Source organism: Ursus maritimus, unplaced genomic scaffold, assembly GCF_017311325.1.
Source record: "Ursus maritimus isolate PB19 unplaced genomic scaffold, ASM1731132v1 scaffold_32, whole genome shotgun sequence".
In the NCBI taxonomy this organism is placed as follows: domain Eukaryota; kingdom Metazoa; phylum Chordata; class Mammalia; order Carnivora; family Ursidae; genus Ursus; species Ursus maritimus.
Window position 1 is genome coordinate 19640001 of NW_024425786.1, and position 70032 is coordinate 19710032.

Here is a 70032-nt window from a genome sequence, read left to right on the forward strand (position 1 = left end):
GGGGGGGGGGGGGGCTGTGGCTACCTAATAAGCTTGCCTGATTTAAGAAGGGCTGCCACTCATCCAGCTGATGCTTACAAAACAGGAACGGGAGCCCAGGTTGCCAGACTTTTAAAGAAGCTGGAGGGGATCCTGGGTGGTTAAGTTGGTTAGGTGTCCAACTCTTGATCTCAGCTCAGGTCTTGATCTCAGGGTGGTGAGCTGGGCATGGAGCCTAAGAAAGAAGAAAGGAAAGGAAGGGAAGGGAAGGGAAGGGAAGGGAAGGGAAGGGAGGAAAGAAGGAAGGAAGATGGAAAGCTGTAATTTTAATTTAAATTAAAGCAATGACAAGTGATTTGAGTTACTTAGCAACCCGTGTGGACCAAACAAATGTAGTCTTAGGAGCACGGGCTCTAAAGTACGAGATGTCCGTGTGCCAGCTTTAACACTTAATAACTGTGTGTCCTTGAACAAATCATTTAGCGTCTCTGTGCCTCACTTTTCTTATCTGTAAAATGGCAAGAATTACTGCACTTGCTTCACAAGATTCCTGTGAGGGTTAGATGAGCAAAGATGGGACTAGAGTGAGGTTAATGAGGAATCACCTTGGGTATAAGATTTAAGGGGCACCAAAAAACGCAACAATCAAGATAGCCAATATTTTAATGTAATATTTTAAAAAGTAGGGACAAATGGCTCAGTCAGTTAAGCATCTAACTTCGGTTCAGGTCATGATCTCAGGGTCCTGGGATCGCACCCCCTGTGGGGCTCCCTGCTCTGATGGGAGTCTGCTTCTCCCTCCCCCTCTGCCCCTCCCCTTCCCCCTCTTGTGCTCTCTCTCTCTCTCAAATAAATAAAATCTTTAAAAAAAATAAAAATAAAAATTTAAAAAATAAATAAAAAGTCAAAACTAGGGGCGCCTGGGTAGCTCAGTCGATGAGGCATCCAACTCTTAGTTTTGGCTCAGGTCACGATCTCATGGGTCATAGGATAGAGCCCTAAGTCAGGCTCTGTACTCAGTGGGGAGTCTCCTTGGGGATTTTTTTCTCTCTGCCCCCCCAAATAAATAAATCCCCCCAAAATTCAAAAGCAATGCAACAAATATTTATAATGAACAAACTATCAATATTTTATTTTATTTTTTAAGATTTTATTTATTTGGCAGAGAGAGAGACAGCGACAGAGGGAACACAAGCGGGCGGAGTGGGAGAGGGAGAAGCAGGCTTTCCGCGGAGCAGGGAGCCTGATGCGGGGCTCGATCTCAGGACCCTGGGATCATGACCTGAGCAGAAGGCAGACGCTTAACTACTGAGCCACCCAGGCGCCCCCAAACTATCAATATTTTAAATAAAGATAAGATCTGAACTTGCACTGCATGACTTGGCCTCACCCATTTTACCCTAATCCCAGCCCTGTGGGAGCCTGTCTTCATTTTTAAAGTGAGGTGACACCGAAGGAAACACCTCCTGGCTCAGTGGTTCAAGGGTAAGAGAGAGAAAGCATTTGACTGTATTCACCGCCATATTCCCAGCACCTACAATGGCGCTCACACAGGGTAGGATATTAATAAACATTTGTTGAATGTCAAAAAAAAGAGAGGAGAGAGAGATGATACCTGTCAAACCTTAGAGCAGGGCCTGGCACCAAGTACGTGCTCAATAAAATAATAATGATGATCATGACTGAGAAGATAACGCCATTGTCGGTGGGTCTTCTTCTGTCTTCAGGTCAATGGTGAACCTAGCGTGTATTTGACACCCAGAATGGATCATTTTTTAACCACAACATGACAAAACTATCTTCAATAACAATTGTGAAATAAAACAAATCACAATGGCCAGAAAAGAAACACAGTAAAAATTTCCTTTTATTGTTTCTGCACAGCCAAGGAAACAGAAAAACTAAGAGACAGCCCACGGAATGGGAGAAGATATTTGCAAATGACACTACAGATAAAGGACTGGTATCCAAGATCTACAAAGAACTTCTCAAACTCAATACACGAGAAACAAATAAACAAATCAAAAAATGGGCAGAAGATATGAACAGACACTTTTCCAATGAAGACATACAAATGGCTAACAGACACATGAAAAAATGTTCAAAATCATTAGCCATCAAGGAAATTCAAATCAAAACCACACTGAGATACCACCTTACGCCAGTTAGAATGGCAAAAATAGACAAGGCAAGAAACAACAAATGTTGGAGAGGATGTGGAGAAAGGGGATCCCTCCTACATTGTTGGTGGGAATGCAAGTTGGTACAGCCACCCTGGAAAACAGTGTGGAGGTCCCTTAAAAAGTTAAAAATTGAGCTACCCTATGATCCAGCCATTGCACTACTGGGTGTTTACCCCAAAGATACAGACGTAGTGAAGAGAAGGGCCATATGCACCCCAATGTTCATAGCAGCAATGTCCACAATAGCTAAATCGTGGAAGGAGCCGAGATGCCCTTCAACAGATGACTGGATTAAGAAGTTGTGGTCCATATATACAATGGAATATTACTCAGCTATCAGAAAGAACGAGTTCTCAACATTTGCTGCAACATGGATGGCACTGGAGGAGATAATGCTAAGTGAAATAAGTCAAGCAGAGAAAGACAACTATCATATGATTTCTCTCATCTATGGAACATAAGAACTAGAATGATCAGTAGGGGAAGAAAGGGATAAAGAAAGGGGGGGTAATCAGAGGGGGGAATGAAACATGAGAGACTATGGACTATGAGAAACAAACTGAGGGCTACAGAGGGGAGGGGGGTGGGGGAATGGGATAGACCGGTGATGGGTAGTAAGGAGGGCACATACTGCATGGTGCACTGGGTGTTATACGCAACTAATGAATCATCGAGCCTTACATCGAAAACCGGGGATGTACTGTATGGTGACTAACATAATATAATAAAAAATCATTATTAAAAAAAAATTTCCTTTTATTGACTTCATAGACACACTCAGACAACCAAAATAAAAAAAAAATTACAACACAAAAGGGAAAAAAGTAATGGAGCAATAGTTAGTTACATTAAAGTATTTTATTTTAATAAAAAGGAGCATGCACACACTTAGACAAGAAAAAGCGCTTTTGAAACAGGCAAGAGGGCAGGGTTCCGAGAATGATTTGCACAGAGAATGAGAGAATTGTAGTAACTCAAGTTTTGTTCCTTCATTTTGTCCAATCTCTGTACCATCGTTGTTGATTTCACATCTGCTTAAATACAGGGATATGGGGACCTGGACACTCCCGAACTGAGCTCCGGTGACTCTGACCTGCTATGAACTCTCCGACTGGGGGCCGATTGTGTAGCGGGGGGCTCTCCAAATTAGCTTCCAGGTAGCATATATTATTTATTAAAGGTTAGTAACATAAATGTACACATTTGAAGCCTACATATATATTATATTCTTAAAACTCTTAATAATCACAACAATTATTTAGAACTTAGACCAACAGAGAGATCTCTTCAGGAGGGAGGATTTTATCCCCGACATTGTTTGGAAGTGCCAGGGCATGGCGATAATAACAAGCAGACCTACCCAGTTTCATTCATGTTTTTAAATTCTCCACAGACAATGCACGCCTTATGTCTCGCACACGCAGCCTGTGCCACCACCCTTACCTGATTCACCTCAGCCCCAGGCCACCAGTTTTCGATGGCTAGCTGACAGTCCCAAAGGCCCTTTCAAAGCTGACACTCCACTACTTTCTAATTCTGGATCTGCAAGCTCTTTCAAGCTGTGTGACCCTGGGTAATTCAGGTAATTTCTCTAAGTCTCAGTTTCCTGGTCTGTGAAACGGGAACAAAGACCCCAACCCACGCCTTATCCCTGTCAGGGCTCCAGGAGGTAGTGTGGGAGAAGAGTTTTTATAAAAAGGAGGGAGGCACTGCGTGTAGGTGGCAGGCCTTGGTGAGAAAGGGATGTTCCTCTGAGGTCCTAGGGCAGTTGTTCTTGCATTGAGGATCTGGGGGAGGAGAAGGGGATCCAGTGAGTGCTGGACTTTGCAAATCACCAAGTGTGACTCTTTCCTTTCAGGAAAAGGCTTGCTCCTCTCGGCCCAGAGGGGCCCAGAGGCGGGGCACCGATGACAATGACCCCGGCTCCTCTGGGCTGTAAGGTAGCCCAGCTGGACGGAGCACTTCCCTTCCAGGGGTAGGTGGCCGAGGCAGAAGCCGGGTATGAGGCAATGCTGACGCCAGCTGGCTCCCATCTTCCGATGATTCCTGAAACCAGCTCACCTGCTTCTTTAGCTGTCTCTCCGAAGAGAATGGAAATTCCTAGAGCAGGGGTTGACAAACTTTTTTTCCTGAAAAAAACATTTCAGGCTTCCCAGGCCATATGGTTTGTGTTGCAACTACTCGACTCTGTTGTGGTGCAAAGCAGCTCGGGACCACATGTCAGCGGAGCATGGCTGTGTGCCAATAAAACTTTATTTGTGGATACTGAAATTTGAATTTCATATAGTTTTCACGTGTCATGAAATATTCTTCTTTTGATTTTTTTCAAGCAGTTGAAAATAGAGCTCACAGGTGTACAAAAAGAGTGGGTCAGCTTTGGCCCATGGGCCATAATTCGCCCACCCCTATCCTAGAGGGCCGAGACCCTCTTTGTCTACTCCTCTGCTGTATCCCCAGCGGCCACAACAGTGCCTGGCACATAGCTGGCACCCGATGAGTATCTACTGATGGCCAACTGCTTCCTCTTCTGCCCTCCAACTCCAATTCCTTTTCCATCCTCTCCAATCAATAGCAGCAAGCTTCTGCCTCACCCCCAGGCTCCAGGGCAGTAGAGGAGCCCCCTGGCCAATTCTCCAGCACTCCTGGGACCATCCCACCAGCATGCTCCTGTTCCTCCTCTTCCTTTCTGACTCTGGGCCTCATTCTTCTTCTTCTTCTTCTTCTTCTTCTTCTTCTTCTTCTTCTTCTTCTTCTTCTTTTTTAAAGATTGTATTTATTTATTTGACAGAGAGAGAGACAGCCAGCGAGAGAGGGAACACAAGCAGGGGGAGTGGGAGAGGAAGAAGCAGGCTCCCAGCGGAGCCCGATATGGGGCTCGATCCCACGCCCTGGGCCGAAGGCAGACGCTTAATGACTGAGCCACCCAGGCGCCCCTCTGGCCTCATTCTTTACCAACCTCATGATCACAGTCACGGGAGGGCCTTTAAACCGAAGCCTCTTCTCACATTTTCATCTCACGCCAATGGAGAACCCATCCAGTGAACTCTCTAAGTCCCAGCCTCCTGCCCTCCACTCCTTTGCAGGGGAAAGCATTAAGGGGAAAGGGAGAAGGGCTATGGGTGTTACTTGCCATTTCTCTTGAGCACCTACTGTGTGCCAGGCACCACACATTTTACTGCCCAGTCTAACTTAATGCAATCATCCCTAGTTTAGAGATGCAGAAACACGTTAACTACGTGCTCCGAGTCACATAGCTAGGAGGAGGCAGAGCCTGGGTTAGAGCCCAGGCTGGTGTGGTCCCATTCATAAGCATGTTTGAGGGCTTGCCATATGCCAGATGTATCTAGGGATACAGCAGGAAACAAAACAGCCAAGGCCTGCCTCGTGGAACCTTATTCTACTGGGAGAAACAAACAACAGCAAACATATAAACAGGCAGTATGATTGCTGGTGGAGAGGCGAGCCGTGAAAACAGGATAACGGAGGTGATGCCATTGATGGGGAGCTATTTTAGATAGGGCCAGTTCTCTCCAAAGAGGTGACATTTGAGCAGAGGTGTGAATGAAGTGAGGGAGCCAACTTGGAGAGCCGGAGAAAGAACAACGCTCCACGCGGAGGGGACGGCAGGAGCGAAAGCCCGGGGTGGGAGCTACCTGGCGTGTCAGTGAGCAGGAAGGATGCCTGGGGGCAGGAAGGCAGTGAGTGAATGGTAGGAGAGGCGATGCCCCAGGCAGCAGGGAGCCAGGTCCTGTGGGGTTTTGCAGGCCCAGCAAAATCTGTGGATTTTGTTTGAAATGTGGTGGAGGAGTCACAGGAGTGTTTCAAGCAAGGGAGTGACGCCACCCCGATCTCCCAGACCTAGATGGAGCAGACGAGAGACTCCACCCCTCACCTGTTCACCACTCCCCACTGTCTGCACCCTGTGTACCCCTGTGCTCCCCTTCTGGGCTGAGTGACGTCATTAAGAGCACTGGCTTTGAGTCTGAGAGAACTGGGTTCTCAGCCCAGCTGCAATACTTACCAGCTGTCTGACCACGGGCAATCCTGTCCCTTTATGAGCCTCAGTTTTCTCATCTGAAAAATGGGGACACTGGTTTCTATCTCATGGTGGTGTTGGGATGATTTGATGAGCTCTTGTTTGTAAACAGCTCCTAGCAGGCCATATTGTACTCTCTCAATAGCCCCTCATAGTTGGTGATTATTATTTAAATACTTAGCCAAGCTCTGGCCTTTTGTAATCACTTGTTAAAGACGACTGACGTTATGATTATCCCTCTCGTTGTGTTCCACCTGCTGCCAGAAGACACGTGTGCCAAGACCCTCCTCTACTGAAAGGCTAAGAAAGAATAATGACAGACCCTCTCCCTGAGTCAATGCCCTCTGCCCTTGAACATTATAGCAAGCACGTGCCCCAGCTGCATTAGAGAGACCCAAAACCAGCCCTCCGCCCCGTCCATTCAGCCTCCCTGCTCCATGTCAGAAAAGTCTCTTCACCAGGATACAAAATAATAACCTCACTTGTGTCCAGCAAAGCCCTTTCATGAGTCATTCATTTAACAAACACCTCAAGTGACCGCCCAGAACAGCCTGTTCTAACCCCATTATTATTATTATTATTATTAATAGCTAGCATTTATCCACTACTCAGAGTGTAGCATTTCACAGCATGGGGTTAGACTGCCTGGGTCTGAGTCCTGGATTTACCACTTCATACCTAGATGATGCTGGAATATCACTAAGCCTCTTTGAGCACCTCCTATGTGCCAGGCAGTGTGTCAGATGCCAGGAAGACAATGAGGAGCCAAAACGCGACCCCGGCCCTCTCAGAGTTTACTGTCCAATTGAAGAGCTAGGTGTTAATAGAATAATCACATAAACACACGGAAAGGTAGCACTGTGAGAAGTACCCATTGCTATGAGTGTGTATAACAGGGAGGTAGACAAAGATGTCCTGTAGAAGTGACTGTGGAGATAAACTGGTTTGAGGAAGAGGGGAGAGAGTTTCAAGTACGAGGAGCAGCATATTCAAAGGCCCTGTGGCAGGAGAACTGAAGGAAAGTCAGTGTGGTTGGAGTCTAGGTGGAAATGGGGAAAATCGTGAGCTGCTGCTAGAGCAGATCACTGCTGCGTAGGGGATGGTTTGGTCTCCATAGCTCTCTGGTGAGTGACTGCTGTCACTACAACACTGATAGGCAAGCTGACCTACCCAAGCTGCCCAGGCCGGGCCCGGGTGTCCTCTGGGCTTCCTTTTTCCAGCACAATCCACCACTGCCTTTCCAATACCTTTGGGAGAGGGGACATAGGAAGTGAAACGTACTCATAGGAAAGCACAATCATGACTCAGTCCTTAAGTGGAGATGCTGCACTTGATAGGGAATCCATCCCTGTAAAAAGGGAAAGAGGGCCAGGGGCCCCAGGAAAGGGGCAGACTGAAGACAAAATTGCTCCTGCTTTCTCCTCACTTCCTCCACTCCTGCCCACCTACCCCATCTCCCTCACCCAGTCTTTTGTCCTCCTGCCCTGGGGTCTCTTCCTGTCTCACTTCAGTCCAGCTTGTCGTCAGATATTTGGCACCTGTGTGCCATCTCTTCTATATCCCAAGTAGGATCATTAGATTTAGCAAATCAAAATACACGATGCCCAGTTAAATTTGAATTTAAGATAAACGGCAATAGCTTTTTACGTAAGTCCACATATTACAATGCTAGCCCTGAGCAGGAGGGGTCGGGGCATTGCAAACTGGTTCCAGGCAACTGAACTGGCTGATACTGACCCTGATGTTAATAACGGTTGCCACCTCCGGTCCGAGCTGCCTCTGGTTTAGCCCCCACCCTTTCTCATCCGGGAGGAGGAGAGTGAGTGAACAAGAGAACAAAGTCTGGGCCCACACTGCCAGAGTTGTCTCTCAGCTCTACCATTTTCCAAGCTGTGTAACCTCAGAGAGACCCAGAGAATGGGATGCTTCATTTCTGGTCCTCAGTTTCCTCACCTGTTCACTGGAGATAGTAACAGTACCTACCTCATCATGTTGTGAGGATTAAATGAGTTTATACAGGTAAGGTGCTTAGAACAGTGCCCGGTCCATATAAGTACTGGGTGTATGTTGGCTGTAATTATTTATGGAATCACACCAGATTGAACATAAACCCCGTGAAAGCAGGGGCTTGGTTTTGTTCATTGCTCTATCCTCAGCATCTAGAAGCAGTCCTGGTATACAACATATGCTCAGGAAGAGCGCCTGGCATGGAATATAAAGGTATAAATGTTTACCGAATTAAAACGAATATAGGTGAGGCACCTGCATGGCTCAGTCATTAAGCGTCTGCCTTCAGCTCAGGGTGTGATCCCAGAGTCCTGGGATCGAGCCCCGCATCGGGCTCCCAGCTCCACCGGAAAGCCTGCTTCTTCCTCTCCCACTCCCCCTGCTTGTGTTCCCTCTCTCGCTGGCTGTCTCTCTGTCAAATAAATAAATAAAATCTTTAAAAATAAATCAATAAATAAAAAATAAAATGAATGTAGGGGCACCCACGTGGCTCAGTTGGTTGGACGGCTGATTCTTGATTTTGGCTCTGGTCGTGGTCCTCCGGGTCCTGGGATTGAGCCCTGAGTCGGGGTCTGCGCTTGGCAGGGAGTCTGCTTGGGGATTTTCACCTTCTCCCTCTGCCGCCCCTACTTTCTCTCAAATAAATAATTTTTTTAAAAAAGATTTTATTTATTTATCTGAGAGAGAGAGAGAGAGAGAGAATGGAACGGAGATAGAGAGCACGAGCAGGTAAACTCCTTGCTGAGCAGGGAGCCCAATGTGGGACTCGATCCCAGGACCCTGGGATCACCTGGGATCATGACCTGGGCTGAAGGCAGACGCTTAACCGACTGAGCCACCCCGGTACCTCTCGAATAAATAAATCTTTTTAAAAAAATAAAATAAAATGAATGTTGTGCTCAGTATATACCTGAAAGATTTGGATTACAATTCTTTCACGGATAAGGAAACTGTGGTTTAGAGATACAAAGTGAGTTAGTTTTCCAATGTTAAGGAGGTAATAGAGCTGGGATTCATATCAAGATTTGTTGGGTTCTGGAACACCTGGCTGGCTCAATCCATAAAGCATGCAAGACTTGATTTCAGGGTTGTGAGTTTGAGTCCCATGCTGTGCATAAAGCCTGCTTCAAAAAAAATTTATTGGGGGGGGCGCCTGGGTGGCTCAGTGGGCTAAGCATCATACGCTTGATTTGGCTCAGGTCATGATCTCAGGGTTGTGGGATCCAGCCCTGAGTAGGGTTCTGAGCTATGTAGTGAGTCTTCTTGAGTCTCTCTCCCTCTGCCCCCCCCCATAAGTAAATAAATAAATAAATCTTTAAAAAATTTTGTTGTTGGGTTCCAGTCTTTTCCACTGAAAACTCAATTCACTTGCTACCTTAGGAAAGTTGTGGAATAAGGGTAGCATCTGGATTTAGGAGAAATCTTCATACACTTTGATTTCTTAAAAGTCCTAATCTGTTCTTGACCAGCTGTGTGACCTTGGGTAAATCATCTCATCCTTGTGAGGCTGTTTTATGATTTATAAACTAGGTGGTGGTGGGAATTCAAAGAAGTCACAAGTCAATGGAGCTGGTTCACAGAAGATTTTTGATAAACAATCCTCTCCATCCTCCTGCCTTAAGATTTATTTATTTGTTTGTTTGTTTGTTTGTTGTAGGGAGTGGGGGAGGGGCAGAGGGAGGAGGGGAGAGAGTCTTACCAGAGGCAGGGCTCAATCCACAACCCTGAGATCACAACCTGAGCCAAAACCAAGAGTCCCATGCTTAACCCCCTGCGCCATCCGGGCATCCCAACCATCCCCCTGCCTTATAACAGCTTTGCAAGTAACTGTCCATTCTTCCCCACTCATGATCCAATCTCACCACAGCTGGACCCCTAACACCTCATTAGATGGAGACTGAATCTCTCCAAAAGGAACCCTTTTCCCTGGCCTTTTACTCCACGTGCAGCCCAAGAATTCCTCAACCCTGGGAGTCTGGGCCCGGTCCTCCTCCGAGGGGGCACAAACACAAATCAACCCAGGGCTGGGCTTGAGGTTGGAGAGATTCTGGGGAGACATGGCTAGAAAGGGGTCCCCTCAACGACAGATTACCAAAAAAATGTGCATTAAGAAATCACTCTGGGGGCGCTGTGGGTACTGATGGTGGCAGCGGAAGAATAGGAACCTACCTGGAGCTGGGGCACTAAGATCGCGGGGGAGCTCCAGGGCCTCGGGAGGTGAGGGCCTGAGGGGAGTGGAGCCCAGGTTCTTTTCAAACCTCCGCCTGGGTCAGGCCCGGGACTTTCGGGGTGAGCGCGTGTGTGAGAGGGAAAGGGAGAGGCGGGTGGATGAGGGCTAGGGGAACAGGGGCTTCCCTCCCGCAGGAGGAAAAAGGAATGTCTGGGGCGTGATTCCACCCGAGCAGATGAGGGGAAAGCGATGACCCCGGGGTGGTCCGCGCGGGTAGGACAAGGTTTGGGAAGGAGGAGTCGGGAAGGCCTCTTCTAAGCGGAGCAGAGCACCGGGCAGGGGCTCGCGGCGGAGGCGGGGCCAGCAGTCCCGCGCGCCGGGGGCGGGGGTCCGCTCCGGGAAAGCCGCGCCGCGGGGGCTGGGGCGGGGCTTCGACGGTCCCGCCCCTCGCTCAGGTAGCCAATGGGCGCGGCGGCGCCGGGTGACGGAGGGAGTCGAAGTGCGAGTGCCGCGGCGGCAGCGGCGGCGGACGGCCCAGCCCGAGCGCGGGGGTCTCGCTGGGGGACGCGGGGACGAGGGGGCGCGGGGGCGCAAAGCCGGGGACCCCGGGACCCGGGAGGCGGCGCGGCCCGGGCAGCCAGAGGAGCGCGGGCGGCCCGGCGGCGGCGCGATGCCGCTCGCCCAGCTCCAGGAGCCCTGGCCGCTCATGGAGCTGGTGCCGCTGGACCCGGAGGTGAGTGAGCGGGGCGGGGGACGGGCGCCGGCGGCCAGCGAGCCTGGGTCCCCACGGGGGCGGGGCGGCTCGCGGCGCCGCTGCAGCCTGCTGGGCTTCCTCGAGGGCGCGAGTGCACTCCGATCTCTTGCCCTTCTTCGGCTCCACCCCCCCATGCTCCGGGTGTGTGTGTGTGCGCGAGGGACCGTTCCGCCAAGCCCCAGAACCCCCTTAGTCCGGAGAGGGGCATCCCGCGGGGCCCTGAGATCTGGCTCCCTTCACCCCACACACCTAGGACCTGTACCAGGAGCTGTCGGAGCCTCCTCTATCAGCACGGATGGGCAGGGCTGAGGTGCCAGATGTCTGGGATTCTACAAGAGACGAGGGTCATGGGAACCCCAGGTCTCCTTGATGTCTCCCAGCGCTCTACTCCGAGAGCCCTCCGCTTCTCCGCTGCTGACCCTAGCAGGGTTACCCCTCTTGACCCTTGGCAGTTGTGGAATATGGGGTGACACCACCAGTCTAGAGCTGAAACTCTTGGTTTTCTTTGCCCCAAGGCTAGGGTCAGACGACACTTGTGTCCCCTACCCCAGGCTGTGGAGAAGACCGTGGGGGAAAGCCCTTAGACTTTATGAAGATTATTCCCGGAGACAGGGAGGACCTTGGTGCCTTCCTTCTTTCTTGTGAGCCCTCCCATAGGAAGGGCTGGGCCCCTGGGGCATTTGGCCTCTGTCACCTAACCTCTCCCAGAAGCAGCTCCTGCCCTCCTCTGAGGATTCTGTGGTGCCAAGCCCTAGGATGCAGAAGGCCAGCTGTTCCTGTGCCCTTTGACACCCAGGGTCAAGGTCAAGGCTCTAAACCAGCAGATTAAGAAAACTTTCCCCTCAGCCTCAATCTGGGAAGGAGGCAGATGAAACTCCATTTCCAGAGGGTATGGTGGGGGGGGGGGTGTATACTGGGAGGGTGTGAAGACCTCAGTGAGCCCCGGAGCCAAGGTGATTTTCTCCTGGCTTTGGTCCCTAGCCCCTGCCTAGTTCCCCTCCTCTACCTCCTCTTACCTGGGGTAACCACCAAGTACTCTGCCTCTCAGGGCCACAGGTTTGATTAGAGTGAGGACCCCGGGTCCCCAGCACCCAGGGTGTGCTACCCCTTTAAAGGGATGGTCAGAGCTGACACTGGCTATTGGAGGGTGGGCGCGGCAGGATTAGGTAACCAGCCTGAAGGTGCAATTTGGACTAAATTGCTCTGGGATCCCTGCCATGGGGTTTTTACAGGCCCTGCACGACTCTCGGAGGTTCTCTCGCTGACTCACCCTCTGAGGTGAGGAGCACTGCCCTCTGCAGTGCCCCCTCCCCGGAGGCCTGGGGCATAAGGGCCTGGTTGGGGGGGCGCTCAGACGTGGATTCCTTTGCCCTGGCATGCCCCTGTGACTTAGGCCTCCCTAGAGGAAGGTAGGCTGGGAAGGACTTAACCCAGGGACTTACCTTGGGTTATACTCGTAGGAAGGGCAGACACCCAGGAGCTTGATTCCCAGCGCAGGGCACTACTTCCTGCTTCCCTTTGAGGAATCCTGGGCCAGGGGACCAGGTTTAAACAGGAAACTCACTCAGTTTTGAGTACAACTGCATGGGGGTTCTGTGAGAGGTGAAGACTAGTTTATTTCCTAGGATTGGGGGCATCGTGATTTCTCAGAGCTTCAGCTTGGAAACACTGTGTGACCCTCAGCCGGTCCTTAGCCTCCCTGCACCTCTGTTCCTCCAGTGGCCAGCACTGGGTCCTTGCTTCGTGCTTCCTGGGCCTGAGAGGTGCAGAGCCCTGGGCACTGCTGCCTGTTCTCCCCCTCCTCCACTCCGTGGAAGTGCCAGGCGACTGGGTGTTATTGTTTGGGTAATAGGAGCCATGGGGCAGCCAGGGCGCCGGTTGGGCCGTTCTCACTGGAGAACAGGGCCTTGCTGTTCTTAGCCCAGGTGATATGTAAGCGATACAGTAGCCTGCCCTGCAGGTACAGCACAGCCCCCGGCTCCTGGCCAGGAAGGAGGCAGGCAAGGGCTGGAGGGGGGGGGGGGGCATTTGGCAGAGGCCTGCGACCTGGACGGCTCTGCCTTCCTCATGCTGCCGAAAATGGGCTGCTGGGAGGCAGGGCCCAGCCCAGGTGGCGGTGTGGGTGAGGATTCTGCCTGGGCCTTCCCTGGCCCCGCTGAAAGCAGGAACCTTCTCCGTGTGCCCAGCCCCGCTGTGTACAGTGTGCCACCGACCCTGCTTCACCTTAAAATAATTCTCAAAACAGCTTCTCAAAGTAGGGATTATTGGGGTGCCTGGCTGGCTCAGTCAGTAGAGCATGCGACTCTTGATCTTAGGGTTGTGAGTTCAAGCCCCATGTTAGGCGAGGAGCCTCTTTTTAAAAAAGGGGGGTTATTACCCCCCATTTTTGTATGTAACAGCTGAACTTAGGAGAACTGGCCTATGAATTAATGTCAGAGACAGGATGCGAGTCCAGATCTCTGTCTTCCAACAAGTTGGGGGGGGGCGGGGCTCAAGGATGGGGAAGGGCTGGGATCAAACTGGCCCAGGTGGAAGGTACTCCAGGAGAGGCTCCGGATGTTGGCAGACTCTCCTTGTCCCACAGGGCCTCTGTCCAGCCTTTTCGGAGGGCCGGTGGTGCCAGCCAGCTCTGGCACCTGGCCCCCAGCCTCCAGCAGCGTGCAGGGCTGCCAGTGCTGGGCTCTGAACCCAGCTCCTGGGGCTGCTTCCTGCCCGTGGGGCACGTGCTGTCTTTGTCCATCTGCTGCCTGGCTTCTCCAGACGCTGCCCTGAGTTCCACTTCTCAAGAGAGAGCTGCTTGGGAGGGAAGGAACAATGCGTTTTGGAATCCATCTCTGACCTCTGGGGAGGGGACATAGTGGTCTGGGGGCCCTAGGCAGCTGTCCTAGGAGCAGTGCTCTCTGAAGAAGAGTGGGAAGAGTAGGAGAGGCCAGAGGGCCCTTCCTATACCAGACTTTTAAACAAGGTCTTTGACTCAGGATTCTGCAAGGTCAGCATCATTGTTCCCTTTCATTCATTCATTCATTCATTCATTCAGCAAATATTTATTGAGTACTTATCATGTGACAAGTACTGTGCCAAGCTACAGTGCAGCTGTGAACAAGACAGACCTGGCCTTGACACAGATGAGAAAACTGAGGGACAGAGAAGTGATGTGACAGACCCAAGGACAGAGCGGGTGGCCGGCAGAGCTGGGATCAGCCACCATGTCTTTGTGGCTGCAGAGCGGTTCTTTCCACCTGCCTGTGCAGCAATCAGGCCAGATGGGCACATGGACCCTGTCTTCCCAGGACCTTGGCTCTGAGGGGGATGCTTGCCTGTGGTCTCTGCACTCCTAGTCCTTTCTCCGGGCTGCCCATCCCCTTCTAGAAACATCGTGCATCAGCTCTTACAGGCATGGGGTTTCATGAGGATTGTACCCAGGCCAGAGACCCTGGGACCAGAGGCAGCCAAATAGGGCCTGTGGGGTCCCCTGAATCATCCAGCTACTGCTCAGTCGGCCTACACCTCTGGGCGCATCCGAGGCCTCCTCCCCTCCCTCACTGGGGATTGAGGCTTGTAGCCATGTGACTTTGGGTTATGGCCCCATGCCCATCACCTGCTAGCTGAGGGACCTCAGGTAAGTCCCTTAACTCTGAGCCTTGTCTGACAAATAGGAGTACGAGAAGCTGCTCTGGTCTTCTCGCTCTTTCTGCTGAGCTGAGCTTTCATGTGACCGACTGTGTGCCGGACCCTGAGCTGGGTGCCAGGGAAATGATGATGGATAAGCTGTGGCTTCTTTCTGAGTTAACCTGCGCTTTGCTTGGTGCTCTCGGGGCCCTGAGGAGGGAGGAAAGGACTTGAGGCTTTGTGAACAGAGGAGAGGACATTGGAGGTGAGTCCTGAAAGAAGGCCAGGTCTTTACCAAAGTGATAAGGCAGGAAAGGTTTTCTTGGTGGAAGGAGCCACCATACAGATGCTGGGATATGAAGCAAGCTGGTCTGCTCAGGGTCCCAGGTCATTCGGTTCAGCTCAAGAATAGGACCCAGTAATCATAATGGCTATTGTTTGTGGACCAGTTATGTGCCAGGGGTAGATATTTATAGGCAGTATTTTATTTGCTCCTTGTAGCCATCCAATGAGATACATTACTTTCAACTCCATTTCACAGATGAGGAAACTGAAGCGCTGAGAAATGAAGTAACCTCAGGGTCATGCAGTGGTAGAAGCTAGAATTTGAACCCAGAAGGTCGGGTTCTAGAACCCGCATGCTTAGTCACCTGTGTTGGGCAGTTGGAGATGACGGCCTTGGATGCCATGCCAAGGGGCTGGGACTTTATTCTGCAGGCAGTGGGAAGTCATGGAACGGTTTGGGGCCTGGTCCATAGAAGGTTCTCCATAAGGAGTGCGTGAGCGAGAGAGGTGATTGCTCAATGCAAGGATCCCAGTTGAGCTTGAGGCCGGATGGGGGTTTGGCATGGGGAGGGCAGGGGGCGGGGCTGGTATGCATGTAGGCCGTTGTGCCCATCTGTGGGAATTATAGCCTGAGTCTAGAATGCTGGGTGAACTCAAGATATGAATGCATCGTGGCCCCCACTCCCTACTCCCCGGTGCTGATCAGCCCAGCCCTCCCCCCAGGTCGCTGAGAGATGACAGCATGTATGTGCATGTGCCTGTGGAGGGGCCTGTGGAACAGCGGCCCCTGGGGAGGATTAGGGGCATTAAGGGGGCTCAGGGGGCAGGATGTTCTTCGAGCAGCAGGGAGGAGCTGCTCCAGGGGCAGGGAGGTTATGTAATGGGCAGAACACAGCTGTGCCTGCTTCTGCCAGGCAAAGCCACTGCCCTGTGGACACAGCCCCTGGCTGCAAAGCCCTGACCTGCCCTAGGCTGGGTCTCGCTGACAGTAGGAGCCCCCGTCTCCCTCAGTGCACTCTTGCTGCGCCAGGAGGGGTGGGGACAGCTCTTCCTTGCTTCCCAAGGCCTGGTTACTCACCTCATATCACACAGGAAAGGGATGGGCTGGCTTTGGTATATCCCTGAGGGCGAAGTCTAGGGGCTGGGAAAAGCAGCCCTGCCTAGAAATGGGCCCCAGTGGCTGCTGCCTCTCTCCAGGTAGTTCCCCTGATGAGGTGTGGGCTCCTCTTCAGCAGACCTTTTTTGAGCGTTTCCTGGGTGTCAGAGACCGGATTTTGAATCCCCACTTATCAGTCGTGTGACCTTAGGTGCCATCGCTATGCTCCTCTGAGCCTCAGTTTCTTCATCTAACAAATGGGGACAGGGCCTACCTCCCAGGTCAGGAGGATTTACTGGTGCCACAGGTGTGAGGCTCCGAGCCCAGTGCCTGGCATGTGGCAGGGGCTCGGAAGAGAGCAGCTGTTAGCACCAAGTCCTAATCTCTGTCTTCCCCCTGTATTAGGAAGGCAGGCCTGTGTGTACATAGTCCCTGTCTTGTGGCCAGTGGTGCAGGGAAGGGATGCAGGGGCACAGTGTGGCAGCAGTGATTCTGCCTGGCAGGGGAGGAGTCCCAGAATGGGGCAGGAACAGGGCAGCCATCTCCAGGCTGGACACTTGCGCAGACTTGGCCTCCTTGCATCCCTGCAGCAATCCTGGGAGGTGGGTGTAACTGTCCCCATGTTACAGATCAGGAGACTGAGGTCTCTTTGCAGTTGATTCGTTGGCACAGACTCACAGTTTGTCTCCAGCAGAGCTGGGAGCCATGCATGCCCTTTCCTTCTCCCTGGGAGGAGGTGACATTTGAGCTCAGTCTTCAAAGATGAGGGGTTTGCTAGGCAGAGAGCATGAGGGAGGGAGGAGTGGGAAATGCTGGAGAGGGGCTGTTGGAGGAGGGCTTGATACCTGCGCCCCCACAGTGAAAGTGGAGGTAGAGGGCCCTCGCCTACATAGCCTCCCTAGCTGTCCGGGGCAGCCACACGGGGTGGGGTTGGGGGGGGCGTTCTGGTAGGGTCTGTTTTTGCTCTGTCCCACCCCGGTAAGTTCCGATAATATTCCCCCATCTCCCTTCTCTTTTCCAGAATGGACAGGCTTCAGGGGAAGAAGCTGGACTTCAGCCGTCCAAGGTGAGGACCAAGGCAAGCACCCAGAGCAAGGGACCGTTTGCATGGCTGTGGAGGAGGAGGGAGGCCCACCTAACTCAGCCTTCCTCTCTGGTCCCACCAAATCCTCGAGGCGACCCGGGCACAGAGATCACTTGCTCCAACTTTCCCCTCGCTCCCTCCCTCCCTCTCTCTCTTTCTTTCTTTCTTTTTAAGATTTTATTTATTTTTTAAAGATTTTATTTATTTATTTGAGAGAGAGAGAGAGAGAGCTTGAGCGCCCAAGCGGAGGGAGGGGCAGAGGGAGAGGGAGAAGCCGACTCCTGCTAAGCGCAGAGCACAGGATATGGGGCTTGATCACAGGACCCTGAGATCACAACCTGAGCCAAAGTCAGCCACTTAACCGACTGAGCCATCCAGGCACCCCTAAAGATTTTCTTAAGTAATCTCACACCCAACGTGGGGCTTGAACTTATATCCCTGAGATCAAGAGTCACACTGGCCGACTGAGCCAGCCAAGTGCCCCTCACCCTTCCGATTTCTTAGGCGAGGGGACTGCGGCGGAGACAGGGTCAGGAGCAGAATCCAGGCTAGCACTCTGGCTCCTCCTTACCCAGGCGGCTTCCTTGATTTATTTCCTTATGGCAGCTGGGCTGGCTGTAAGGAAAGGGCTGGAGGCACCGGTGACGGGAGAGGCTCAGGGGTCAGCTGGGTGTGACGAGGGCCTGGAGTCTTCTGGGTATGTGGTGCTGGTACATGAAGGGAGGGCACCTGGTGACCCCCCCAAGTCTAACCAGGGCCCAGTGCCTGGCATGTGGCACACTGGCCGTTTCTCTGGGTTCCCACCTCCCAGCCCTGGGCTGGTTCCTTCCGCCCTACTGTCTTTGCTTCCCCTGGGCGCCTCCCTTTAGCCCTTCAGTCCCTGTTGCTGGTTTTGTGTGTGGACAGAAGCACCAGGGCTGGGTGACAGTTGTGTGACCTTGGGTGGGTCCTTTGTTCCTTCTGGGCCTGGGCTTTCTCTTCTGCTGGGAAAGACCACACCCAGTTTTCAGGAGCTGTGAGGGCCCAGAGCCGCTGGCTACGGGGTGGGGGTGGGGGGTGGGGGCTTGGGAAGCTGCCTAGGAAGGACGGAGCGTGGGTTCTGACCTGCGTTCAGGTCCTGGCTCTACCCTCACTATTTGAGGGTGGTATTTGGTCAGAGGTGTTCTCCCTTCTGAGTCTCCCTTTCCTGATCTGTAAGTTGGGGACGACGGTGCCTATGTCACAGGAGCGATGGGAAGGACGGATGAGCTAGTGACTGCCGGGCGCGTAGGACTTCAGCTCCGGCAGCCCAGGTACCCCAGGTATTGCTCCGCTTCACTTCCTTCCAGTGGCCACACCCTCTAGACCTGGGTCGGCCTGGGCACCACACTTGCCATAAGCTCGACCTTTGAAATAGACCTAGGGCTGGTCCCCATGTTTGCCTTGTCTCAGCCTCTTAAGATAAGGGAGCTGAGCTGCCTGGGGTGGGGCAAGGTGAGATAAGTAGGCTCCCACCCCTCCTCTGATGGGGACTGTGGCCACCTTGGCCAACAGAGGCCAGACCAAGTGATACAGACTCTGGGTTCCTTGGTTTGTCTGGGCCCCTTGTCTGGAGAATCTCCGTCCACAAAGTAGCTGCCTCTAGTCGCCTCGGAACAAAACGAAGGGATTCGAGGAAGAACCAGGATGTTCAGATCTTGGGGTTCAAGTTCTGGGGGTTACAGGGGAGCTTGCAGCTTTGGGGGCAGGTGGTAAGCTACCTCAGGAGCTACAGGGGCTTGTTGGGAGAGGGTAGGAGCTTATATTTGATCTCAAGCCTATGACCCCTGCTCTCGAGCAGAAGACCCTGGGATGGGAAGAGAGACAAGGCTGGAGATAGGCGGGCAAGGAGAGCCTTGGATGCCACATTAAGGAAGAGAAAGAGCTTAACCCATACCGAGCCCCACACCGGGCGCTTTGCATTTAGTTTTCACCACACCCCTGATGTAGAGATTGTTACTATCCCCATTTTACAGATGAGAAAATTGAGGCCCAGGGTCACATAGCTGGTGAGCAATGGAGTCAGGTCTTGCTTGACCACAGGGCCCATACTTCTCCCAGCCCAGAGAATACTGCGTGCTGAAGAGGGGGAGTATGGGGTCCCTGGGACCCCAGGTTCCACCATTTCTAGACACCTGCCCATCTGTCTTTTCTGTGGCATCCCCAGTGCCTACTTCTGGGCTCAGCGCACCAGGGGGCGCTCAGCCTGTGGTCAGGACCTCATCACTTGGTGCGGTGGAATGAGCTGGGAGCAGGCCAGTTTCTCCTTCGCTTATCAGACTTTTGGGTCCCCGTGCTGTGGCGCTGGGGGACCCTAAAACGAAGTCAGTACCCCTAGCCTCAGGTTGCTCTCAGGCTTGAGGAGAGGGTGGAGACAGGCAAGCTGTGTGGTGGTGGGTGTTGTGATGGCGGAGAGCGTGACTGTGGGCACAGAGAATCTCCATTCTGTGCCAGGCCCCATACTGGGCAGAGAGGCGGTGCCGGGCCACCTTGCCAGGTGCCCACATTTCTGCCAGTGAGGTGGTAAGATGAGCACGTCCTGGGGAACCAGCCAGGGGCATCTGCTCTCCGGGCTGAGCGTGCACCAGATGGATGGTTACTGCTCTGCGTGGCAGAGGAGGAAGCGTCGCGGCGGGCTGGAGGGCACCAGGCACCTTCCCTGCAGAACTGGCATTTGGCTGCGCCTCCAAAGGCAGGGTTTGGCAGTCCCAGAGAGAAGTGGGCCTTCCAGGTGGAGAAGAGGCAAAGAGGGGCCCTTGGGAGTCAGGCTTTCTGAGTTCGGAATCCTGGCCCTTTGTTATTTGCTGTAGAACCTTGGGCGGTACTTTGCTCTTCTGGGGTTCAGATGCTTTTCCTGTACAAGAGGAATAGGGTCCACCCCTCAGGGCCGCCCAGAGGAGGGAACGTGATATGTATAAGTTAAACAGTCCCACAAAGTTTGTTGTTTTGTTTTGTTTTTTTAGATTTTATTTTTAAGTAATCTCTACACCCAGAGTGGAGCTCAAACTCACAACCCTGAGACCAAGAGTCGCCTGCCCCACTGACTGAGCCAGCCAGGTGTACCCAAAGTTTAGTGGTTTTTTTTGTTTTGTTTTTGTTTTTAAAGATTTTATTTATTTATTCGACAGAGATAGAGACAGCCAGTGAGAGAGGGAACACAAGCAGGGGGAGTGGGAGAGGAAGAAGCAGGCTCATAGTGGAGGAGCCTGATGTGGGGCTCGATCCCGGAACGCCGAGATCACGCCCTGAGCCGAAGGCAGATGCTTAACCGCTGTGCCACCCAGGCGCCCCCAAAGTTTAGTGTTTAATGCTTGCTTATTTTATTCATTTTGGGCTGAAAGGGGGATTTGGGTTTTAGCAGCCATGGTATGGACAGCAGTCCAGGGCAAGAGCTCCCCGGATCCCATCGGCACCCCGGCACGCCTGGTGTCCTCAGGCAGACTGGGGCTCCATTCACCCTCCCTCCCTCCGCGAGGGTGGACCGGGCACCCCCGGCCCCCACCCCTGGCTATCTCCGGAGCTGGACCCCTTTGAAGCGCCTGCAGGTCTATTTTGAGAGCTGAGCGTCTCCCCCCTCCCCTCCTCTCTTCCTGTTTATGAAACCCTGATCCATCCCGGATCCCTCATGCTCCCCTGGCTGGAGCACAAGCAGGATGTGACTGTGGACTTCGGGGAGCCTGGGAAGCCTCAGGTGTTGGGGGGAACTTCCCTTGGACTGGCCAGGCTAGCCCACCCTCCCAGGCCCTGGGACCATGTGGCTGGGCTGTGTCCCCTCAGCCGGCCCAGAGGAGACCGCAGCAGTAAGACTGCCCGCCCCATCCAGGGAGAAGTCCTGTTTACAGCATTCCGTTGTCTCTGTGGCCGCTGTACTCGTAGCAAGAGCCTTCCGAGGGTGGAATATTTAGTTTTAACCTCTGTTTTACAGAGGGGGAAACTGAGGCTCAGACAGGGAGGGAAATTTGCCTGGGAGCACTCAGCTAGTGAGTGGACAGTTCTTAACTTCCTACCCTGCGCTCCTGGTCTCAGCCTCCTCTTCGTGCGGTCTCTCTGCATAGTGTCTTTGTTTTCTTCCTTTCTGCCTGGCCAGCTCCTGTTCATCCTCACGGTTTAGCTGGACGGCACCCTCTCTGGAAGATCTTTTGGGACCTCACCCCCGGCAGGTAGTTACTGCCTCGGGGCACCCGTAATGCTCGACTGTAGGATTGTAGCCGGTTGTGTTTTGTATTTTCGGAAGCTGCCTGAGAACAAGGCCTGAGTTTTAACATGTGCGCCTCCTAGTGTCAGGCTCTTGGCTTGGGGACGGAGCCTGGGCCGCTAGCTGTGCCGGATGTCCAAAGGGGAAACAGGCTCGCAGGGAGGGTGATAATGAAACGCTTGAGTGTGGGCTTTGGAAGCAAACCCTCTTGGATTTTGCCCTTAGCTGCCCCCCTTTCTAGCCATGTAGCCTTGGGCAAGTCACTTTCTCTCCGAGTCTCTGAAATGGGATGATATTGTCATCTCTCAAAGTTGAGACACAGGGCCTGGCAGAAGCCACACCAGCAGAGGTCGAAGGAAAGAACGACCTTGTGCAATACATGCTCCATTTAGAAGGGGCACAGTTCTCATTGTCACTCATGCCAGCCCTGGCCTAGTGCGGCAGGGACACCTGGGAACTGTGGACCTCTCCTCTCCTCACCTGCCCAGGGGCACGCTGGGAGACAGATCAGGAGCGATCTGTCCCACCGGAGGGGCAGGCCTGGGAGGTCCCCGCATATGCTGCCAGCCGGGGAGGGGTCTGTTGGTGTCCGTTACCGCCGGGATCGCAGCTGGGTTTGGGCTGCAGCTGGTGGAGGGAGGCCCTGGGGTGGGGACCCTAGAGACCAGGGATCAGGCTGGGGGGCTCTAGGCTTCTCTCCCAGCTGCCTTGTGGGAGGAAGTAAGTTAAGAGGAAGTATCTGTGGCGGGGGGGGAATGGGGCAGGGACCAAGGGATGTGGTCTGATGCCTGTGCTCCCCCACTCTTGCCACCAGAGGCCTCACAGCCCCAGCACAGACCCTCCAGCGAAAGCAGTTCTGAGACCGGTTCCTTCCTGTTGCCCCTTCCTGTACCCTGCTAGCCACAGAGTCTTCCTTTGCTTCTGAGGGATTTGAGGATTGGTGGGGGGCCCAGCTGGCTCCGCACCAGAGAGCTTTGGGGCTCCCCGGGCTGTCCCAGCTTCCACACCCCTGCCTGCAGGAGCTGGGTGCAGCGAGCGGCCTGTCTAGGGAGGTCTCTTTCACAACCGCCAGCAGGCCATCATCAGACTGTCGTTGGAGGCCCTTTGAGGACTGGAAGGGGAAGTCCGTGTGTACGTGGGGGCGTGTGTTTCCACATGTCTGTGGAAATGGTTTCCGATCATCGGCCTGTGTGTATTTGTGGGCGTGCCAGTTCCTGTGGGGGTACTGGTGTGACTGATGCGTCCAGGCCACGTGGAAGGGGGCTGGGCCTGGTCAGCCCCTGCCCCACCGCTACCTTCTCCTTCTCTCGGACTTCTGTGAGGTCCTTGCTAGGCCCTGTAGCCCTCTTGTCCATCCCAGGGCCCTGGCCTGGCGGTGCCTGCTCTGCGGTTGCCATTTTGGGTGGGCCCGGCCATAGGAAGGTCACTGCCGGGGAAGGGTCTTCTGCACCGTGGCCTGGGGCACTCAGAGACCTCGACCTTGCTGACTTCTGCCCCACATTCTCTCAAAGGGATGTTTGCAGGTGCTGGGACGCCCATTGTGTCACTACCTCGTTATCTTGTGACTTTTGTTTGTGTTCTAGTCTCCTCTCCTTAGGATCAGAGGAGATGAAGAGGGCTCTATCCCTGGGCCCCCCTGGAGTGATGGGCTTGGGGTCTACTGTGTCCTCAGCAGGGGAGCCTGACCCATCTTCTGTCCCTCCTCCCTGCAGAGGGGGAAGTGAGAAGGAGGGGGTCAGGGACCCTGCCTTCTGGGCCGGGAAGGCTGAAAAAGCAGAAGTAGAGGAGTAACGGGGCCCTTTGGCCACTGGCTTGAGCCCCACCATGCAGACCCCGGCAGATTTCCCCAGGGGTGAGAGAGACTCACTCCCCTGTCCCAGAAAGGTGAGCAGAGGGTTGGTCTGCCTCCAGCTGTATCTGTCACCATGGCCCTGGGCAAAGAATGCGCTTGGGAGTGGCTCTGTCCCCTGGGGTTTCCGGGTGACTGCTTCTGTCCCCAGGGAGTGTTCTCAGAGGCAGGCACGGAGGCTCAAACCTCAGGGCGGGGTGGGCAGGGGTTGCTGTGTGCCTTGGCTCGCCTCAGCCCCTCTCTGAGCCAGGCTTTCTCCTGTCCTGCCCAGGGTTACACTCAGGGGCCTGCAGAGCCTGCAGCTTTTGTGGCCGTTCAAGGTCCCCTGAAGATGGGGCTGTGGCTGTCAGGTCCTAGACCTAGATTGGGAAGTCCCTGAACTGACCACAGTATTGAGAGAGGGGGTGGGCTTGGATGTGCAGGGCATGGCTTTGGGTGACTTACCTGCTCCCCCTTTCCTGGCACTCGAGGCCTGCTGACCCCAAGCTAGGGTAACTAGGGAAGGGTTTGAGAGTAAGGCGGCTCCACCGCTGTCCATTCTCAGCCCGGGTGAGTCACTGGCCTCTGGGCCTCGGTTTCCTGTATCTGCAATGGGGATAACAGATTCGGGAAATTTGGATCTGAGTCAAAGCCATCAGATTGCATTCAGATGTTCCTCTCAGCCCACTGTCTTGGTCCTGGGCCCTCTGCAGGCCCTGGCAGGGATGAAACCTCAGAGGTGTGTCTGCCACAAATAGTGGGCTGCTCCCCCAGATGCGGGGTGTTTGCAGGTGATGTCCCCTCAGCTCTTCCCCCAGTGCCCCCCTTCCCCCCCGTAGCAGACCAGCAAGAACCCGGAGCTCTGCCCCTGAGTCCTGGCTCTGGCTTTCTGTGTGTCAGGTCTGCGTCTCTGTCCGTCCCCGTGGGTCTCGCTGACCAGCTTTGTCTTTCTGTGGCCACCTGCCTGTCTTGTCGGTTCCTGTCTCTGTCTCCACCTGATGAGTGCCTGTGTTCACCTGTTGGGTACATGTCACATGCTGGGTGCCTGTTGGGTTGTATCCCCTTCTGTCTCTGCCTGTTGAGTACGTGTCCCCATCTGTCTCCACCTGTTGGATGCAGCCCCCATCTGTTTCTGCCTGTTGGGTCCCCATCTGTCTCTGCCTGTTGAGTTCATGTCCCCTTCTGTCTCTGCCTGTTGGATATATGCCCCGTGCCCCTCTGCCTGTTAGGTATGGGTTGCCTCCTGCCTCTGCTTTGTTGCGTCCGTGTCCCCATCTGTCTCTGCTTGTTGGGTGTGTGCTCTTCCTACCTCCCCTTGCTGGGTATGTGTCCCTATCCATCCCTGCCTGCTGGGCCCGTGTGCCCTCCCACCTCTGCCTGATAAATGCCCACCTTCATCTGTCTTCCCTGTGGATGCCTGCCTCTGCCTATTGGGTGTCCCTCTCTATCTGCCTCTACACGTTAGATGCCTGTCTTTGTGCGTTGGGTACCTGTCTACCCCTCAGCAGCTGTGTTGGCATCCGGCTTTCCCTTTGCAGACCCACGGGGAGGATGATGGGGGAAAGGGCCAGAGGGCAGCCCTCAGGCAATGGGGAGGGGGGGAAGAGAGGAAGGGAACGTGGTAAGATTGTAGGCCTGGAGCTGGGAAACCACAGGCCCCAAGTGATTGGTGGCCCTGAGCTGGGCCCAGCCCCCGCCCTCACCCTGCACATCCGCCTTGGGCCCGGCCACCTCCGAGGCAGCCCCGGACGCTGCCTGCTCCTGCCATGGTGCCTCGGCCCTGCCGGGCGAATGGAGCAGGATCCCAAGCCGCCCCGCCTGCGGCTCTGGGCCCTGCTCCCCTGGCTACCCAGGAAGCAGCGGCCCAGGACCAGCCAGACCTCTCTGCCTGCCCCTGGCCCTGGCTCTGGCCCCAGGCGGGACTCGGTGAGTGTGCCCAGATGTCTGGTCCTGGCCTGGCTGTGGCCCTTGGAGCAGGTGCCTGGGCAGCGAGTTTGGCCTCAGTTGGCTTTCGGCTCTCCTGGCCCCGGCCTGGCCCTGCTGGACGACTGGACCCTGCCCAGACTTGCTTCCTGGGGAAGTGAGGAGGCGCTTCAGGGCTCCAGGGCAATAGCGGCAGATTGGAGGGAGGGCAGAAGGGTCCCGGTACAGCTAGGATCTGGCAAAGGGGTTTTTAGTAGACTCCTATGAAGGAAGTTTCAAAGGGTGGATCATGGAGTCTCTGGCCTTAGCTCCTGTCCACCGACTGACACTTACTGGGTTGGTGGGGGTAGTCTCTGGTGACTCTTGGGTCCCTGTGCATCTGAGCCCTGTCCTTCTGGTCAGAAGTAGCCTATCATCCACTCTGACCAGGAACAAAAGCCTGGCTCTGCCTCCCCGGTATGAGAACAAACTCTACTTCCTATTGTGGCAAAACCAAAACCTTTGCAGCTGGGGGAGGGGAGTCGCACAGGCAGGACCCGGGCCGTGCCTGGGGGTCCCTTTGGGCCTCACCGGGGCCAGAGCAACAGGAGCAGTAGGAGCCGTGCCTCACCTGACTCGGCACCTTGGTCGTTTGACCCTCACTGGCCCTTGAGGCCCTTTTGGTGTTGATGAACCAGGAGGCCGGCCCCATTAGTATAGCTGTCTGGTGTGGCCAGCAGGGCCTTGTCTCCGGGGGAGTGGGCTTGGATGGGGACCATGTCCCCTGCTGGCCCGGATGGGACCCACCATGCTCATCAGCTCTGTCCCTCCATCAGGATGAGGGCATCCTCAAGGAGATCTCCATCACGCACCACGTCAAGGCTGGCTCTGAGAAGGCCGACCCATCCCAGTTTGAGCTGCTCAAGGTTCTGGGCCAGGGATCCTTTGGCAAAGTGAGTCGTGAGCCCACAACGGGGAGGGCAGCATTGGTCGTGTCAGAGGCGGGGGTGAGGGGTCACGTTGGGGTTCAGAATCAGAGGGCAAGGGTAGATGGGTCTGAGGGGAGAGCAGGAGGTCACCTTGGTACCCAGGGAGGACAAAAGGTCAACCCGGGGATCAGGGAAGTTAGAGGTCAGCCTGGGACCTGGAGGATGGGAGCTAACGGACTCTGCCCCCTCCCCAGCTTCTCCTCTGCTTTTTCCCTGTTGCCTTCTCAGGTCTTCCTGGTGCGGAAGGTCACCCGACCTGATAGCGGGCACCTGTACGCCATGAAGGTTCTCAAGAAGGCAACGCTGAAAGGTGAGCAAGGGTCGCCTCCCCGTGCAGAGCCGAGGCTGGGCAAAGGATTGAGGGAGCCAGCCCGGCTCTCCAGAGTGGTCGGTCTGATGGAGGAGATAGCTGTTTCCAGGAGCACGTGGTCTGAGGGTAAAGAAACAGGCCTGTCCTCAGCCCCCCTTCCCCTCCCCGACCTCATGGCGAAGACAGGGTCCATTCCGAAGAAAAGACTTCTGGGGATTAACCTTGTCCTTCCCTCCTCCCCCTAAGCCAAGCACCAATGACCATAGCTGAAGGGGAGTGTCTGGAAGGAAGGCAAAGGGTGAAAGCAGTGTGTGTGTGACAGGGGCCTTCACACGCCTGATACTGAGGTTAGTTGGGCAGAGTTGCTTCACGATGCTTGGAGAGTCTGTGGGAGACCTCTCAGGGTGGAGAAAGGTGTGAGGGAAGAGGCAGGGCGTCCAGGGAGGCAGCCAGGGAGGGTAGAAGAGGGGGAGTTGAGGTAAGGCCACAGAGATGGATAGCAGGGAGGTTCAGAAGGGAGCCCAAGGCCAGGTCTAGAATTCCCAGGCTCACACAGGGCATGACAGGGGTCGGTAGTGGACTTTGGGCTGGGCAGTGACCCATGAGCAGTCTGGGAACCGGTGTAGCCACTGACCAGGGGGAGTGGGCCCTGGCTGGGGTGAGGTGGGGGGGATCAGAAGTGTTGGCCTTGCAGACTTTAGGGGTCCTGTGGCCTGTGAAAGTTTGTTTCTGGGGTGCTGTAGCTTTGGCAGGGGTAGAAGTCATTCCCCAGGAGGGATGACGGGAGCCATGGAGGGGAGGATGGAGGACTTGGGCACTGCTGTGAGGGTCTCCCAGGTCAGGGCAGGAGTGGCCGAGCCAAGGCTGCAGTGTGGGGCGGTTGGGGCTGTGAGCGGGGAGCCTGGGGACGGTGGGTTGCAGCCTCACAGAGGGTAGGCTCACAGAAGGAGGGGCCACTTGAGCTGTGCCTTAAAGGATGAGTTAGGACTTCTCCAGACTAAAAATAGTAGAGGAAGGGTACCCCAGGAAGGAGAAGCTGTTTGCCTGAGCAAAAGCGTAAAAATGTAAGGTATATTTGGGAAACGGTGGCTGGAATAGTCCAACTCTAGCATGGTCCATGCCACATCTGGTGAGGGAAATGAAAAAATTAGAGAGTAAAAAGTACTCTGAAGGGGCAAGCAGGAACACTGTAGGAGAGAGGGCCCTAATTCGGCCTGGCAGTTTAAGGAAGACTCCCTGGAGGAGGTGAGGCCTGAGCTGAGTCAAAGAAGAACCTGCTGGTGATCCGAATGCCCAGTTACTTTTAGTCTTTAAAAAAAAAAAAAAAAAAAAAGAGGTATGTGAGGGTGCCTGCTTAGACCCATGAGTCTGAATTTAGGCCCAAGGAAAGGAATCTCCCAGGTGACTATGCTGTCCATCCCCCAGACCAGCATTAGGGATTTTTTTGTGCCAGGTGGGGAGGGGGCTGGTAAAAGCATCCCAGGGGGAGCCTCGGGGCAAAGGGCACACAGAGGACAGAACAGGTTGCTCAGATGGGCTGGATTGAACGGCCTTTGATGGGGCACAGCAGGAGATGGGGCTCGAGGTTCGGGCAGGGCACCTAGGGCCCAGCCCTGGGCACTGCCGTGAGGTGTGAGGAACATGTGGAAGAGAGCCCCTCTAAGCCAGGGCTTGGGGATGACTGTTTGGGGGGCTAGATTCTCCCTGACTGCCTTTCTCTTCCGGTCAGTGCGTGACCGCGTTCGGACCAAGATGGAGAGAGACATCCTAGCTGATGTGAACCACCCGTTTGTGGTGAAGCTGCACTATGGTGAGACCACAGCCCCTGCTCGAGTTCCCACCCTACCTGCCGGCCTCTGCCCTGCCTCTGGGCGGCTGCCTTGCCCACATGTTGCCCCAACCCCCAGCAGGCCAAGGGAGCTTAGGGTAGGGGGGCAGGGCCCAGGGTCCAGCTGGCTCTACCACCGCCTTTTCTCCTCTCCCCAGCCTTCCAGACTGAGGGAAAGCTCTATCTTATTCTGGACTTCCTGCGTGGCGGGGACCTCTTCACACGGCTCTCTAAAGAGGTGAGCTGACACCCCACTGCCATGGGCCCTGGGATGGAGCTGGAGGGACAGCAAGGCCTCTCATCCCAGAGCTCTGTGAAGAGCGTGACCAGTGTGGCTTGGACCTGGACCGCCACCCAGGCCTGCCTAGCAGACCCTGACCTAGGAACCGGCCCTGGGACAGAGCGTAGACTCTGGCCACGCCTCAGAGTTTTTCCAGGCTGGGTAAGGAGGAGGAGGCCCTGGGTCTCACGCCACCCCGACTGACAGGAGCTAAGGAGTCTTTCATTTCTCCACCTCTGTTCTTCCAAGGCTGCCCCAGGCAGGGCTGTGAGGTTGGAAGAAACCCAAATCCTCCCAGAAATCTAGATATTTTAACATTATGTCCCATGTGTTAACCAAAAGGATTTTTTATTTATTTGAGAGAGAGAGAGAGCAAGCATGAGTGGGGGGGCAGAGGGAGAGGGAGAAGCAGACTCCCCGCTGAGCAGGGAGCCCGATGCGAGGCTCGATCCCAGGACCCCGAGATCACAACCCGAGCCGAAGGCAGACACCCAACTGACTGAGCCACCCAGGTGACCCTAACCAAAAAGCTTTTAACTGACATAAAAGATTTTGAGCCAGTTATAAAAATGGGACCATCAATACAAGTCAAACTTCAGAAGAGAAACAAACTTTAAAAAGATTTTTTAAATGTTATTTTAATGTTTGAATAGGTAATATGTTTACATGATTGAAAAGAAAAATATCATTGAGAAGTCTTCCTCCCACCCCTGTCCCTCTACCCCCCATAGGTAAACATTTTTATTGATTCTTGTTTAAGCACCCCATGTTTCTTTAGTAACAAACCATTCTGATACACGTTCTGAATTCCAACCCCCACTTTCTTACAGAAAAAGTACTACCCTGTCTATACCGTTCTGTATCTTGCCTTGCTCAAGACAGTGTATCTTAGAGATCGATGCGTATCAGAGCACAGAGACTCTCCTTGCACAGAGCTCTCCGTCCTGCACGGGACCGGGCGCTCGTTCCAGTCTTCTCCTCAGTCCCCGGACTCTTCCAGCCCTTTCGCTCTTTCCAGACGGTGCCACAATGAGTGACTTGTGTGTTAGTCCTTTCACACTCAACCCCCTCTGTAAAGAGAAGAGCCTATGGCACGGGGTGTCTAAGGGTCCTCCCCAAGGTGAGCCGTCAGGCCCAGGAAGCTGCTGACGGCCGGGTGCCCCCCGCTCCCGCTGACTCCGCCCCCGCCTGGTGCAGGTGATGTTCACAGAGGAGGACGTGAAGTTCTACCTGGCTGAGCTGGCCTTGGGCCTGGACCACCTGCACAGCCTCGGTATCATCTACAGAGACCTCAAGCCTGAAAAGTGAGTGAAGCCCGAGCTCCACGCCAGCCTCCCTCGGGAGTGAGAGACAGGCCCCGGGTCTCTCCCGTCGGGGGGGCGTGACTCTCCCCAACAAAGTCTCCCTCTCTCTGCGGCCCCATGAATAGAGGGGTGGAGTGGGACGGTGGCGGACGCAGACCCACCCCGGGGGGCTGCCAGATCCCAGTGCTGCCATTAATGAGGCCGAAGCTCCTCTGTGTAGACGACTGCCTACGTTTTTTGCTAATCCAGTGTGATGTCTGAGATGCCATCACTAAAGGTCGTTCCTCGATGTGGTCCTCTCTAGAATTTTCCTTAATATCTAAATATCCTCAGATGGTAACTTGGGGGAGCCCAGGGGGCCAGGCGCTGGGCTGGAAAGAGATCTGGCTTTAGAGTTAGACAGGCCTGAAGTCAAATCTTGTCTCCACCACCTGTTAGCTCTGTGACCGCGTGGAGTTACGAACTTCCCCGAGCTTTAGCTTCCCCGTTGTTAAAACAGGGCCATAATAGTACCTGCCTCAGCCAGTTGTTCCAAGGATTAGCAAAGAAGGCAGGCGACACATCTGCTTGGCGGCACCAGCCTGCTCCACCTGCCCCTCATCAGATGGATCTGGGTGGGTCACCTTCTCTGGGCCAGGCCCAACCCCCCCCCAGCCCCCATGGTGTCACCAGAACCCAAGGGGCCACAGCTGAAGGGCCCCGACTCCCATCTCTCCATTACAGCATCCTTCTGGATGAGGAGGGCCACATCAAACTCACTGGTGAGTAGAGGGCCCCTGCCCCCCGCTCGAGTCCCCGGGGAGGACAGGATGGGCTCTTGATAGGCCTGGGCTGAGTGCCAGGAAATCTGTTCTTCTTGAGAGGCTGTGCCAGGCACTTGGAAGTGGTCAAAAGCCCAGGCCCTAGACTTGGGATGGCCTGGGTCTGAACCCTAGCTCCCCACTAGGTGACCTTGAGCAAGTCACCTAACCTCTCGGGGCCTTAGCCTCCTCCCGAGCGTCTTGGGGGGTGATGCCTTCAGGCCTGTGGGCAGGGGGGTGGGTGTGCCGTGGGGCTGTTTGTCCAGGGGTTGGCAGCAGGGAAGGCAGGGGGGTTCCTAAAGATGTGTCCTCTTGCCCTCGTTGCCGCAGACTTTGGCCTAAGCAAGGAGGCCATTGACCATGAGAAAAAAGCCTATTCCTTCTGCGGGACAGTGGAGTACATGGCCCCCGAGGTCGTCAACCGCCAGGGCCACACCCATAGTGCAGACTGGTGGTCCTATGGGGTGTTGATGGTGAGTGCCCAGACGGGGGTAAAGCATTCAGCCCATGCTTTGGGCCTCGGTTTTCCCATCTGTGCAGTGAGGGAGTTGATAGTCTCCAAGACTTCCTCCTGTCTTCTCCCGGCCAAGCTGCCTCACCCTCCACCTTCCTTGGGAGGATTCCAGGCTTGGCCCCGCGTGGGCTGCCCCCAGCCCGGGACTGGGCCTCTTCTCAGCCTCAGCCCCCTAGTACTGCTTTTGGTGTAAAGGAAAAAGAGTCCCAATTCTTGATCCGGCTGGACCTGCCCCAGTCCAGCAAGAACCCTGGGAATGGAGCTGAGTGGCCTGGGTGGGAGGAGGTGAGGGACGGGGAGACAGAGACCAGAGTCTCAGAGACCCTTGTCCTTTGCAGTTTGAGATGCTGACGGGCTCCCTGCCCTTCCAGGGAAAGGACCGGAAGGAGACCATGACACTGATTCTGAAGTAAGCACCAGCCATGCCCTGACACTTCAGGGTCTCCCCCGATGCTGGCCCCAGCTTGGGGGCCAGCATAACACCCTGTTCCTGCCCCAGACTTCCCCATTGATGAGACCCTCCTCTGGGTTAAGCATTATGCTTGCCAGGGCTTGGGCGGGTATCCCTGAAGTCTCTGGGAGGTGGGTTAGTGGATGGTTTGTCTGGATCGAGCTGGAAATTCGACCTGGACAGAGCGGGTTGGAGAGACAGGGCCTCTGGGGCGGGCTCAGGCCTGATGAGATCTGGGGGCTATTTTAGGGCGAAGCTAGGCATGCCCCAGTTTCTGAGCACGGAAGCCCAGAGCCTCCTGCGGGCCCTGTTCAAGCGGAATCCTGCCAACCGGCTCGGTAAGCAGCCCCAGCTCGGGAGGGGAGCGGGGTACAGCTGCAGACTAGGCCACAGAGCCACATCTGGGGCTGAAAGGGGCCGTTGTCCTTTGTGTGGGCAGACAATGCCGCGGGCCACCCTGCTTTCTGGCTCCATGTGTGGTGTTGGGGGGGGTGACCTGTGTGTAGGGGGAAGGCAGGAACTGAGTCATCCCCACTCCCCCTGGGGACAAGGACAGAGGGCCCCACACAGCTCTTTCGCCAAGGCTGCTGGCACAAGAGAAAGAGCATGAGCTCAAGAGTCAAAAGGCTCAGGTCCCAATCCTGGCCCTGTGTCAGGTCCCCACTGCCCTGCACACAGTTGTGGTCCCTCCGTAAATATTTGTTGAATGAGTGCCATTTATAAACTAAGTGACCCGAGGCAGTTGACTTCACCTCCCGGAGCCCCGGGTCCTCATCTCCGTGGAGGATGCTCTCGAACCGTGTTGACTAAATGAAGTTGCACGAACATGCCTGGTGTGTAGTAGATGGTAGTATGTCTTGGCTCCTTGGCTCTTTGGCTCCTGGGTTCCTCTGGACCATGAACAGCTTTGTAAGGTCCAGTCCGGGTCCTTGGGGTTGAATGAGTGAGAGTCTGCCTGGTGGCTGACAACGACATGGGATAAGAGCAATAGAGAGGAGGCCTGGGCTGGGAGGGAGGTGGGGGCCTCTGCAGTCTCAGAACAAGGCCAGTTTCTGTTGTGTGCGGCCTTGGACAAGTTCCCTGACCTCTCTGGGCCTTTCTTCTTCCATTAGTACATTGGAGCTTGATCATAAGGGTTTCCAGAAAGTGGAAAATGCTGAGTGGGCAGTAGGCCTTTGGGGTGATGGGTGGGTGGATTTGGGGCAGAGGAGCCCATCGTCCCCCATGCCCCAGTAGACTACTGCAGCCACTGGTCCCAGACCACAGTGAGGTCACACAGCAGACAGGGTGGGTGTCTGGGGGCTTGGACTGTGCAGGGGCAGACCCCTCATCTGGGCTCTTTCAGGCTCCGGCCCTGATGGGGCAGAGGAAATCAAGCGGCATGCCTTCTACTCTACCATTGACTGGAATGTGAGTGTGTCTGTCCACCCCAGATCCCCAGTCAGGGCGTCATCTGTGGTGGGAGGGGGCTTCTACCAACAAGGGCCCCAGATACGGAGTGGGTGATGGCACGGCCTTGGAGGAGAGGCTGGCCTCCCAAGGGCCAGCAGTTATGCCCCTGTCTGCATAGCCTATGCTCCGGGCCACTTTCCTTCTCCTGCCTGAGGCTCCTGGTGGGCTGCTGGGGGTGCCATGGTGACTGGAGTGCCCACCCCACCTTGCAGAAGCTATACCGTCGTGAGATCAAGCCACCCTTCAAGCCGGCCGTGGCTCAGCCTGATGACACCTTCTACTTTGACGCTGAGTTCACATCCCGCACACCCAAGGGTACGTCTGTGGTCTGGCTTGGCTTGGGCTGGTACAGGAGGGAAGCAGGAAGTCGGGGGCCCCTTGGGATGTAGGGGTGGTCAGGGACTCGGGCGGGCCCAGGTGTGTGGGCAGACCGGAGGGTAGGTCTCTGACTCTTTGTCCCCATCTCATTCAGCCTGACTCTCCCACTCCAGGGCTCTATGGGCCTCTTTGTATCTGGGTGAGGGGGTGGGGGAGTGGGTGGTTAAGGCCACAATAGAAAAGTCAGGCCCCCTGCCCGGGGCATCTTCCAGCCCACTGGGAAGACCGAACACATCAGGCTCACATTCACGTCAGGGCTAAAGAATCCGACCCAGCAAAAACATGAGGTGGAGACAGTCTGACAGAACAGAGGTGACAGCGCCCACAGGTCAGGGGCAAGTGTGGGAATCGCCTTTGGCTGCTCTGATCACTGGACCTCAGTGTACTCATCTAGAACATGGGCTCAGCCACAGACCCACTCTGTTCTTGGGGTTACTGCGAGAAGCCAAGGAGGGGGCTTTTGGGAGGGAGTTTGATAAATCCCAATATTTTGGCCAGATTTTGGGGGATAGTGTTAGTTCTGGAAGGATTCCCAGATGGGTGGGTTTTAGCTCTCACTGTGGGTTGCACACCTCTGATGACAGGGAGCTTAGCACTTCTCCAACAGTTTGTCCCATCCTGATTCACTTACTGACCTGGACGTACCAGGTTCCTGCTGCGTGCCGGTGACCAGCCACGGGGCTGGCTCTGCCTTCAGACGGCTCACACCGTAGTTGGGGGAGAGACGTGAAAACTATTGGGCAGTGTGATGAGCGCAGCTTCCTAGGGGTGTGGAGCTGGGGGAGCAGCCTCAGGCAGTTTCTCAGAGGGGAGCGTGACAGCTGAGCCTCCAAGGACAGACGAGCCGTGGAGTACCCGGTTACAGGGAACAGCATGTGCGGGGGCTCGGGGGCTCCTTTAAGGAGCTCGGGAGTCCGGTGAGGCTGAGCTGTGGAGTGGGGCAGAGGAAGCTAAGATCACAAGGACCTCAGTTGCCAGGCTGTGGAGTTGGGCTTTCTTCGGAGGGCACTTGAAGCGTTCAGGCAGCGGGTAGGTTTGTGGTTGGGACCATCCCTCCTGCTGCTGCGCGTAAGATGGACTCGAAGGGGCAGACCTGAGGACGGAGGCCTCCAGAGAAGGATGGGGTGTCCTGGCTTGGGCCAGACGCCCAGTGTGGGGGGTGTTTTATGTTTCTTGTATGTCAAGGCTGGGCTGGTCTAAACACACGTGAACAGATGGGCTAACTGAGGCCTGACGTGAGGGGCCTGCCCAAGCCCCCTCCAGAGCCTGCTGCCGAGGCAGGCCTGGAAGCCCCATGGTCTCCTTCTGCTGGGCTTCCTCGAGGTCAAGGGCACCTTCTCAGGGTCACATCCTCCTCCCGCCCCTGCAGACTCCCCAGGCATCCCCCCCAGCGCTGGCGCCCATCAGCTGTTCCGTGGTTTCAGCTTCGTGGCCACTGGCCTGCTGGAGGACGATGGCAAGCCTCGGGCCACACAGGCACCACTGCACTCAGTGGTTCAGGTGAGGGGGCAGGAGACAGCTCTAGTCTTTTCTACCTGGAAGCCACCAAGGCAGAATGGCTGAGAACACAGGCTCTGGCGTTCAAACCCCGACTGTCACGGTATAGTCCGTTGGACCTCCCAACCTCCCTGGGCCAGTTTCTCGGCTTGGATGGCAACATGGGTAGAAATTTCCCAGCGCAGAGCCAGGGACGTTGTAGAACCTAGATAAGTAAATGCAAGGGGTGCCCGGGGTGACTGGCAGGTCCCTGATGGGGATGGGGCAGAGGGCTCTCGTTTCCTCACATATGTCCCCCATGAGTGCACTTTTGCAGCTCCATGGGAAATTCAGAATTGAGAGGCATGAGTGTAGACTCTGGAGCTCATTTCCTGGGTCCAGAGCTTCCAAGGTAAGGGACTTTGAGTGAGACATTTACCTTCCCAGGGCCTCCGTTTCCTCAGCTGTAAATGGGGGTGATGATAGAAGCTGTCTCCGTAGGTGGTTGTGTGTGTAAAGTTAAGGTGACTGTGTAATTTATTAGACATCTGGGACATCTTTGTCCAGGACAAGTGTTAAACCAGACTGGATACAAGGACAACAGGTGTGAACCAGGGCTGTCACGCGGTCACTGCTGAAAAGTGCCGAGACTCGTGCCTGCCACACACTGAGTGCCATAGAAGCATTTGCTGTTGTTAATGGCTCAGAACCTTAAGACCCCTCATGAGGTGGGCTGTGACACCCCAGCAGGGGGAGGCAACTCACCCATGCTCACAGGAAGTGGCAGAGCCAGGACCCAGCTCAGGGCTCCTACGTTCCTCAGGCCTGCCCAGCTTTCTTGGGGCCACAGACCCCTTGATGTGTGTGTGGCGGCTGTTGCCTGCCCCCATCGCCGCGTCTGACCACAGCCCGGAGCCACTGCGTGTGCCCACATAGAATAGAAAACTGAGGCCCGGGGGGCAGATTCTTGCTCGAGGTTACAGGACCAAGATTCTGCCCCAGGCCTCTGGCTCTTGCCTGGTGCCACGTCCACTGAGCCAAGGCCTTGGGTGCTAGGGGACGACCCCCGCGTTCTAGAGCGGAGGGTCAGCCCCACCTGTTGTCTCTTACAGCAACTCCATGGGAAAAACCTGGTTTTTAGCGATGGCTACGTTGTAAAGGAGACGATTGGTGTGGGCTCCTACTCCGTGTGCAAGCGCTGTGTCCATAAGGCCACCAATATGGAGTATGCTGTCAAGGTGGGCCTCTTGACCATGTCTCGACCAAGGCCGCTGGGCTGGGGGGAGGCCAATGTAGTCCTTGCCCTTTGGTGGGGGAGGGTGGGTGCCTTAGGCTCTATGGGTGGGTGAAAGGCATGTAGCCGGCACCCCCAAGCCCTGCAGGGTGGGCTCCGTGGCAGGGAGGGGCTCTGAAGAATGTACCCCCTTTCCTCAGGTCATCGACAAGAGCAAGCGGGATCCCTCAGAAGAGATTGAGATTCTTCTGCGGTATGGGCAGCACCCCAACATCATCACTCTGAAAGATGTGAGTGGGGGGTCCTTGAGACTGGGATGAGGGCTGGGGCACTCAGCTCGGGGATTTGTCTCAGGACTGCCATTCCTTTGACTTCTGATTTTCCTCTGCTCGTGGGAGGCAAGGATCTTTGTGCTTCCCATCTGGCTGCACCCCAAGGCCCCCACTTCAGACTCAGGCATAGTCTGACCGCTTGCCTGCCCCCTGGGGGACCAGTGCTGATATCCTCCTGTCTAGGGAGGACAGGGGCCCAGAGAAGTGAAGGCCCTGAGGGCCACTGAGCACAGAGCAGAACACGTGTCTGAGGCTCGTGTCCTTGTTTCCCGGTGAACGGGTAACCAGGAGGCCCGGGCCTGGCGTGGAGGGGAGGGCCCTGATGGTGAGGTCTCTGGCAGGTGTACGATGATGGCAAACATGTGTATCTGGTGACGGAGCTGATGCGGGGTGGAGAGCTGCTAGACAAGATCTTGCGGCAGAAATTCTTCTCAGAGCGGGAGGCCAGCTTTGTCCTGCACACCATCAGCAAAACCGTGGAGTACCTGCACTCCCAGGGGGTAAGTCTGGGGTAGGGGGCACCCCGCGGGGATGGCGGGCTGCCGGGAGTCTGACCATCAGCAGAGTGCGTGAGCCGTGGGCTGGCCCAGGCAGTGGCAGGCTTCAGGCAGCCAGCCAGAGGGGAGACGAGGGATGGTGGGTGGGTAAGTAGATGGATCTTAGGAAGGGAAGGAGGGAGATGTGAGGCCAGATGGTGAAAAGGAATGTTTACACTGTACTTACTGTGTGCCAGGCACCACGCTAAGTTCTTTCCTTAAATTATCTCGGTTGATTTTCACAACAACCCTGTGAGGTTCGTGCTGTTATTGGCCCCACTTTACAGGTAAGAAGACCAAGGCTCAGAGATGTGAGGTCACTTGCCCAGGTCACACAGCCAGGGAAGAATAGAGCCAGAATGTCTGAGGAATGTGCTTGAGGAGCTGCAGATAGGGTGTGGGTTTGTGAGTTAGGAAGCAGCAGGGTCAGCAGGGAGTCGAATCTGGTTGTGGGTTCCGCTGCTAGGACAGAGGAAGTGGATGTAGGAGGAAATGCTGCTGGAAAGATAGCAGGTGCTAGAGAAGAGGTGTTCGTCCAAACCGTACGACTTGGCCTTTGTCACTGCGTGCACTGGAGGTAGATTGCCTGTGGTGTGTATAGAAGCTAAAAGCAGAGTTAGCATGAGTTTCTCTCTGGACAAGATAATGTTTTGGGGTGCTTCCAGTCAGACAGCGTGGGAGTTAATGCAGGTTCTGGAATCCGATGATCGGCTGTGTCTAAGTCCTGTCTGTACGGTGGGGAAGGCCCCTCACCTCTGAGCCGTCTCCTCATCTACCAACTCGGGACAGCGGGAGCTGCCACCTCGCCGCTCTGGGAGGGCGCCACGGGCCACGGCAGCCCCGTGGAAGATGCTGCATCGGGAGGAGTAGGGCCAGATCATTGCTGTGCCTTTTTTTTTTTAATTAACTTTTTACTATCAAAAATTTTAAATATATACAAACTATGAGAAGAGTATAATGAACCTCCAGATACCCATCACCCAGATGAAAGAAGTGTTGGGATTTTTGTCTCCCTTCTTCCGTCTCTCCGTCCCTCTCTCTCTTTTCTTCCCTTTCCTCCCTTCTTTCTTCCCTTCCTTCTTCTTCCTTCCCTCTCTTTCTTTCTTTTTCTGTTGCTGAAGTATTTCTCCCAACCTTTTATTGAGGAAAACATTCAAATCTACAGAAAAGTTAAAAGAATCTTACAGTGAAAACCATTTCCCTTCTAGATTCACCAGATCTTAACAGTCTGCCATATTTTCTTTATCTGTTTCTGTGTTTGTCTCTACCTCTATATCCTTATCTCTGCATATAAATATATATTTTTACAGGTGCATTTGAAAGGAAGTTATGACACTTGACCCATAAATACCTATAATTAAAATATGTTAAAGCATATCTCAGACCTCACATAATCTCAGTTGTATATCTAACTCTAAAAAAGACATTTTCTTTCATAAACTCTCAAAATTAACAATTACTTGTGTTCACGTGGTACCCAGTCAATAGATACATTTCCCTATTGTCCTTTCAAAAAATCTTTTGCCATTATTATATTGGAATCACAATCTCTGCGAGATTTACACCTTTCCTTCACTTGCTAAATCCCTTAAGTCTCTTTTCAAAAACAGAGATAAAATTTGCATGGAGTAGATCTTAAGTGTATAACCTGATGAGTTTTCTTAAATGTGTACATCCGCATAACCTCCGTAGTAAAACCTTCCTTTTTTATGCCACTGACTGGTTGAAGAGATCAGTTCTGTGGAATGTCCCACGTTCTGAATGTGTCTGTTTGCTTCCTTATGGCATCGCTTTTTAAAAATATATTTTTTTAAGATTTTATTTATTTTTGAGAGAGAGAGAGCATGAGAGCGGGGAGGGGCAGAGGGAGAAGCAGACTCCCCACTGAGCAAGGAGCCTGATGAGGGCTCGATCCCAGGACCCTGGGATCATGACCTGAGCTGAAGGCAGGTGCTTAACGACTGAACCACCCAGGTGCCCTATGGCATAATTTTAATCGTTTCTCTATTGCCTGTATTTCTAAAATCTTAATTATATTCTGCTTCAACTTCTTTTCGAAAGCAAGGAGTTAAAAAACACTTCGTGGGAGGTGCAGTGTACTTCCTATGGCATCACATACCCAAGCAAAGTGTCACTTTGCCCCCATTAGTCATTGGTGCCCTCCGGTGGTAACAGTCTGGGGATGGGTGAATGGGTGGCAGGCAGTGGGTGAGCCTGACAGCGTATTGTGAAGACCCTCACCAACCTTTCATGCAATGGTTTCATCCTCTCAGGATCTTTGCCTGAATCAATCATTTCATTAGGATGGCAAAAATGGCAATGTCTGATTCTAATTTATTAGGGGGGATTCTTTTGTAAAAAAAAATCAGAGCTTCAATTCGGTTACCACATGTACTGTTTTAATGGTCATGTTTGAAGTGGCTTTGGCTTTTGAATTGGCCAGTGCAAATGGACTAATATTTAAATATGTCAGGTCAGATAATGTTTCCTTTTCCTGTTTTGTTCTCAAGTGAGTATTAGTTAAAGTTACCTCCAAGAAGGTTTAGAAGACAGAGCCAAAGCAGTGAGTTTCTCATGGGTCAAACTCAAAACAAGGAAGGGCTTTGTAAAGTGAGAGCTGCCTCTTCCACTAGGGATATAGTATAAACCCCAAGGACAGACAACCACGTGGTGGGGGTGTTACGGGAGAAAGTTCTCTCTTTCCCAGCGCTGCGAGTCTGTGGGTCTCTAAAGTTTCTGGCCCTTTCCAAATACCAGCGGAGATGATGAGGAAATGGGAAACCCTCCTTGAGGTATTTGGAGGGAGATTCTTTGAGTTGATTATGAGTTGGCAGTGTCTGTGGTCTAGAAGCTGGGAATCTCCTGAGAGGGATGGGAAGGAGAGCAGCAGGGTCCCCTGGGACTTTGTTTGTTTTAATGTTCTCTTCAGTAGAAATTGAAGTATGGCATAAACACGATTCCTCATGTACAAGTCAGTAAACGTTCAGAAGTGAATACGCCCCCCTAACCAGCACCCAAGTCAAGAGGCAGAGCTTCTCCAGTTTCCCACAATTCCGTCATATCTCTGCCAGTCCCTGCCGCCTTCCCAAGGATAACCGTTCTAAGCTAAGTGCTAAAAAGCAGCTTCTCTTCATTTTGCCCGTCTTCGAATTCTGCATACACATGCTTGGTCGTATCTGGCTCCCGCCGCGCCGTGCGCTGCCTGCGATTCCTCCGCGTCGTGCGGCCGTAGCGCCCTCGTCGTCACCGTGGTGTAACTTCTGCTGTATGATCAGACAGTGCTTTCGCGCTCCCTTCTGCTGTTAATGGACACTGGGTGGTTATCAGGTTTTGACTATAAGTAAATAATGCCGCCGTGACATTCTAGCACTTGTCTTCTGGTGACCACGCGTGTGCGTTGTGACACCGTGCGCACACCTAGCAGCGGACCCTCCGGGTTGCAGTGTGTGTGTGTGTGTGTGTGTGTGTGTGCGTCTTCAGTAGGTGATGCCAGACAGTTCTCCAGAGCTGTTCTGCCTGCTTACAGCCCCTCCAGCACGTGCGGGAGTTCGGTCCTCGCCGGCGCTTGGGCTCCTGCGTGGCCCTAATCCCAGCCGCACCCGGAGACGGCGAGGGCTTTCTCAAAGCAGAGTTCATCTGCATTTCCCTGGTGACCGGTGCAGTTGAGCCCCTCTTCGTGTGTTTATTGCCATTTTGGACAGCCTCTCTCATGCACTGCCTGTTCAGGTCCTATGTTTATTTTTAAAAATTGGGTTGTCTGCCTTTTTCATCTTATTTTGCCAGAGTTCTTTGTTGAACACATGGAGCCCTTTTGAGCCTAGCTTCCCTCGTGTTGTCTCCAGAAGGGCCCCGCTATGCCCGGGACGGCCTGTTTGAGACAAGCCAGTAGAGTCACACTTTGGCTTCTCTGTTTAACCAGATGATTTACATAGAACTTCACTTTTTTTTTTTTTTTTTTTTTTTTTTTTTTGTGGCTGGTCCCAGGTGCCTGAATGCACACCCTCCAGTGATGGGGAGGACACAGGTGTAGCTGCTAACGGAAGCTGGTGTGACACAGCAGTTCGCACAGGCCAGAGTTCTAAGCACTTTACGTATCAACTCAGTTGTTCCGACAGACAACTGGAAGTGGGTACTGTCATTATGCCCATTTTCTTTTTTTTTTTTTTAATGATTTTTTTATTATATTATGTTAGTCACCATACAGTACATCCCCGGTTTCCGATGTAAGGCTTGATGATTCATTAGTTGTGTATAACACCCAGTGCACCATGCAATACGTGCCCTCCTTACTACCCATCACCGGTCTATCCCATTCCCCCACCCCCCCTCCCCATGTGCCCTCCTTACTACCCATCACCGGTCTATCCCATTCCCCCACCCCCCCTCCCCTCTGAAGTCCTCAGTTTGTTTCTCATAGGCCATAGTCTCTCATGTTTCATTCCCCCTTCTGATTACCCCCCCTTTCTTTATCCCTCTCTTCCCCTACCGATCATCCTAGTTCTTATGTTCCATAGATGAGAGAAATCATATGATAGTTGTCTTTCTCTGCTTGACTTATTTCACTTAGCATTATCTCCTCCAGTGCCGTCCATGTTGTAGCAAATGTTGAGAACTCGTTCTTTCTGATAGCTGAGTAATATTCCATTGTATATATGGACCACAACTTCTTAATCCAGTCATCTGTTGAAGGGCATCTCGGCTCCTTCCACGATTTAGCTATTGTGGACATTGCTGCTATGAACATTGGGGTGCATATGGCCCTTCTCTTCACTACGTCTGTATCTTTGGGGTAAACACCCAGTAGTGCAATGGCTGGATCATAGGGTAGCTCAATTTTTAACTTTTTAAGGGACCTCCACACTGTTTTCCAGAGTGGCTGTACCAACTTGCATTCCCACCAACAATGTAGGAGGGATCCCCTTTCTCCACATCCTCTCCAACAATTGTTGTTTCTTGCCTTGTCTATTTTTGCCATTCTAACTGGCGTAAGGTGGTATCTCAGTGTGGTTTTGATTTGAATTTCCTTGATGGCTAATGATTTTGAACATTTTTTCATGTGTCTGTTAGCCATTTGTATGTCTTCATTGGAAAAGTGTCTGTTCATATCTTCTGCCCATTTTTTGATTTGTTTATTTGTTTCTCGTGTATTGAGTTTGAGAAGTTCTTTGTAGATCTTGGATACCAGTCCTTTATCTGTAGTGTCATTTGCAAATATATTCTCCCATTCCGTGGGCTGCCTCTTAGTTTTTCTGACTGTTTCCTTGGCTGTGCAGAAACTTTTAATCTTGATGAAGTCCCATAAATTCATTTTATCTTTTGTTTCTCTTGCCTTTGGGGATGTGTCATGAAAAAGGTTGCTTCTCCCCCGTGCCTGCAGCCTGAACTCTGGCGGTACCTCCCTAAATGATAGCCTTGCATTCGGCCAGACACTCCCAGTGCATTGTGATGCCCCCAGCTTTGTTTTTCCTTTTCAACAGTTCCTTGGAGATTCGGGGTCTTTTCCGGTTCCATACAAATTTAAGGACTATTTGTTCCAGTTCTTTGAAAAATGTCCTCGGTATTTTGATCGGGATAGCATTGAAAGTGTAGATTGCTCTGGGTAGCATGGACATTTTAACTATGTTAATTCTTCCAATCCATGAGCATGGCTTTCCTTTCCATCTTTTTATGTCTTCCTCAATGTCTTTCAAGAGTGATTTATAGTGAATATAGGTTAGGTCCTTTACGTCTCTGGTTAAGTTAATTCCAAGGTAACGTATGGTTTTTGGTGCTATTGTAAATGGGATGGATTCCCTAATTTCTCTTTCTTCAGTCTCATTATTCGTGTATATACTGAATTGCTCTATAACTTCTAATAGTTTGGGAGTGGCTTCTTTTGGGTTTTCCATATAGAGTATCATGTCATCTGCAAAGAGAGACATTTTGACTTCTTCTTTGCCAATTTGAATACCTTTGATCCCTTTTTGTTGTCTGATTGCTGTTGCAAGGACTTCTAGTACTATGTTGAATAATAGTGGCGAGAGTGGGCATCCTTGTCGAGTTCCTGATCTTAAGGGAAAGGCTTCCAGCTTTTCCCCATTGAGAATAATATTTCATTATGCCCATTTTCTAAGTGAGGGAACTGAGGCTCTGGGAGTCAGTAAAAGTCTCCTCACTAATCTGGCTTCCCAGTCCTCTAGTTTTCCTGTCCTTGTCCTTTAATCTTTAAGTGCTTTTTTTTTTTTTTAAGATTTTATTTACTTGACAGAGACAGAGAGAGAGCACACAAGCAGGGGAAGCAGCAGGCAGGGGGTGAGGGAGAAGCAGACTCCCAGCCGAGCAGGGAGCCCGATGCGGGGCTCGATCCCAGGACCCCAGGATCATGACCTGAGCTGAAGGCAGACGCTTAACCAGCTGAGCCACCCAGGCGCCCCTTTAAGTGCTTCTTAACAAGCGCGCACTGTGTCTTAACATCCAGCACGGTGGTGGCTTCGGCCCAGGGAGTGCTGGGGTTACTGTGACAGCAGCTGCCATTTCCCAAGCCCGGTGCTAAATATTCTTGGTACCTAACTCATATGCTTCTTCCTGCCCCAGCACTGTCGCCAGCCCATTTTCCAGGTGAGAAAATTGAGGGCCAGAGAGGTTAAGTGTCATGCCCAAGGTCACACTGACTGTTAAAGCCGGGTCACACCAACTGTTAAAGCCGGGCTTCGCCCTCTGGCCTGACTGAGATCACAGCTCTGCCCGAGGCCACAGCCAGTACTCAGTGGCTGCATTTAACCTGCACACATATTTTGTTTGGCCTGCGGGCTGTGGGTTGTTTCCTTGCTTTGGGTTTGGTTGAGTTGGGTAATATGGCTCCTTTTGAAAGCCGGGCCTGAGCGGCTGTGCAGGGACCGTCAGCTAGAGTAGGTTGGGTGGCAGCTACCCCTGTAGACTGGTTGGCCTGGCTCCCTCTCAGCCGGGCCTCACTCCTCGCGTGCCCCGCCCGTCGCGCTCTTCAGTGCGGAGAGGTGGGAGCCTGTCCCACACCCAGGGGACAGATGTCAGAATCACCGGTGAGCCACATTACCTGGAGCATTTTGCCGTTTCTCTGTGTCGTGTGAGGGCAGGAAAGAGATCGAAAACTTCCATATCCCACTTTCCCAAAAGTGTCATCTGTGTCACACTGAACTACAAAGACTGTAGAATTAAGGTCAGAGCTGGGTTCAAGTGCCACTTCTGCTTTCTCACTTACGTGAGCAAGTCCATTCTCTTCTCATAGCCCTGGTTTCCTTCTCTGGAGAAAGAAACAGCAGTCCCTGCCCTGCCCTCCGCCCTAGGTATAACCGCAGCCCCCGTGAGATCACGGGCAGGAGAGTATTTTGGAAACCAGGAAGATCACTCGTACAGGGTAGTCGGTGTCCTCAGCCAGGCTGAGCATCCCTGACCTCCGGGAAGCCTGGCTGGGCCCGCCGCAGGGAAGAGAGTCCACATTTTTAGGGTCTGCCCTTGTCTTTGGGGCCATATGATTGTATTAGGAAGGACAGAGCCCTAGGAGCTGGTCAGGCACGGCCCAGGAAGGGGCTTCCCAAGAGCTTGGGTGCAATTTGCAGGTGTCGCCCAGACCGCCCTGCCGGGCTAGCCCTCTCCTCATCTGGCCTTGTTCCCTCTGTGGAGGTGGGCTGTCCTGGGCCATGTCTACCCTCCAACCTACCTGCCCCAGGCACCTGCTAGAGGGCTTGGGGGTCAGGGGGGACTATGAAAGGATCATTTCATAAAGCCACCTGATCTGTGGGAGTCAGCTGACCTCACCTGCAAGATCTCTGCGTGTTTCCGAGGTGGGTTTGTTTGTCCGTCGCAGAGTTCACTTAGCATCTGCCCTGTGCCGGGGCTGCTAGGGGAGCAGGCGCTCCGCAGACAGGGTTGTTTATGGTCGAAGGAGCCTCCCTTGGCCTAAGCTCAGGACACTTGAGGGGTTGTGGTGGACGATGAGACTGGAATGGATATCTGAGCCTCCCACACCAGGATGGGGACTTTGGGCTTTATCTTGCAGGTAGTAGGGAGCCATTGAAGGTTTTTGACAATACCCTTTTAGCTCATGGGGGGAGGAGCAAGAGGCTGAGACCGAGTTTCGTCTGGGGTGTGTTGGGCTCGAGGGTCTGTGGAACATTCGTTGTTGCTATCTGGTAAGCAGCTATATGATTCTGGACTCAGAAAAGTTCTGGGCTAGGGTCTGTGATCTGAGAGTTGTCGATAATTAGGTAATGGAGGAGGCTTCTACATAGAACCCTGCAGAGGAAGGGGGGAGGGTGGAAAGTGGAGTGGCTCAGCCCTCTCAGATTACAGAGGAGCAGAGGGGAGCCAGAGGAGTCATTTGCTTCAGGCCTCAGTAGTAAGTGTCTTTCAGGCATTCGACAGATGCTCCTTGAATACCTTCTGTGAGCTAGGAACTATTCTAAATGTTGAGATACAGCGGTGACCCAAACACTCATGGAACTTACGTTCTAGTGGGTGGATTCAGAAAAACAAAGTAAACATGTCAAATGGAGGTAAATGCTGTGGATAAAAATAAAGCAGGGTGAGGAGACTAAGGAGTACTGGTTGGCATTTGCTCTTCTATATGGAATGGTCTAGGGAAGTCCTCACTGGTAATGTAACATGTGAGCTGAGACCTGAAAGAAACAAGAGAATGAGCCAGGCAGATGCCTGAGGGATGAATGTTCCTAAAAGTGGGAACAGTGAGTGCAAAGGCCCTGAGGCAGGAGTGTGCTTGGCATGTTGAAGGATGTGCAAAGAGGCTGGTGTGGCTGACGCTGACTGAGCAAGGAGGAGAGTGCTAGAGGACAACAGAGTGCAAGAGATGTGGGTGAGGGGCGGGGGAAAGATCAGGTGGGGCCATGCAGGTCTTTGGAAGGACTTTGCCTCTTAAAGGGGGAAGCTTTGGAGGGGTTCCAGCCAGGTGACATGATCTGACTTACATTTAACAGGATCACTCTGGCTGCGGTATTTATTTATTTTTTATTTTTAAAAAAAGATTATTTATTTATTTGATAGAAAGAGAGAGAGAGTGAGTGCACAAGCAAGGGGAGCTACAGAGGGAGAGGAAGAAACAGGCTTCCCACCGAGCAGGGAGGATTCCGGGATCATGACAGGAGCAGAAGGCAGACGCTTAACCGACTGAGCCCCCCAGGCGCCCTGGCTGCTGTATTTAGAGCAGACTGTAGGAGGCAGGGCAGAACCAGGGAAGTTGGGAGGTGGTTGCCGTCACACAGGGGAGGGAGGATAGCGTCCCTGGTTGGGATCAGTGCTGCCAGTAGAGGGGTTGAAAAGTGGTTGGGCTCCGGATAGATTTCAGTGGCAGAGACAGAGTTTGCTGATGCCTGGATTGAGGAATGTAAGGGAAACAGAAGAATTGAGGAGGAGTCAGGATTTTGACCCAAGCGATGGGAAGCATCGGTGGAGCTGTCTTTAGGAAAAAGTGTGACGAGCGGATTTGAGGGGAGGAATAAGTAGAGTTTGGTGTGGACAGGTGAAATCAGGGCTGCCACGCGGACATCCACACAGAGTTCGGGTCGGCAGGATCAGCAGCCCTAAGGGCCCCATTTCAGCCCCTTCCCTTCCTTTCAGATTCTGGGTCCTCCTGTCCCTCTCTGGGCCCGTCTTCCTAACTCCCCCATCCCTGGCAGTTGATCTGGGCCGCTAGCAGCCTGCCCACATTGAGACTGACCGGACCCTCTGCCCCCAGGTTGTTCATAGGGACCTCAAGCCCAGCAACATCCTGTACGTGGACGAGTCTGGGAACCCCGAGTGCCTGCGCATCTGTGACTTTGGCTTTGCCAAGCAGCTGCGCGCCGAGAACGGGCTCCTCATGACGCCCTGCTACACTGCCAACTTTGTGGCACCCGAGGTGAGCGTTCCCGCCTCCTCACCTGCGAGAGTAAGGGGGCCCGGTGCAGGCGGCCTTGGCCCTTCTACCGAGGCCCCACATTGTCCAGGATTCCAGTCTGTATGGTCTTGGCTTCGGTACCGAGGGAGGATCCAGCCCACGGCTGGGATCCTTGTCCTACCCTTTGGGGAGCAGCACGCAAGCATAGGGGGCCACTTGCCGCTGCCCCTCCGACCGACCACCCTCCCCTGCGTTCCCTCCTGCCAGGTGCTCAAACGCCAGGGCTACGATGAAGGCTGTGATATCTGGAGCCTCGGCGTCCTGCTGTACACCATGTTGGCAGGGTGAGCGTCCCCTCTCCCCGCCCCTTCCTCCAGCCCTGCGTCAGGAAGGTCCGAAGATGGGGACGTGGCCCTGCCTTTGGGAGCCCCACATGGAAGGGGAAGACACCGCCCTGGAGAGTACCCGGTCTGAAGGGAGAAACACAGCTCCCCACCCCCACCCCTCACCCCAGGATGGAGGCCAGGGGCTGTACCCAAACTGGGTGGACTTTTCCCCAGATACACGCCATTCGCCAACGGACCCAGTGACACACCGGAGGAAATCCTGACCCGGATCGGCAGTGGGAAGTTCACCCTGAGTGGGGGAAATTGGAACACAGTTTCAGAGACAGCCAAGGTGAGTCTGTGAGGCGCAGCTCATTTGGGGTGGGGAGGCAGGGTCCCATTCCGGGGCTTTTTAGCAGTCCATGAATAGGTAAATGGCAACCTCGTTTCTGCAAGTGGAATGTTCCACAGATCCATGTTGCTATATTTCTCCAAGTGGAAGATTCCCAGGCGCACTGCCCTCCTGCCTTGTTTGGACAACTTGGTGATCATTCACGGCCCTTCCCATGTTCTGAGCCCTGCGGGGGGCAGAAGGCTGCATAATCACAGCCCTTGCCTTGTGGGAACTTGGTGCGAGGAGAGATACAGGCTTGCGTACGAGGAACAGAGATGCCAGGCAGCAGAGAAAGGAAGTCCTCCTCCAGGGGTGCAGGCATTGGAGGCATGGAGCAGGGCTACTGACCATGTCAAGCAGAGAGGCCTTCTCGGAGGAGGGAACATTTGAGCTCTCCGTATTAGCAAGGTTGCAGTTATGGGAACCTCTGTGCCAGACAACGGGTTGAGCCCTTAATAATAGTACCTCATATCAACTTTATCAGGTAGATACTGTTCTCCTCCCTCTTTCTCAGAGGGGAAACTGAGGCTCAGAGCGTTGAAGTAATTTGCCCAGGATAATCAGTTGATCAGCAGAAGAGTGAGGTTTTGAACCTGAGTCTGCCTGATCTCAATCTTAGGTTCTCCCCATCTTCCTGCATGGCTTCTAGAAGGTGAAAGAGAAAGGAAAGGACATTCCAGGAAGAAGTCCCAAAGAAGGGCATGTGCTTGGGCAGCCTTGGAGAGATGTGGAGAATGGATTACAGGAGCTATTGGAAGGGTTCAGGCTGGAGATGGTGGGAGATGGTGGGAGATGGTGGGAGATGGTGGGAGATGGTGGAAGATGGCCACTTGCCCATTTCTCATCAGTGGGGCACAGCTGTGTACTCCCCTGCCAGCCCCTCCCACCAACCCTCTTGTTTGCCGTGCTCCCAGGACCTGGTGTCCAAGATGCTGCATGTGGACCCTCACCAGCGCCTCACAGCTAAGCAGGTCCTGCAGCACCCATGGATCACCCAGAAAGACAAGCTCCCTCAGAGCCAGCTGTCCCACCAGGACCTGCAGCTTGTGAAGGTACGGCCACTCTGGGCTGCTAGGCCCAGGCCAGGGTTCCATGGGCAAGAACTTGGGTGGCATAGCCTGCAGATGCCACATCTATCTGTCCTCAGGGAGCCCCAGTCTAATATGCAAGGGTGTCAGCGGTCCTTGGGGGCACACAGGCTCTGACCTCCGAAGCCTCCGGTCTGATGGAGGAGGCAGAACTAATGACCGTGAAGGACCACCAAGGCTGGATTAACAGGGGACTGGGTGGGTGTGGAACACTGAGAGTGGCCGGGGAGCACATGTCCCTGCTCCCGCCTGCCCCTCCCACCGTTGTGGTCTGACCTCCCGCCGTCTCTCCCAGGGAGCCATGGCGGCTACCTACTCTGCCCTCAACAGCTCCAAGCCCACCCCTCAGCTGAAGCCCATCGAGTCATCGATCCTGGCCCAGCGGCGGGTGAGGAAGCTGCCGTCCACCACCCTGTGAGAGGCCAGGGCGTCCGGGCCGCAGGGCGGTGCTAGCTTGATGGAGGCAGCATACTTCCCAGAGGGAGCAGGCCTGAGTCACAGGGCCCCAGGGAGCGGAGCCCCGAGGGGCCCAGGAAGCGGCCAGCCCAGATCACCCCCACCGAGGGTGTGAGAAGTGCCTTCTCCTTCCCCAGGACGGACTCTTCTCAGCTCGTGCTCTGCTGGTTGAAATCAATTCACTGTACAAACTCATCTTTTTTTAAGGAAAAAATGGCATCAACCGCCATGGATTTTTTACAAGATCCATTTGCCTTTCTGGGAACAGAAATAGCCAGTGCAGCCCCAGGAGGGGCACTGAGTCACACCAGGGCTCTCTGCGGCTGCGAGTCCTCAGAGCTTTGGCGTCCTACCCCGGGGCACCCCACGACGGGCCACGTGCAGCCCCGCACATACCTCCAGGGCAGTCCCGCACCACCTTCCAGAGCCCTCGGCTGTTAGCAGAACTTGCTCTATTCGCAGTCAGCTCCTTTTCCGTTCTGTTCTGCTGCGGGGGGTCGGTCTAAACCTCCTTCTGCTAGAAGAGAGGACCAGGACCCCGTGGCCCCCAGCTCAGGCACCAGCATCTACACCGGCTCCGCCAGTGGGTTCCTGCAAGGAGATTGGGCAGCCCCAGGAGGAGGGATCCAGAAAGCACTTTTGGACTGACTTGTGTTGGGAGTCTGCTCCAGGACAGAGTTCACAGGAGGCCTGTGGGGCGGGCCGAGAGAGGCGGGGGCTCTTTTTCATTTCCTCCTCAGCTGGTTACTCAGGGTTCCTCTGTCCATGGCCTTTCTAATAAACTTGCAGTTGAGTTGAAGCACGCTCGCCTCCACTGTTCATCCCCGCATTTCCCCTCTCTGCTATTGGGTGCTGAGGACTTTGGCAGCAACAAGAAATGGACCAGGGCCAATGAGCCCAGCTGCTTGGAGTTCGGGTCATTTGGGGAGCATGTGGGAGTCCCACCAGCCCTTCCTACACATTCCTGCCGGGAGATTCCATTATGGTATTAATAAGAGGAATGGTATTATTAGCCACCAGTGACCAAGTGCTGGCGCTGTGCCTGGGCCTGGCGTGTGTATTTCATTTAATCTTAACGCTGTGAAGTAAATGCTAGTCTATTATTAATTCTGTTCATAGAAGGGGAAACAGAGGCTCAGAGAGGGGAATGACATTTTGTCCACAATAAGTATTTTCTGAGCACCCACCTTGGCCCTGCTCCAGATACCGGGGAAGCAAGTAGAAAGCAAGGTCATTGTTTTCATGGGTCTTTCCTCCTAATAGAGGAGATGGACAGTTAGCAAACTGAGGTCAGCTACGGACGAGACATATGCAGAACTAAGTTGGGACATGAGATGGCATGGTCAGGAAGGCCTCTGTGGGAAGGTGACCCAGAAGCTGAGATTGAATGATAAGGGCTGGGCAGAGTTGGGAGGAAAGGAGGTGGGTGTGGAAACACTGTCTCCAAGGAGGATGTTAACAGCCTGGGCATGCTCACGGGGGACCAAAGAGAAGCCAATGTGGCTGTGATATCAGGGCCAGGGGTTTGCATGAGATGAGGTTGGAAAGGAAGGCGGGACTGGTCATGCTGGGCTTTGTGGCCCACGGTAGGGAGTTAGGGTTGAACTCCAAGTAAAATGTAAGCTCCTAGACGAACTTAAGCAGAAGAGTGGTTTGATTCACATTTTTAAAAGATGGCTCTGACTAATGTGTAGAGAATTAATGGGGGGAGGGGGAGGGGGCTACTGCAGTGGCTCAGATGAGAGATGAGGTGGCCTGGCCTAGGACAGTGGGAGAGGAGACGGGGAGGGAGTGAGCAGGTGGGATATGCTTTATAGGTAGAGTAGACAGCATTCGTTGGCAGTTCGGATAGAGGGGCTAAGAGAAAAAGGAGATTCTTAGGATATCTTCTAGATTGTTGACTTGAGCAGTTGAACGCTGAGGGAAACGTGGAGGAACAGTTTTGAGAATTCTGCGGGAGATACCTTTTAAATACCCGAATGGAGATGTCAACTCAGAGTTGTATCTAGAAGTTGGAGTTCTGGAGAGAGGTCTGGATTGGAAGTATCCATCTGGGAGTCATTAGCTCGGAGGAAGTTCATAGAGCCAAGAGGCCGGGTTTTTCCAAGTGTGGCCCACAGACCAGCAGCAGCAGCGGCATCTGGGACTTGTTCCAAATACGGAACCTCAGGCGCATCCCCAGACCTACTCTGTCAGAATCTACCTCCGAACAAGATCTGTGCATGGTTTGTGTGCGCACGGAAGTTCGAGAAGTGCTGTCGGGAGGACTGAGAGCAGAGAAGGAAAGGGACCGCCGTCGGGCCCTGGAGCATGCTAGCACTTAGGGCGGCGCAGAGGAGACAGCCCGTGAGCCGGGCCTGCCGGTCTGGCAAGATCTGAGGCCCTTTGAACCAGGGCCTCTGTTGCTGTTATTTCTCAGCCTCCCCACTTTGTAGGTTAGAAAGCCAGAGGCTTGGGGGTGAGTGAATCCTGTTAGGATGGAAGGAGTTTCCGACACAAGCCGCTGAGCTTCGCATTGGCCTAAGCTCGCAGGTTCTGAGCTAGCGGCCTCCGCGTAGGAGGAGGGAAGGCAGTGTTGGGGTCCCAAGGGCTCAGGAGCCCTCCTGAACACCCACTGACGCACACAGTGCTGAGCCCCTGACCTGGGTATGTTCACTCCCCTGAGACTCAGTTTCTCCATCTGTGCAGTGAAACCGACATGTCCTGTCCTACCCACCACCCACGGTTGTCCACCCTGGACCTCTTCACCCGAGCTGGAGTCCTGAGCGTCATTCCCGACTCCTTCCCCCACTTCCCACATCCTTCTGTATCCTGGCGCCATCAATTCTGTCTCCTAAATATTTGGGGGATTTATCCCCTCCTCTCCATCTTCCCTGTCCTCATATTTTTGTTCTTTGCCATAGCCTACTAATCCCCTCCAGTCTTTTTGTGTCCCCAACATCCTCCGTTTGGAATTCCAGATCTGACCCAGCATCTGCGCTGGGGTGGCTGCTCACCGTCCACCAGATAGAGCTCAGGCTGACGGTCTCCCGTGCGATCCGGCCTCGCTGAGCATCAGCGCTCATAACATAACCTCGTACTGCTCACAAAACCTGAACTGGCCGTGCTTCTGCCTCCCCTGGCTTCTGCTGCTATGTGTTCTGGTTGACTCTTACTCATTCTTTAGGAAAATTTGAACGACACTCCAAGAAACCAATTAGCAGACCCCACACAGGCTTTGACAGTCCTCCTGTGGGATCCCCAGATACCCAGCTGCTCCACTTGTTTGTACATCACACTGTTTGGAAACAGCTGATGACGTCTTCCTCCCCTCCCCCACACCAGACTGTGAACTTGGGGATATGGACTGTGTTTTGTTCATTTTGGGGTTTTTTTCTTTAATTTTATTTATTTATTTGACAGAGAGAGAGAGACAGCGAGAGAGGGAACACAAGCAGGGGGAGTGGGAGAGGAAGAAGCAGGCTCCCCGCTGAGCAGGGAGCCCGACGTAGGGCTTGGTCCAGGACGCTGGGATCATGACCTGAGCCGAAGGCAGACGCTTAACGACTGAGCCACCCAGGCGCTCCTGTGTTTTGTTCATTTTGTGCCCCAAGCACCTAGCACCAGGCCTTTTGGTCTTTAGCTAGCATTTTGGTCTTTAGCTAGCATTTGTTGACTGGGTCAGCACGAGGGAAAGCAGGAACAGTGGACCTGACAGTGGGTGGTACAGAGGAAGCACAGAAGCTACATCCTCAGAGTTGCAGGAGCCTAGAAAGGCATCTGGGGAGAAGGAAGAGACGCTGGTGCTCTGAGGCCCAGAGCAGTTAGTGGCTCGTCCCAGGCACCAAAGGGAAGATTCAAGAACCAGGAATTGGTGATGGGTGGGGCGGGCGCCATAGGTGTTTTCTCAGCAACTAAACTAAAGCGTAAATTCTTCACCTCTCTGAGCCTCGGTTTCCCCACTTGCTAAATGGGATCACAATTCATGTCCATTTCACGGCATCACCTAAAGATCAATGAGCAAGTGAATGTGAGTATGTTCAGGAAGTTAAAAGAGCAGCTCGTACCGTTAAGCTTGTTCTGATTTTCACAAAATCAAAACAACTCCCCAAGAACTCAGTGGACTCCGGAAACCGTTCCCAGCTGCCAGCATCTCAGCCAGGAACTTCCTTCTCTGAGTGCTGACTCCCTAGGTAAAACCCACTAATCGAAATAACCTGTCTTGGAGGAAAAAATTGTCAATCCATATGTCCCTAAATTCTAGAGTCACTCTTCCCTTTAATGCTCAATAACAATCCCTGAGCTCCCACCCTGTAGGACACCCCTTCCCACGAGATATTGGCTTCCAACTATTAAACGAATATTAGGGGCGCCTGGGTGGCTCAGTCAGTTCAGGGCCCGACTCTTAATATTGGCTCGGGTCATGATCTCAGAGTTGTGTGAGCGTGGAGCCTGCTTAAGATTTTTCTCTCTCCCGGGGTGCCTGTGTGGCTCAGTTGGGTGTCTGACCCTTGGTTTTGGCTCAGATCATGATCTCATGGGTTGTGGGATCAAGCCCCACATGGGGCTCCGAGCTCAGATCCTCTCTGTCTGCCCCTCCTCCCCTCTCTCCCTCTCTAAAAAATAAATAAATAAATACTATGTGGAGGTGCTGGACACCAAGTGTTTTCCATGCTTTACTTCACTTGATCCTCACGTGAAGGAGATACGATTAATTCCACTTCATACATGAGAAAATCGAGGCCTGGAGGTTGATTTGCCCAAGGACACGGGTGAGTGGCGGAGCAGAACTCAGAAGTCTGTGTGATTCTGAAACTCACTCAACGACTGTGTTGGCCCATTTCTCTGCTTCCGAGAATGCCCAAAATCTACTTAAATGTTCCACAGATCTGTCTGGTGTGGTCATAAACGTTGCTATAATATTGGGGTCTGGTCTCAATCAGAGGATGTAGCTGTTAGTTACATTTCCCAGCTGGCGAACAACAGAGAATGCGTGGGAAATGCGGGGAGTTTCCTATGCACAGTCTCAAAAGGTAGTGAGTTCCCCATCGCCTGGGCTGCACACACACAGCCTTGTCAGGATCTTAGAAGAGATTCTAAATCCCTAGCCGGGAACTGTTTAAATGGTCTTACACGTCCCCTCTGAGTCAGAGACTCATATTCTCAATTGTTGGCACAGGCACCAAAGTCCCTGAGCATTTGTTGCCTTTTACCCACTCTGTACCATGGTCTCCATGACAGTTTCTAAGACAAGCAACCTCAGATAAAAGGCTGGTTTCCTACATATGTTAGATACCCAAACCTTTGGTACGTTAGTTAACACTTGGATTTCTCTCACCCACCCCTATCATAAAAGGCCACCAAAGGACCTGCCAATCTGTGATTTGGCTATTCATGTAATGGCCATAACAGCAGGCAGGCTTTGTTGAGTTCCTTCGTTACCCTGAACACATATACACATCATCCCTAATGCATTGTCCTCTGTTTTTCAAAAGTTCGCAATAGGCCGTTTCGCTTTTACAAAAGAGCTACGTTAGTATCTGGTTTTGCTAACCGAAAGAAATCTGAAGAGGATTTCTCACCCCAAGCAGCCCCGCCAAGTTCCTCCCCAGGGAGCTCCATTCAGCATCAAGCCACCATAGCATTTCTTTTCTTTCTTTCTCTTTCTTTCTTCTTTCTTTCTCTTTCTTTCTTTCTTTCTTTCTTTCTTTCTTTCTTTCTTTCTTTCTTTCTTTCTTTCTTTCTTTCTTTCTTTCTTTCTTTCTCTCTTCTCTTAAAGTAAGCTCTACACCCAACCAGGGCTTGAACTCAGGACCCCAGGATTAAGAGTCCCGTGCTGTACCAACTAAGCCAGCTACTGGATCTTTGAACTGTGTCTGGGAGCATCTGTGATTTATCTCAGTTTACTCTGAGCATCCGTTAGCGAGATGGGTTCTAAGGCATCAGAAAAACCTAAGAAAGGTTATTTTGGGGGTTTCGGGAAAGCTAAAAAATTTTTCCATATAAATGAATGTTAATTGCTTCACTTTATGTCATTTCGGCGTAGAGACATTTTCATAGGAACACTGTGCTTTCAGACAGTCGAGGAAACCTGTACTCAAAGCAATCTCATGGGGTAGGTTTTATCACTTCCATCTTATGAGGCTTAGAGAGAAAACCCGCCCGCGGTCCCCCAGCAAGTTGGCGACTGAGTCATGTTTCGAACCCAGGTCTGTTTGGCCCCAGAGCTCATAGTACACCGGATACACAGGCTGCCCTCGTCCCGCAGTGACTCACAGAAATCTCACGGTCAAAAAACGGCTCTAGAGGGGCGCCTGGGTGGTGCATCTACCTTCAGCTCAGGGCGTGATCCCGGAGTTCTGGGATCGAGTCCCACATCAGGCTCTTCCGCTGGGAGCCTGCTTCTTCCTCTCCCACTCCCCTGCTTGTGTTCCCTCTCTCGCTGGCTGTCTCTATCTCTGTCAAATGAATAAATAAAATCTTTTAAAAAATTACATTTCTTTAAAAAAAAAAAAACGGCTCTAGAAGACTGAGACCCAATCTCCACCCACTACAGGAATCTCCCGTAGATGGTTATCTGGTTCTGCTCAGACACCGCGGATGACGGAGACTCCCCCACACCACGAGGCAGTCCCCGCACGGCTGGAAAGTTCCTCCACTTTGAGGTCTTCTGAGTCGCTTCTATTTCTTGGGGGGTTCCCACTAACTCCAAGGGACTCAGGGAGAAATGACTCAACAGTAGTAGGGAGAAATCTCAATGAGCACGCCCCTCGCCCCCCGCGAAGGAAGCTGCCACAGCGGGCACAGGGTTGGGGCTAAGGTCATGCTGCCATGAGAGGAAGACCCTGTGAAGGGAGCAGGAGGGCCTTGCGGCCCTCCCTGCCCCCCAGGCCCATGCAGGGGGGCCCTTACCTCTTCCTTCCTGCCTTGACTCCTGCCCAGCTCCTCTGGGAAGGTAGCAGTGAGTTAGCGGTAGTGGGAAGAGCACTGGATGTGGAGTCAGAGCTGTGATCACACTCCAGCCCCAACACTGACCTGCTGTGTGACCTTGGGCAAGTCATTGCCCTGCTCTGAGGTTCCCTCGACCGTCAAACAGGGCTACTGTAAGAATTAAAAGAGAGGGCGTGTGAAGTGTCTACAGAGCTTTTCGGTTACAAGCAAACAGCAACCAGGATGCAGGAAGCCATCTCGAGTTGTGGCTAAGTGCAGACTCTGAGGTTCGGCTACCCTGGTTTTGTTGTCTAACTGTTTTCTTGACATACAAGCAGTCCTGGGTTAGAATCCAATTTTGACCACTTGTCTATGTGACTTTGGGCAAGTCATTTCAAACTTTTTTTTAATCAAGAGAGAGAGAGCGTGTGTACAAGTACGCGCTTAAGCGGAGGGGGGTGGGGTTGGAGGGTTGGGGGTCGGGGGAGGGAGAGAATCCTAAGCAGTCTCCGGGCCCAGTACAGAGTTGGGCAAGTCATTTAACCTCTCTGCTTTGATTTTCTCTTCTTTAAAATGGGGGTTAATAGTGGTGTCTACTCCTTGGTGAAGGTGAAACGAGGAAATGCTTTAGAAACGCACTGGGTGTGTTTATGAAGGTACTTAAACCACTTAACCCGTGTTGACCACCCATTCCCTCCTCCCAGAGCAGACTCCAACCTCTCAGTTCCCTCACACTCTCCCTCTCCCCAACACCCTTTTAAGTAGAAGGAGTCACATGCAAAGCCTAGAGAGAGGTCCATCCGGCAGAGCATCTGTGCCCCACAGGGAGAGGATGGAGGCCTCTCTCAAGGACCTTCTCTTTCTTCTCCCCTCCCACCCCAGAGCTCTCTCTGAGTTACACTTCATGTTTATGACTCAGTCTGAAACTTCTTATTATAAATAATTTCCTCTGTTTCTCTTCTCTTCTTTTGCTCCACACCCACTGCCCAGGCTGTGGGCCAAATTGAGAAATTGAGGGGCGATGACACATATTTGAACTGGATGTGAGGGCTGTTCTTGCGACCTCCCTGGAGTCACTCGCCTATCTCAACATCTTCTGACCAGGACTGGATTTGGTCAAAGTCAGTCCCGCCGTCATGACAGAACTTTGGAGTTATCAGACCCTTCGCATGGACTTCAGAGAGCACCTGAAGGGGCCAAATTCTTGCCTGGAGGCATGAGTCGGGGTTGGAATCAGAAGGCCCGAGATTGAAGTCAAAATTCAATGCCAGCCTTGACCAGCTATGTGACCTTGGGCAAGTCGATTGGCCTCTGAGCCTCATTTGCCTCGTCTGCAAACCATCCTCAAAGGGTTATAAGAACAAAGGCTCTGGCAGAGATTAGGTGCAGAACAAAGGGTAGCTAAATTGGAAGAATGCTTGAAAGAACCTTCAGAGCTAGGTGAGACCTTCCAGAACCAGAGGAGCTTAACTCAGGGTCCATAGGCTTCCCAGGAATGTGGATATTATATGTATATGTAAAACAGCTTAGATATGTGTATTTTTCTGGAGGAGAAGGTACAGGGCTGTCATCAGACTTTGAAAGGGTTTGTGGGGGCGCCTGGGTGGCACAGAGGTTAAACATCTGCCTTCGGCTCAGGGCGTGATCCTGGCGTTATGGGATCGAGCCCCACGTCAGGCTCCTCTGCTATGAGTCTGCTTCTTCCTCTCCCACTCCCCCTGCTTGTGTTCCCTCTCTCGCTGGCTATCTCTATCTCTGTCAAATAAATAAATAAAATCTTAAAAAAAAAAAAAAAGAAAAGAAAGGGTTTGTGATCCCCTAAAATGTTAAGAACTCTTGTCTCCAGGAGAGCAGATAACTAGCACTTTTACTTTATAAGTGTGCAGGCCAGACTTTCTGCCCCAGCACTGGACCTTAGTTCATTCAGAACACATGTATGTTCCAGGCACTGAAGATGCAAAGATAAATCCTCCTCGCTTTTCTGGAGCACTGCACCTCAGGAAGGCGAAGTCATTCAGAAGGTCACACACCTCAGAAGGAAGCCTACTGTCAGGATTGGAACCCCAAATCTCTGGCTGCAAAGCCAGCCACTGTGTGTCTCAGTAGAGGGACCCTCTCAGATCTGAGGCTTGCCAGAGTTCCCCTGGCCCCGAGACCAGCAGACCAGCATTACGTAAGAAAGGCTCTGGAGCCGTCATGAAGGAGCCTGATGTGGGCAGTGGGCACACGTCCTCTCCTGGACGTGCCCTGAGCTGCGTGTGGGTGGCACGTCCTAGACTGTGACTCGCCCTTCTGTGAGCTGCCTCGAGGAGGACGGATTCCCTTCCTAAACTCCAGCTCAGGCTCACAGACCAAGAGGGAATCCACACGTGTATTTCTATCAACCATACTGAGGTTTGATTTACATACGATAAAAATGCATACACTTGGTGCAGTTGAATGACTTTTCACAAACGCATACGCTGGTGAAACCCATAACACTCTCAAGATACAGAACTGTTTTGTAACCCAGAGAATTCCCTTGTGCTCCTTTCTCAATCTCCCCCGATGTCAGACGGCCACAATCCTGATTTTTGTCACCACAAATTGGTGTTGCCTGTTCTAGAACTGGTGTAAATGGAATCGTAACAGTATGTGCTCTTCTGTGTCTGACTTCTTTCGTTCAACATAATGTCTGTGAAGATTCATCCGTGTGGTTCCATGTATCCGTGGTTCGTGTCCTTTCACTGCTAAGTCATATTCCACTGAGTGGATATATCACAATTTGTTGAATCCATTTGCCTGTTGATGGCCATTTCTTCCCCCCACTTGTGGCTGATAGTAATATTCATGTAGGGTCTTCGTGTGGACATATGTTTTTACTTGTCTTGGGCAAATATATAGAAGTGGCGTTGCTACAACACAGGTTAGGTGTACTTTTAACTTTATAAAAAATTACCGTTTTCCAACACATATTTTACACTCTGACCAGCAATGTATGAAGTTCCAGTTGTGGGGCAACTGGGTGGCTCAGTGGGCTAAGTGGCTGCCTTTGGCTTAGGTCATGATCCCATGTGGTCGTTGGGCTCTCTGCTCAGCAGGGAGCCTGCTTCTCCCTCTCCCTCTGCCTGCCGCTCTGCCTGCTTGTGCTCTCGCTGTCTCTGTCAAAATAATAAATAAAATCTTTAGAAAGAAAGAAAGAAAGAAAGAAAGAAAGAAAGAAAGAAAGAAAGAAGGAAGGAAGGAAAGTTCCAGTTGCTTCATACCCTTGCCAATCTTTGGTATTATTAGTCTTTTTAGCTTTAGTCATTCTAGTGGGTGGGAAGAGGTTTCCTTTTGTGGTTTGAATTTGCATTTCTCTAATGACTAATGATGCTGAGTATCTTTTCATGTGCTTCCTAGTTATTCCTATATATTTTTGTCTGTTCGAACCTTTTGCCCTATTCTAAAATTAAGTTATCTTGTAGACTGTAAAGGATTTGTCATATGTTCTAGTGCGACAGCTTTGTCAGATCCCTGTATTGTGAATATTCCAATCTGAGACGACATTTTATTTGAAGAGCAGCTTTTAATTTTAATAAAATACAGTTTATTTCTCAAATTCTAATTTTGTTTGATGTTTTCCTATCCAAGGAGGTTTGGCTTGGTTTTGTTTTTCCTAGCTAATGGTCACAAAGATTTTCTTTTAAGGGAAATCCAAAATTGTAAAGGAAATTGTCCTGACAGACACTGAGCCCTTGGCACCAAGCACTGTGCCAAATCATCAGAGTGACCACCAGGAGGCAAATTATCATCTCCACTCAAAAGATGAGGAAATTAGACAATTTACTCAAGGGCCCAGAGCTAGGAAGGGACGGAGTTGGGATTAGATTCAGGTCTAGGCTGGAATTCCCTGCTCCCAACATTTACTGCTTTCCTACCTTCCTAATTCTAAACCCAAGTGGTGTTTAATCTGGCAATTTTAAAGATCTGTAAGGTTTTTACTGGAATTGCATTAGGTCTATAACTTAATTTGAGAAGAATTAACATTTTGACAATATTGAGTCTTCCAATTCATGAACACAGTGTATCTTCACCTCTTGAGGTTTTAGTTGTATTTGTTTAAGAGTTTATTTTTAAGTACTCTACCTCAGTGTGGGGCTCGAACTCACAACCCCAAGATCAAGAGTCACACACTCCAATGACTGAGCCAGCCAGGCGCTCCCATCTGTTGAGATTTTATTTAATTTTGTAGACGTCGGTGTTCAGGTCTTGCATATCTTTTGTTGACTTTATCCTTAAGAATTTAATATTTTGAATAATGTTGTCAATGGCATTGCTTCTTAAATTTCAATTTCCAATTATGTGTTGCCAATATAAAAGAATGCGATTGATTGTTATTTTTTTAAAGATTTTAATTATTTATTTGAGAGAGAGAGAGAGCACAAGCAGGGGAAGCGGCGGAGGAAGAGGGAGAAGCAGTCTTCCCTGCTGAGCAGAGAGCCAGACATGGGACTCAATCCCAGGACCCCAGGATCATGATCCGAGCCAAAGGCAGACGCATAACTGAACGAACCACCCAGGTGCCCCCAATTGAGTTTTATATATTGACTGTATACTCTGCTATTTTGCTGAACTTATTAGTTCTAAGAGCTCTTTTTGTAGATTCCTTAGGATTTTCCACATAGACAATCTTGTCCTCTGCAAATAAAGATAGTTTTATCTATTCCTTTCCGATTTGTATGCATTTCATTTCTTTTTCTTGCCTATTGCATTGATTAGAATCTTTGGTACGCTGTATGGTGACTAACATAATATAATAAAAAATCATTATAAAAAAAAAGAATCTTTGGTACGATATGAAATTTAAAAACATTTTGCTTTGTTCTCAATCTTAGGGGAAAAGCACTCAGTCTTTCACCATTATGTATGATGTTATCTGTGGGTTTTTCTTAGGTGTCCTTTATCAAGCTAAAGAAGTTGCTTCTCTTCCTAGTTTGCTGAGAGTTTTTATCATGAATGGGTTTCGGATTTTGTCAAATGCTTTTTCTGTACCCATTGAGATGATCGTATGTTTTTTGCTGTTTTTGTTGTTTTAGTCTATTGATGTAATGATTATATAGGTTGATTTCAGATGTTTAACTTTGCATTACTGAGATACACAACTATTCTGGTTATCTATTTCTTCTCAAATGCACTTTGGTCATTTGTGTCTTTCAAGGAATTTGCCCATTTCATCTAGGTTGTTGGCATCTAATTTACTGACATCAAGTTGTTCATAATATTCCCTTATTATTTTAATGTCTGTGGTATGTATAGTGATGTCCCTGGAATGTTTCTCATTCCAGATATCAGTAATTCATGTCTTCTCTTTTTTTCCTGATCAATCGGCTAGAGATTTATCAGTTTTACTGATACTCTCAACTTTTTGGATTGTTTTTGGATTGTTTTTCTGTTTTCTATTTCATTGATTTTGGCTTTTAAAATCTGCAAGGTTTATCCTTCCTCCACTGCAAGCTGACTAAAATGCCGACACTGCCTCATTCTCGTAAGTCGCTAGTAGAAGTGCCTGACCTTTCTGGAAGACAACAAAGCAATAATAAAACGTTTAAAATGTGTATAAAATGCGCATTCTCTTTGCTTCTGAAATACTACTTTGAGGAACTTACATAGCGGTGTACTGGAAAATATGGAACAACCGACAGAGGCAGGGAGAACAGCCCTTGATTCGTAGCCTTTACTGATTTTGTGATATAAATGTTCCCACAATGGCCATTTTCAAGCTACTAACATACGTGTGTAGCTGGGAAGAGATGTCGACAGGTGGCTCTCAGGAGCCGGTACAAATAGGCTCCAGATTACCACTGAATTTATGTTAAGGAAAAACTTAGGAATAAATATAAGAAATTATGTACAAGTATATCCCACAGCGTTATTTTATTGGTGGGAAATTGGTCAAACTTAAATATGCACCAGGGAGGCAAAAAATGCATTATGGTGTAGCTATGTGATGATATTTTATACAGACATGAATAAAATTTTGTTTAGGAAAACTGAGAACATAGGGAAATATTTATGATATAATGTTTTAAGAAGGAAATGTAATATAGTATAAGATCAATTTATCTTTTAAATTTTGTATGTATAAGAAAAAAACCCCAAATGATAAACCAAATATTAACAATGATTCTTCTTTGTATTTTTAATGTTTTTAAAGATTTATTTATTTGAGAGAGAGAACACAAGCGGGGGTGGGGGGAGAGAAGAAGAGGGAGAGAGAGAAGCAGACACCCTGCCGAGCAGGGAGCCCGCTTTGTATTTTTTGAATACTTGACAAACTTTCTAAAAGGAAGCTATAAATCTAGAAAGAAAAGAAAAGAAAAGAAAAGCCACAAACTCCTAAGTAAAAAGAGTTGTGTGTGTGGCTTTCAGAGCCCAGTCGTGCCCTAAGCATGTGTCCCAAGAGTGGAAGGGGTAGGGAGATCCAGAAGTAGCTGACTGTTCCTACGACCACAGCCCTACAGAGCCACCTTCCTTCCTTCAGGATCTCAAAGCGCAGTCTTGACTAATCTCTAGGGCCTTCGTAAGGACACTTTGGCAAAAAGAAAATGATTTACTGATCTCCAACCAAGAAACTAGAAAGCCTGAGTAGGGACAGGCAAGTGTTCTAAAAAGCATGTTTTAGAAAATGAAATAAAAAAAAAAAAGAAAAATGAAATTCATTTATTATGCTGTACATTGCAGTGGTGTTGGCATCTGCTCATTTGTCAGTCAACAAACATTTCCTGGGCATCTACCCAGCATCTAATTTTTTGAAAGAAAAAATTATGACTTTGGTTTGGTGTTTCTTAAAAAGCAATCTCTCTGTTCCTTCCTCCCATTTACCACATGCTAAGCACTTTACTAGAGGCTTTAAAGGCTTTTGCTCATTTAAATATTAAAAAAACAAAACAAAACAGGGGACGCCTGGCTGGCTCAGTCAGTAGAGCATGTGACTCTTGATCTTGGGGTTGTAAGTTCAAGCCCCACATTGGGTGTAGGGATTACTTAAAAATAAAATATTTAAGGGATGCCTGGGTGGTGCAGTCGTTAAGCGTCTGCCTTCGGCTCAGGGCATGATCCCAGTGTTCTGGGATCAAGCCCCATATCGGGCTCCTCCGCTAGGAGCCTGCTTCTTCCTCTCCCACTCCCCTTGCTTGTGTTCCCTCTCTCGCTGGCTGTCTCCCTCTCTGTCAAATAAATAAATAAAATCTTTAAAATAAAATAAAATAAAATAAAATATTTAAAAAGAAACAGCAAAGGAGATATGAATATTTCCATCTACATATGACAAAAAACTGAAATGTCAGGGAACTTAAATCAAGTGATATATTAAAGAACTCAACTGTCTTTTTTTTTTTTTTAAGATTTTATTTATTTATTCGACAGAGATAGAGACAGCCAGCGAGAGAGGGAACACAAGCAGGGGGAGTGGGAGAGGAAGAAGCAGGCTCCCAGCAGAGGAGCCTGATGTGGGGCTCGATCCCATAACGCCGGGATCACGCCCTGAGCCGAAGGCAGATGCTTAACCGCTGTGCCACCCAGGCGCCCCTCAACTGTCTCTTTTAAAAAGATGCATGTGTTTTTAAACATCTCTGAAATTGTTATGTGTCTTAGAACAAGTAATAAAGCTCATGCCACGGTCTAAAAAAAAAAAGAACTTAAATCTCTTAATCAATAGTTCATTTTTATTGAGTGCTTACCCAGTGCCAACCACTGTACCAAATGCTTTATAAGTATTAGTGCCTTTACTTACTTGCCTATGGAGTGAAGTCTTTGATTATATTCATTTTACTTAGGAATATGAGGTTAAATTATTTGTGAGGTTAAATTACCTACTCAAGGTCATCCTGTTGGAAAATAGTAATGCTGGTACCAGCACTGGACTTGGCATTTGAAGACTTGTGTTCAAATCTTGTTTTTATTTTATTATTTCCTAAGATTTTACTTATTTATTTGAGAGAGAGAGAGAGATAGCAAGAGAGAGCAGAACAGGAAGGAGGGGCAGAGAGAAGAAGTTTCCCCGCTGCACAGGGAGCCGGTCCCTGGGCTCGATCCTGGGACCCTGAGATCATGACCTGAGCTGAAGGCAGATGCTCAACTGACTGAGTCACCCAGGTGCCCCTCAGGATTGTTTTAAAGGCATAAAAGGGCTTTGTATACCTCTAAAGCACTGTGTATATGTATTATCATTCAATCAGGGGCGCCTGGGTGGCACAGCGGATAAGTGTCTGCCTTCGGCTCAGGGCATGATCCCGGCGTTATGGGATTGAGCCCCACATCAGGCTCCTCTGCTATGAGCCTGCTTCTTCCTCTCCCACTCCCCCTGCTTGTGTTCCCTCTCTCGCTGGCTGTCTCTATCTCTGTCGAATAAATAAATAAAATCTTAAAAAAAAAAAAAAAACCATTGTCGATCACCAATTGTGTCCAGGGCATATACTGGAGGTACTGGGACGCTGCATACGTAAATGACTTGTTGCCACTAAAAAGTGCCTTATAGAAAAGAGATGAGATATAAATATAAATAAGAACCACAGATACAAAGGAACCCCACTCTTACAAATAGATTGGGCTCTGGAATCCAGACAAACCCAGGTTTGAAACCTTGACTCCACCATGCACTAGCTGGGGGACTTTGGGCAAATTATCCAACATTTCCAAACCTTGGCTTTTTTCCTCTGTCATCCCCTCCCTGTATATTATACCCACTTTGCAGAGGTGTTTCAGAGGACTGAGTTAATTAAATAAATTAAATGAAGTTCCAGCATCATGTTTGGCACAGAGCAGATGTTCAATCAGTGGTAATTATTTTATTTTTTAAGTGCTGTGGGCAATGTCCCTTCTGAGTCTATTTCCTCCTCTTCCTGAGCAGGCAGCTAGACTACATTTCCCAAATTCCCTTGCTGTGAGGTGTGGCCATGTGACAGAGTTCTAGCCAATGGGATGTGAACAGACATACTCTGTCCACCAGATCCTCCTCCCCATGCCCTTTCTTCTTCCTAGAGTTTGACAGCTTGGCCACTTTGGGAGCCATGTAGTGAAGATGGACAGAGCCATGAGATGGCAGGAGCCTGGGTTATTGAATCACTGCTAAAAAGAAGGTCACATGTCAATCAGGGACACTTCCTTGGATTTTACATTAGCAGGAAATAAAACCTGTTTTGTGGGTTTGTTTGTTATGGCACCAAATACTCCCCCAAGGGATCCATGAAGAGTGCATTCTCATTTTTGGCGATCCCTAGCCTCCAAGCCTCCCAGGACCTGTCTTTGTGCACCTGAGAAGTCCACACAGAGGGCCTAGCCAGGGTAGTACTCTTCACTCCAGAGGAGTGGCTCTTCATGCCCTGTGCTCCCACTAAGTAGACACGGATTATCGAATGATAAAAAAGCCAAGGACTAATCTCTGCATTTAGCGTGTTGGATAGTCACCCTGACCCAGGACTCCTGGAGGCATATGATTCCAACCTAAAAAATTAAGGCTCTGATAATAACATTTTGGGGGTGGCAGGTTTCCAGAGGAAAAAACTCTGAATGGGATGGTGGTGGGCCTCCCAAACCGTATTCCCATGAAGTCCACTTGCTCCCCCAGTAACTAAACTCTCCTGCTCACAAACTTCATATGATTGTCTTTCCAAGTTTCCTTCCAATCCCATCTTCTCCAGAAAAGCCTTTCTTAACCATTAGAGTTCAATCACTTGCTTTTCTTTTTGTTGCTTGCAACACTCATTTGATCATTGCTTTCCCCTCTTTTTTCTTATTCTTTCTTTACTATTTTCGTAGCTCTATGAGCTACTTTTCTTAACTCTCTGAGACAGGGAAAAATGAAGGAGTGAAGTGGAAGAGAAGGTGTCCCATGGAGAAATCATCAGAACGCAGAAGCAGAGTTATTGTCCCAGGCCATCACTTACCAGCTGTGTGACATTAGGCAAGTCACTTTCCTTTCTGGACCTCAGGTCCCCATCTGAAATGAGGAATTAAGACCCAACCAATGGCTCTGTTTGTTTGAAAACCATTAAAGCAACAAACAAACCAACAAAAACAAACAAACAAACCAAAAACCCATTAAAACCAATAAAGTGTTATTTTTTCCTTTTCTAGCCCTGTGAACTACAACCAAACCACTTTGCCGATGGGAGCAATNNAAAGAGTGGCAGAGATTTGAAGTCAGTTAGAGCTAGACTGAGATCTCAAAATCCACAGCTCATTAGCTGTGTGACCTCAGGTAAATCGCTGTCCCTTTCTGAGCCTGAGTGATGCTGCTTCTCCCTCTCCTTTTTCCTCTTCCCCTACATCCTCCTATTCCTTTTGTTTCTATTCTTCTTTTAATTTTTGAAATCAGATGTACTGTTCTAATTTTCATATAATAACACACACCCATTTAAAGTATACAGTCGGATGAGTTTTGATAAATATATTCACCCATGCAAAAACACCTCAGCAAAGAAATGGAACAATTACATTAGCTCCCCAAATTCTTTCATGTTCTCTTGCTGTCAATCTCTCTACTCCCAGAAAATCACTGATATGCTTTCTGTTATATAGGTTTGCCTGTTCTAAAATTTCAGTAAAGGGAATAATACAGTATGTACTCATTATTGCCTGGCTTCCCTCATTAGCATAATGGTGTCGAGATTCATCCCTACTGCTGCAGAAATCAGTTCAGTTTGTTGCTGAGCAGTATTTCGTTGCATTAATATGCCACAATTCATTTATCCATTTACCTGCTGATGGATATTTGGGTTATTTCCAATTTGGGGCCATGACGAATAAAACTGCTGTACACACTCATTTACAAGACTTTTTTTGTAGACATATGTTTTTGTTTATCTTGGGTAAATATCTAGGAGTGGAATTGCTGGGTAATAAGTTATGTTTCATTTTATAAGAAACTACCAGGCACCTGGGTGGCTCAGTCGATTAAGCTCAGGTCTTGATCCCAGGGTCTTGGGATGGAGCCCGCATCAGGCTCCTTGCTCGACGGGAAGCCTGCTTCTCCCTCTGCCTGCTCTGCCTGCCACTCCCCCTGCTTGTGCTCTCTCTCTCTCTCCAACAAATTGAATAAGAAATCTTAAAAAAAATAAATTAAAAAAAAGAAGGGGAGAAGATTTTAACATTGATGAAGTCTAATTTATCAAGTTTTTCTTTTATGGTTAATTTTCTTTTTTTGTTCTGAGAAAGCTTTCTCTATCCAAGGTTTCAAAGATTTTTTTCTGTTTTCTTGCCAAAGTTTTCACTTTTATGATTACGTCTATGATCCACTTCAAATTAATTTTTTTGTATGGTGTGAGATAAGGGTTGAGTTTTTTTTCCCTCATGTATATCAAATTGTTTCTGCACCGTTTTTTGGAAAAAGACTTCCTTTTCTAGCACTGTTGTTGAAAATCAGTTGACCATATATGTGTGCCTCTGTTCCCAAACTCTACTCTATTGGTCTATGTCTTTATAATACCTCACGGTTTTGATTACCGTAGCTTTATAGTTAGTCTTGATATCGGGTAGTTTAAGTCCTCCTCGCTTGCATATTTTTGTATTTTTACTTCTTGGATTTTGTGCAGTTTTACTATGATGGGATTCTTCTTTTTTTAATATTGGCCCAGGAATAGACTTACTGGGCCCTAGGCTAGAGCCAAAATGAATTTGACTGTGTACTGCCAGTAGCTCTCCAGAATGGCTGCACTAACCGAACATTCCCACTGGAGCCCCTATAGTCCTCCCATTTTGGCCAACACTTAGCATTACCTGGCTTTCTAATTTTTGCCAGTCTAATATAATAACCTGATATTTCCAAGCAGCTTTATTGGGATAAAAGTGACATGTAATAAACTGCACAGAGAATGATTAGACGAGTTCTGACATTGTACACACCTGTGAAACCATCTTCACGAATCAGTAATGAATGTGTTCTTTACCTACAAAAGCTTCCTTGTGCCCCATTGAGTCTGAGCTTTTTCTTTTTTTTCTTTTCTTTTTTTTTTTAAGATTTTATTTATTTGACAGAGAGCCAGCGAGAGAGGGAACACAAGTAGGGGGAGTGGGAGAGGAAGAAGCAGGCTCCCAGTGGAGGAGCCCAACGTGGGGCTCAATCCCAGGAACCTGGGATCACGCCCTGAGCCAAAGGCAGACGCTCAACGACTGAGCCACCCAGGCGCCCCCAGAGCTTTTTCATCTGCAAAATGCAGCTCAGCTTTGAGGACATAGGGTGTGAGCCTCGCTTGAGCTCTGGCCCACAGAGGGGACTGGGGAAATGGAGATAGTATGACAGAACCACACAGCAGGGTAGTTAAGGGTATAGGCCCTGGAGCCAGACTGCCTGGGTTCAAACGCATCTCTGCTATTTGTTACTTGGACAATTTATTCTATGAATCATCTTCTTCTGTAAAATGGGAATGATAATGTGGTACATACCTCAAAGGATTGTTATGAGGATTAAGAGTTAATATGCATGAAAATTTTTTTCCCCTGTCACAGGTAATTGAAGGACTTTAGCTAGACTTTTTTGAAATTCTGAAAATATTCATTAGCACCTTCTCCGACATGTAGGGGTTTGGGACTTCGGCTTGGTAACCTCTGAGCTAAATGTGGTCTCTCAGTGGTCTCTAGGAACTTACAATCGGGTCCTGTAAGGTCTAGGATGCAAGGGGCGGTGGTAATTCTCGGAGTGACCACAAGGGGGAATAGGAGTTCACTCTTGCGAACTGTGAGAACAATTCAATATTCTTTTAATCTACCCACTTGGAAATAACAATATTGATATCTGAGCAACTAGCTGCTTCTTAGTATGTCACATCCAGGGCTTATGTGAGTGACTCATTGCTAGTATTTTGTCCTTCCCGAGTCTCTGTGGTTGAGCACCATAATGAACATATGGACAGAAGAACTAACAAATAGCCTTTTGGAGAATAACCTGTTGAATAAGGAGCAGCAGCAACAGGAGGAGGAGGAGGAGGAAGAAGAGCCAACATTTATTGATGCACACTTTGCATTGGGCGCTCAATGTACTGGGCACTCAAACTTCTAAGTGTTTTTCATTAGCTTATCCTATAAGGTAGGTATTCTTATCATCTTATTTCTCCACTTCGAAGATAAGAAAATTGAAAAAAAAAAAATAAAGATAAGAAAATTGACACCCAGAGAGGTTAGGGAACTTGCCAAAGGTCATGTAGTCATTAGAGGGATTTATGGTTAATTTAGGGAATCCTAGGGTAGGAGAGAAAAAAAAGAGAGAGCATATTTTGGTGAAGGTCTTTTTGTCTCTTACCTCCTTTTGCCACTCGAGATGACACTACTAAAAGTTGTACAAATTGGCCAATGAGTCAACCAGATACGTAGATAAACACCAAAAATAAGAGTTCCCACCAATTGATCTTAACCTAGTCAGCCTATTGTGCAGTCTTCACCAAGACAGAAACATGGAATTTGGCGTTCGAAGAGGCATCAAGACCTGGTGGAAAGGGCACACCTTTGGAGTAAAAGTGACTAGGTTCAACTTCTGAGTCTTCCAATTGCTATGTGACTTTGGATAAACTACCCAGCATCTCTAAGCCTGTTTATTCAGGTATAAAAAAATTAAATACATATACCTTATTCATAGAGAGTTTATGAGGTATAAACGACCTAGCTTTCATACAAGCATCCAAGAGTTTCTAGCATATAGTAGGAACTAAGAACACGCTTAGCTGGGTGCCTGGAGGACCTCAGAAGGAGACCCTGGGACAAGGATTCCTGGATAAGAGATTTATTAAAGAAGTGTTCTGAGAAGCCAGGAAGGGCATAGGGAAAGCAGGACAAGAAAGAAGAAGCAGCCAAGCAAAAATGAGATTTCAGGCAGTCCCACCGAGGGCAGCTTAATCCCTCAGGGAACTCAGGATAGTAAATTCTACGGAGACAAGCAAACTGCGCTTTCAGACTCTCACATCCGATTAGTCATTTGCGGCAACTAGGGAAGACGGAGGGGTCAAAGCCGTTCTGGTAGCCTGAGGACCGTC

General features: G+C 51.2%; 1 protein-coding gene across 5 annotated transcripts; it reads left to right on the forward strand.

The window, feature by feature from the left end:
* Positions 1-22717: 22717 nt before the first annotated feature.
* RPS6KA1 (ribosomal protein S6 kinase A1) lies at positions 22718-49940 on the forward strand. 5 transcript variants are annotated; one of them, XM_040619065.1, is made up of 21 exons: positions 22718-23300; positions 25983-26099; positions 26330-26445; positions 28175-28255; positions 28432-28511; positions 29751-29857; positions 30581-30618; positions 30988-31130; positions 31510-31580; positions 31872-31960; positions 32968-33032; positions 33287-33389; positions 34822-34952; positions 36041-36166; positions 36363-36452; positions 36836-36994; positions 46737-46898; positions 47145-47221; positions 47438-47555; positions 48512-48649; positions 48981-49940. In XM_040619065.1, exons 2-21 carry the CDS (start codon positions 25984-25986, stop codon positions 49101-49103), a joined length of 2133 nt encoding a protein of 710 aa, XP_040474999.1. In that variant the 5' UTR covers positions 22718-23300; position 25983; the 3' UTR covers positions 49104-49940. The 5 variants fall into 5 exon arrangements, with proteins under 5 accessions (XP_040474999.1, XP_040474997.1, XP_040474996.1 ...); XM_040619063.1 differs by having other exon boundaries at positions 22720-23300; positions 26364-26445; XM_040619064.1 differs by lacking the exon at positions 22718-23300 and adding an exon at positions 24950-25170.
* Positions 49941-70032: the final 20092 nt, after the last annotated feature.

Bases quoted from the DNA above. Each gene is read 5' to 3' on its own strand.
- RPS6KA1 (XM_040619061.1), top strand. From the start codon at position 25,036: ATGGAGCAGGATCCCAAGCCGCCCCGCCTGCGGCTCTGGGCCCTGCTC. The intron at 28,256-28,431 runs GTGAGACCACAG...TCCTCTCCCCAG, and splicing joins TGTGGTGAAGCTGCACTATG to CCTTCCAGACTGAGGGAAAG. The intron at 36,995-46,736 runs GTAAGTCTGGGG...CTCTGCCCCCAG, and splicing joins AGTACCTGCACTCCCAGGGG to GTTGTTCATAGGGACCTCAA.